The sequence below is a fragment of the Amphiura filiformis genome, chromosome 15 (assembly GCF_039555335.1).
Source record: "Amphiura filiformis chromosome 15, Afil_fr2py, whole genome shotgun sequence".
In the NCBI taxonomy this organism is placed as follows: Eukaryota; Metazoa; Echinodermata; class Ophiuroidea; order Amphilepidida; family Amphiuridae; genus Amphiura; species Amphiura filiformis.
This window is the reverse complement of record NC_092642.1, coordinates 39,956,456-40,028,544: the sequence shown is the minus strand read 5'-3', so window position 1 is coordinate 40,028,544 and position 72,089 is coordinate 39,956,456. Positions and strand designations below refer to the sequence as shown.

Below are 72,089 nucleotides of genomic sequence, written 5' to 3'. Positions count from 1 at the left end.
GCAGATAGGCATTTCTTGTCTCAATATATTCCTTCTTTCAATAGGGTATGACTGACTGGTTTAGGCCAATATTGCCATAGGGATCGGCAAATTTCTAGTTAGAAAATTTAATTACTGAGGGAATGCGGGAACCAACTCCACCTGCAAACAGTGTTAAATCTAAACAATCTGGCCTGATTAAATAATTCCCCCATCACTGATGATGAACTCTCCCTCATGAACTTTCTTCAGCAGTGTTTGAAATTTAAAGTGTTAATTAAATAATTAAATTATGTAACAGAATAAGAGGCCTAGATAAATCTCCAATTGGATTTGTTTGCAAACAAATGTCCCTCTATGTCTGTCTGTATGTCTGTCTGTAAGAATCTCTTTAGGCTTTTTTTTTTCGTAGCTGTTGAAATTTTAAATTTATGGAATGGACAGCATTTTCCAGTTTTGTTTTTGTATCTCTGCACATTTCTCAATGAAAGATTGTTTGCATTTATAAATAATTTGTTTGTTTGATTAATTCTTTGTTTCTTTTCATTTACCTATTGAGTGAATCTGGCTATACATACATGTACAGTACCATACTAGTACTATATACTACTATAAAAACTTTGCATTCACTTTCCTACTGCTTGGGTACATAATCATGTAATAAATACACATATGTATGACCTCCATATATCATCCAAATCAGTATTCAAAATGTGGTTTTCTACTTCCTCAAGTGCAATGCTCCAGAATAAAAGGTCATTTTCTGTGACCTGTAAAGGCTGTTATAATTATCACCAGCCAGTGCACCCAGGGTAGTCTACAGGGAGACCAACAGCTAGAAATGTCTTCCTATGGATGCAAATGGATACAAGCAGCTGAACTTGCAAATAGGCAGCAAACAAACAACAAACTGTTGTTTATTTCTTCTATTTTTGCCTTTTGTGGGGATTTTCTTCATCACCAGACCCGGGCACCAGACTATTGCTTCTAATAGCTTTGTCTCCAATCTCAAATAGTGGATATCTTTGATCATAGGCTTTCAAATGTTACACATGTGTTTGAACACAGATTGTGTTTGGATTGAAGGCCTTTGCTTGCTGTGATCCAATCAGTATAATTGTGACCAAGATGTGAATTCCAGATAAAAAGCTAAACATGTAAAAGAGGCCATGAAGCAAAACATGAAACCACCACTCAAACTGCATGGCAAAAAAGTATATCATTCAACAGTTCTGTCCTTATAATTTAAACAAGTTCTTAAACTTTGCAAACTTGTGCAAAAACAGGATCTTTTATTTTAATAAGAAAAATAAGAAAATACAGGATCATTATATAGGTAACCCAGGCAAACCTTAGTTAACACATTTGCTAGTCAGCCAAATTCGCCGACAATGTCAATGCATTTTTACATAGAAATTTAAAACAAGTGCCCGAAGAAAGAAACCTACATAAATATGTTTTCTATACTTCACTTGACCCAAATATGTGATTTTTATGGTGATAAGTCACCCGACATGGAATTTTAGAGGATTTGGATAGCAGTTCCATTAAAAAAAGCTGCTATCATAATGAGACTTAAGATCTAGAAACACCCCGAAATGCCGTTTTGGGGAATTTTGCTAGCTGAAACTTTTTGATGAAAGTCAATCTTTGACAAGATGTAACTTTGCTACGGAAAGTGCTATGAAAAAATGGTTTTCAGTTTTGGCTTTGTTTACTCAAGGGCTTTAATTTGATATATGAAATGATGCAGTTTGATGGCAAATTTGAATTCACCTAGTATACCTACATTATAAATAAATAGTTGCAAAAAGATGTATATGTAAAATTATGTAGCCTTAAGTACATACCTTGAAATCAGGCCACAACCAGCCACTATAAAATTCCACATTCAAAACTCTGTAGTGTGCAACATTAAATTCAAAGCAAAGTTTCCTTGAGATGGCGAAGCACCACCAGAGTGGTTTATATTATTATTTCCTTGCCCTGTACACTGTATCATATAGCATAGGATGTATACGTGGACCATGTGGTTGGATTGGCTACAACTTCCACACTGATTTACCCATGCCAGGTGTTCAATGAGCATTTTCAACTTGCAGGGATTTGCATTCACAGGGTTGCCAGTTGTCTTGCACTACAGCCATCTGAAATCCCCATCATACATGTAGGTCCTGTGCCGGAGAAACAAGATTTTGATTCTTTAGGTCAAAATGTTCAAGAACTTAATGCTTCTGAAAACAAAATTATATGCACCACACCCCATTGACACTAGTATAAATATATCCTGTCTACAAAAGCAGTCTGAAACATAAATATTAGTACATCAATATTCAATACCCATAATCCAGGACATCAATGTCTGTGTCTACAGGTTGAGTTCAAAAAGTACACTGTACCGTACGCCCGGGACCGTACGTACTGTACTGTACACTGTAGCGCCGCCACTGCCCGCACTGCAGGGGGGCATGGGGGAAAATGCCACTCATGCCCCCCCAGAAAAATTGAAAAGAGGGGTGACAAGCCACTTTTTAGCCAAAATTAGGTGAAAATGCCCCTTCCCCCAGTCGGAGGCTCTGCCCCCCCTTTTGCCCCGAAAAAATGTCTGGCGCCGCCACTGAGTGCAGGTGAATCTTTTGAAAAGATGGGGCACTTGAGTTGTGGTGCCCAAACCTTGATCCAGGCCTTGTTTTTTTTTAAATTCCAGGTGTGCTACAAATCACACTCTAATGTGCATATTGGAAGTGATTATGCAAATGGGGTCTCCCCATCATCAGTCCGAAACAAAGTCAATCTGAACCCCTGTCAGTCCGAAAACCTGTTCTAGGGTTAGGGTTAAGGTAAGAGTTAGGGTAAGTTTAGGGTTCACCCTAACAGGTTTTCGGCCCAACAGGGGTTTGGATTGACGGTGTTTCAGACTGATGGGTGTCCCAATGCAAATTACCTTAGTAATTATGCAAATATGGAAATTAAAAGGTAGCTAAATACAGAAGTAATTAGAAACACAAGTTAAAATATTGCTCAATGAAATTACCATCACAGGAGTACCATGACCATTTATGCATTGCTTTTGTAGCGAAATATTGGCAGAACACCCTAAATTTTACCAAACTTTGAGAAAAAGTCAGCATTTTCACACTGATTGGAAAGTATCGATTTTTCTCATCTAATTTTCTGACACAAAATATCTTGCCGGACAAGACAGTTCTGCTAGTTTGAAACAGACAGTTCTGCTAGTTTGAACAAAACACACCTGCACATTTTGTATGTAACACTTCTTTTGTGTGTGGAATTGCTGTCTCTTCAACCAAAAAATTAAAACGTGTTTGTTTTTCATTGTTTCAATTAGCTCAATCTTATCTTTATCATTATATCTTTCTGGTACAAGTGATCTGATGCACTGACTGTTATATTCCATGCGTGCATGCATGCTTGGTTAATAGATGTCGAAGAGTAAATTTTGTTTTAGGTATTTCATAAAACAAAAGTTGCTGTTAAACCAGGTATCACACATGAGTAAATAATAAATAGCGAATTGTTATGGATCATTTGCAGAATACACCCACATGGCCGGGAAAAGTGCAATAATTCACAGTTACTAAAATAATGTTCATCTTTAGGAACTTTTTGTGACAGTCACAATTTAGGCCTAAACAAGAGCACCAATGGCGCTGTGGCTCTGTGCTTTATGGTGACAGTGAAAGTCGAATGTGCAACAGGTGAAATCATTTGAGTATATGTGACATATTACATTCAATGGGTACATCTGGTCGGTTGGTAGCTATCTCATTTGCAGAGCATACAATGATACATCAATCAATTTTGGGAATTACTATTTAGCCACATGGATCGAACGGGTGGAATTGGATGGAAAAGGGTCCAAATGGGTCTAAACTAATCAAAATGTATCAAAATAGGCCTATGTCAAGAATAGTGTTAGTCTGAATAAGGATTTGGCTCTAATTGGTGACTACCCACCAAGTTTCAGACTAAATACAACAGTCAGAGATGTCACAAGCTGACCCAAAAAATCCTGAACTTCCTAAGCATAGCGAAGCGGAACTCTTGCCCAGCACGGCCGGGGGTCCCCTTAAGGGTGCCCGGTGGGGTCCAGATGGTTTTTGCACATTTAGCACCACAGGAAAGGCCATTTCAGAGGGTAACAAGCTGGTTCTCGAACCACACGTCTCGCCTGCTTTTGTGACCGCCTGCTTTTGCGATAACTTTTGGTAGAGAGGTAAATGAATTTGGCGGTTATCGGCTGGGCACGATTATCTGGCTGATGGTAACTGTACCCACCAAGTTTCATGCCCATGCAACAGTTTTTACTAATATGACCTCAGATGACCCCTGGTGGCCCTGAAATGACCTTCTAAAAATTTGGCGCTAAATGTTGACTGTAGGCCTACCCCCGTGCTAGTTTCATGCCCATATGACAGTTTTTACTCATTTGACCTCAGATGACCCCTGGTGGCCTCAAAAATGACCTTCCAAAAATTTGGCTTTAAATGTTGACTGTACCCACCAAGTTTCATGCCCATACGACAGTTTGTACTAATTTGACCTCAGATGACCCCTGGTGACCTCCGAAATGACCTTCCAAATATTTGGTTTTAAATGTTGACTGTACCCACCAAGTTTCATGCCTATACGACAGTTTTTACTAATTTGACCTCAGATGACCCCTGGTGACCCCGAAATGACCTTCCAAAAATTTGGCTTTAAATGTTGACTGTACCCACCAAGTTTCATGCCCATCCAACAGTTTTTACTAATTTGACCTCAGATGACCCCGAAATGACCTTCCAAAAATTTGGCTTTAAATGTTGACTGTACCCACCAAGTTTCATGCCCATCGACAGTTTTACTAATTTGACCTCAGATGACCCCTGGTGACCCCAAAATGACCTTCCAAAATTTGGCTTTAAATGGCCGGGGTTCAGGGCCCACCTTAAATTTGCAATCAAATTTGGCAATACCAAAGAACTATTTCATCAAAGTAATAAATCAAAACAGAAAGATGCTTCCTTTACGAGTTATCACTCATTGAAAGTGCTACTTTGCTATACTTTACATGGAAAGCGACTATCTTAAAGTCGTCATATTTCCTTTTACATGACTTATCAAGCTGTTATTTGGATATGTGATGCACAGTTGAAAATTAATTATTAAAAGATTTGGTGACCTCAGTTGACCTTTAACCTTGTATGTGACCTTTGACCTCACGAAATTGGATAAAGTATGTTGCGCTGAAAATCTAATCAGGTCGAGAACCGCTGGCCACGCAACTCCCCACCAACTTACGTCACTGTACCCCATACGGATCTCCAGATAATCTGTTCACAAGGTATTTTGCTTATTACGCATATATTATGCAAATTAGGTACTTAATTACCATATTTTACGCTCAAAATCTAATCAGGTCGAGAACCTCTGGCCCCACTACTCCTCACTAAGATACGTCACTGTACCCCATACGGATCTCCAGATAAGGTGTTCACAAGGGTTTTTTGCTTGATATGCATCAAATACGCATTTAAAATTATGCAAATTAGGTACTTAATTAGCATATTTTGCACTGAAAATCTAATCAGGTCGAGAACATCTGGCCACGCTACTCCCCACCAAGTTACGTCACTGTACCCCATAGGGATCTCCAGATAATCTGTTCACAAGGTATTTTGCTTATTACGCATAAATTATGCAACAGTTTTTACCAATTTGACCTCATATGACGACCCCTGGTGATGCCGAAATGACCTTCCAAAACTTTGACTCCAAATGTTGACTGTACCCATCAAGTTTCATGCCCATCCAATTTTGACCTTCAGAACAAATCAGAATCGATCAATAGGCCCTACGCCAAAAGGTCATGACCTCCTGCTTGTACCCCTTTCCCAAAATTTGGCTATAAATGTTGACTGAACCTACCAAGTTTCACGCCCATTCAGTAGTTTTTACTAATTTGACCTTAGATGACCTCTGGTGACCCCGAAATGACCTTCCGAAAATTTGGCTATAAATGTTGACTGTACCTACCAAATTTCATGCCCATAGGCCTACTAGTTGTTATTAGTTTCCGAAAGCAGCCATCGGGTCAAATAATTGATCTTTGTAACTTTTTTCTGATCAGGGAATACTAAAAAAAAAAGTGATTTCGCCACCCCCCTGCTGTCATTGATTGCTTGCCATTCCTTTTGATTTCTCTCAAAATTTAGCTCATGATTAATATTGCACAGCCTATAGTAAAAGATGAAAATTTGCAACTTGCAATCAATGATTTCTGAAACCACTAATTTCAGTCACATTTGAATTCAATTATTATTATTATGTACATTATTATGTTCATTATCCAACATTATTTTGACCTTTTCTATTACTGCCACCCCCCTAATGACCTTGTGAATTATTCATTCATATCTGTGACGACCTTGAGACCATCCAATCAGAACAGATCAGAATCGATCAATACGCCATAGGTCATGACCTCCTGATTGTAAACATAAAACAAGCAAGCTGCAGTCTAAAATCATGGCGAGATCGGGGACCATCGACGTAACATCGATCAAATAAACCTTGGTCTTGAATTTCTTAAGAAGTCCTGGCCTAAAAACCATGTTCTTTTTCAAGAGAAAACATATCAATCTTTGATATTCTGAAGTATAAAATTGTTGTGCAAAGTGGAACATCATTTATTTAGACTGTTTTTGCTATGGAAAAATACGGAAATTGTTCAATATTGCGAAGTGGGGTAAAGTAAAATCTCATTGAAAATATAATTTTCCCTCAGAATCATGTCCACAATATGATTAAATTGACTTTTTAAAACTATATTTTAACAAAACTACAATGAGTGTGATGAAATACGAACATTTTTCATGACTTTCGGTCCGTGTTTTGCACAAAAATTGAGGTCACAAAAATATGTGCACTTGCGCAAGGAAAAATAGTCCACTAGGAAATTCATTTACCCAATTCATTAGTTCAGATTTATTCAAGATTCAGACATGTTCTTGACCATTTTTTGACATTCCTCAACTATTTCTTTATTTAAATTGTAAAGAAATAGTTAAGAAAAGTTATGAAATAGTAAATAACTTCTGAATCTGAACTGAATCTTAAGAAATTACCCTCCGTTGGTTTCCGTCACTTTTACGCAACTTAAATTATACAGACCAAAATAATCTCTAGCACACACTGGGTACCACAAAACAACTCGTTCATCGTGGAAAAAAAAAAAAAAAATCATATTTTATCGACAGTATTTGAAATCTACCTGGAGTGCAATCGATTAAATAATAAATAAGCAAAATTTAGAAACAAATTTCAAGACCAAATATCAAACAGACAAACATCCTTAGCATAAAAACCAACGCCCGAATTGGCTCTCTAATTGTTGCTATCACATAGGCCCTTTTAGCTTCGCTCAGAGCCAAAAATTGTTTGATTGGCCGACTCTTTTTTTTAAATTACGGTAATTAAATTTTAAAAAATAGAAGAAAAAAATTTCCAAGGCCTTTATCAATTACACAATTTACAGCTTTATAAGTAAAAAAAAAAAAAAAAACCCTTCCTACCTACCTAGTACCTACCCTAATCCTTTTTTTATGTTACGCCAATCAAACAATTTTTTTAAGCCTTACTAAATTGAACACACAGCACAAGTATCTCAATCATGAAGCCCAAGCCTGATTTTGGAGGAGGGAGATCTCTTTGAAAGTCTAGGGCTTTAAGGTGGTACTACACCCCCTGATCAATTTCTTTCTTTATTCCTTCCATTCCCATAGCCAAACAGCATATTATGGAAGTTAGGGTTATAGACATGTTCACAGCTCAAAATCAGTCAACTGTTCATTCACAATCAGTCCGTTAAGGTGGTACTACACCCTTTGATAAATTTGTGACTAATTTTGCATTTTCTCAAAAAATAATTACACACGGGAAAAAGTTATGTATATTATAGGGGCAAGGAATCCAATTACTTCACTGAAATTTCAGTGATTAAAGACAATACCTCATGTTCAGGGCATAATTTAGTTGGTATCGCATAGCAGTTTACTATTCAATCTTGGCAAAATGCTATGCAATTGTATTTTCATTTGTATACAAAAGAATACAACAGCTATACAAATTTTCATCAATGTCTGTTTTTGCTATACAAATGACCAACACTAAATTATGCCCTGCTCATGTTCACTAAAAAGATTGTGCCCCAAGCCTGTCTTCCAATTGGATAGTAATTTAACAACCCCATGACCATTTCAGCAATCAGCAGTAAATTGTCACCTAATGGCCCTTTTCAGGGCTGTCACCAAATAACTCAAAATCAAGACTCTTGTCACTCAATGACCCTTGAAGGACTTTGTTACCAACCATTTACCCCTTCAGGACATTATGACCTCATTTGTCTCCTGATGCCCTCCTCATGACTTTGTCACCCAATGACCCTTTTCAGGACTTCACCACCCAATGATCCTTTACAGGGTTTACTTGGCCAATGACCCTTTTCAAATCTGTTGTCTCCTGATGCCCTCCTCATGACTTTGTCACCCAATGACCCTTTTCAGGACTTCACCACCCAATGATCATTTACAGGGTTTACTTGGCCAATGACCCTTTTCAAATCTTTTGTCTCCTGATGGCCCTCCTCATGACTTTGTCACCCAATGACCCTTTTCAGGACTTCACCACTCAATGATGAATGATCCTTTACAGGGCTTAGTTGCCCAATGACCCTTTTCAAATCTTTTGTCTCCTGATGGCCCTCCTCATGACTTTGTCACCCAATGACCCTTTTCAGGACTTCACCACCTAATGATCCTTTACAGGGCGTTGTTGCCCAATGACCCTTTTCAAATCTTTTGTCTCCTGATGCCCTCCTCATGACTTTGCCACCCAATGACCCTTTTCAGGACTTCACCACCCAATGATCATTTACAGGGTTTACTTGGCCAATGACCCTTTTCAAATCTTTTGTCTCCTGATGGCCCTCCTCATGACTTTGTCACCCAATGACCCTTTTCAGGACTTCACCACCCAATGATCCTTTACAGGGCTTTGTTGCCCAATGACCCTTTTCAAATCTTTTGTCTCCTGATGCCCTCCTCATGATTTTGCCACCCAATGACCCTTTTCAGGACTTCACCACCCAATGATCATTTACAGGGTTTACTTGGCCAATGACCCTTTTCAAATCTTTTGTCTCCTGATGCCCTCCTCATGACTTTGTCACCCAATGACCCTTTTCAGGACTTCACCACCCAATGATCATTTACAGGGTTTACTTGGCCAATGACCCTTTTCAAATCTTTTGTCTCCTGATGCCCTCCTCATGACTTTGTCACCCAATGACCCTTTTCAGGACTTCACCACCCAATGATCCTTTACAGGGTTTACTTGGCCAATGACCCTTTTCAAATCTTTTGTCTCCTGATGCCCTCCTCATGACTTTGTCACCCAATGACCCTTTTCAGGACTTCACCACCCAATGATCATTTACAGGGTTTACTTGGCCAATGACCCTTTTCAAATCTTTTGTCTCCTGATGCCCTCCTCATGACTTTGCCACCCAATGACCCTTTTCAGGACTTCACCACCCAATGATCATTTACAGGGTTTACTTGGCCAATGACCCTTTTCAAATCTTTTGTCTCCTGATGGCCTCCTCATGACTTTGTCACCCAATGACCCTTTTCAGGACTTCACCACCCAATGATCCTTTACAGGGTTTACTTGGCCAATGACCCTTTTCAAATCTTTTGTCTCCTGATGGCCTCCTCATGAGTTTGTCACCCAATGACCCTTTCAGGACTTCACCACCCAATGATCCTTTACAGGGCTTACTTGGCCAATGACCCTTTTCAAATCTTTTGTCTCCTGATGGCCCTCCTCATGACTTTGTCACCCAATGACCCTTTTCAGGACTTCATCACCCAATGATCCTTTACAGGGTTTACTTGGCCAATGACCCTTTTCAAATCTTTTGTCTCCTGATGGCCCTCATGACTTTGTCATCCAATGACCCTTTTCAGGACTTCACCACCCAATGATCCTTTACAGGGTTTACTTGGCCAATGACCCTTTTCAAATCTTTTGTCTCCTGATGGCCTCCTCATGACTTTGTCATCCAATGACCCTTTTCAGGACGTCACCACCCAATGATCCTTTACAGGGTTTACTTGGCCAATGACCCTTTTCAAATCTTTTTTGTCTCCTGATGGCCTCCTCATGACTTTGTCACCCAATGACCCTTTTCAGGACTTCACCACCCAATGATCCTTTACAGGGTTTACTTGGCCAATGACCCTTTTCAAATCTTTTGTATCCTGATGGCCTCCTCATGACTTTGTCACCCAATGACCCTTTTCAGGACTTCACCACCCAATGATCCTTTACAGGGTTTACTTGGCCAATGACCCTTTTCAAATCTTTTGTCTCCTGATGGCCCTCCTCATGACTTTGTCACCCAATGACCCTTTTCAGGACTTCACCACCCAATGATCCTTTACAGGGCTTTGTTGCCCAATGACCCTTTTCAAATCTTTTGTCTCCTGATGGCCTCCTCATGACTTTGTCATCCAATGACCCTTTTCAGGACTTCACCACCCAATGATCATTTACAGGGTTTACTTGGCCAATGACCCTTTTCAAATCTTTTGTCTCCTGATGCCCTCCTCATGACTTTGTCACCCAATGACCCTTTTCAGGACTTCACCACCCAATGATCCTTTACAGGGTTTACTTGGCCAATGACCCTTTTCAAATCTTTTGTCTCCTGATGCCCTCCTCATGACTTTGTCACCCAATGACCCTTTTCAGGACTTCACCACCCAATGATCATTTACAGGGTTTACTTGGCCAATGACCCTTTTCAAATCTTTTGTCTCCTGATGCCCTCCTCATGACTTTGCCACCCAATGACCCTTTTCAGGACTTCACCACCCAATGATCATTTACAGGGTTTACTTGGCCAATGACCCTTTTCAAATCTTTTGTCTCCTGATGGCCTCCTCATGACTTTGTCACCCAATGACCCTTTTCAGGACTTCACCACCCAATGATCCTTTACAGGGTTTACTTGGCCAATGACCCTTTTCAAATCCTTTTGTCTCCTGATGGCCTCCTCATGAGTTTGTCACCCAATGACCCTTTCAGGACTTCACCACCCAATGATCCTTTACAGGGCTTACTTGGCCAATGACCCTTTTCAAATCTTTTGTCTCCTGATGGCCCTCCTCATGACTTTGTCACCCAATGACCCTTTTCAGGACTTCATCACCCAATGATCCTTTACAGGGTTTACTTGGCCAATGACCCTTTTCAAATCTTTTGTCTCCTGATGGCCCTCATGACTTTGTCATCCAATGACCCTTTTCAGGACTTCACCACCCAATGATCCTTTACAGGGTTTACTTGGCCAATGACCCTTTTCAAATCTTTTGTCTCCTGATGGCCTCCTCATGACTTTGTCATCCAATGACCCTTTTCAGGACGTCACCACCCAATGATCCTTTACAGGGTTTACTTGGCCAATGACCCTTTTCAAATCTTTTGTCTCCTGATGGCCTCCTCATGACTTTGTCACCCAATGACCCTTTTCAGGACTTCACCACCCAATGATCCTTTACAGGGTTTACTTGGCCAATGACCCTTTTCAAATCTTTTGTATCCTGATGGCCTCCTCATGACTTTGTCACCCAATGACCCTTTTCAGGACTTCACCACCCAATGATCCTTTACAGGGTTTACTTGGCCAATGACCCTTTTCAAATCTTTTGTCTCCTGATGGCCCTCCTCATGACTTTGTCACCCAATGACCCTTTTCAGGACTTCACCACCCAATGATCCTTTACAGGGCTTTGTTGCCCAATGACCCTTTTCAAATCTTTTGTCTCCTGATCCCCTCCTCATGACTTTGCCACCCAATGACCCTTTTCAGGACTTCACCACCCAATGATCATTTACAGGGTTTACTTGGCCAATTACCCTTTTCAAATCTTTTGTCTCCTGATGGCCTCCTCATGACTTTGTCACCCAATGACCCTTTTCAGGACTTCACCACCCAATGATCCTTTACAGGGTTTACTTGGCCAATGACCCTTTTCAAATCTTTTGTCTCCTGATGCCCTCCTCATGACTTTGTCACCCAATGACCCTTTTCAGGACTTCACCACCCAATGATCCTTTACAGGGTTTACTTGGCCAATGACCCTTTTCAAATCTTTTGTCTCCTGATGGCCCTCATGACTTTGTCATCCAATGACCCTTTTCAGGACTTCACCACCCAATGATCCTTTACAGGGTTTACTTGGCCAATGACCCTTTTCAAATCTTTTGTCTCCTGATGGCCTCCTCATGACTTTGTCATCCAATGACCCTTTTCAGGACTTCACCACCCAATGATCCTTTACAGGGTTTACTTGGCCAATGACCCTTTTCAAATCTTTTGTCTCCTGATGGCCTCCTCATGACTTTGTCACCCAATGACCCTTTTCAGGACTTCACCACCCAATGATCCTTTACAGGGTTTACTTGGCCAATGACCCTTTTCAAATCTTTTGTCTCCTGATGGCCTCCTCATGACTTTGTCACCCAATGACCCTTTTCAGGACTTCACCACCCAATGATCCTTTACAGGGTTTACTTGGCCAATGACCCTTTTCAAATCTTTTGTATCCTGATGGCCTCCTCATGACTTTGTCACCCAATGACCCTTTTCAGGACTTCACCACCCAATGATCCTTTACAGGGTTTACTTGGCCAATGACCCTTTTCAAATCTTTTGTCTCCTGATGGCCCTCCTCATGACTTTGTCACCCAATGACCCTTTTCAGGACTTCACCACCCAATGATCCTTTACAGGGCTTTGTTGCCCAATGACCCTTTTCAAATCTTTTGTCTCCTGATCCCCTCATGACTTTTGCCACCCAATGACCCTTTTCAGGACTTCACCACCCAATGATCATTTACAGGGTTTACTTGGCCAATTACCCTTTTCAAATCTTTTGTCTCCTGATGGCCTCCTCATGACTTTGTCACCCAATGACCCTTTTCAGGACTTCACCACCCAATGATCCTTTACAGGGTTTACTTGGCCAATGACCCTTTTCAAATCTTTTGTCTCCTGATGCCCTCCTCATGACTTTGTCACCCAATGACCCTTTTCAGGACTTCACCACCCAATGATCCTTTACAGGGTTTACTTGGCCAATGACCCTTTTCAAATCTTTTGTCTCCTGATGGCCCTCATGACTTTGTCATCCAATGACCCTTTTCAGGACTTCACCACCCAATGATCCTTTACAGGGTTTACTTGGCCAATGACCCTTTTCAAATCTTTTGTCTCCTGATGGCCTCCTCATGACTTTGTCATCCAATGACCCTTTTCAGGACTTCACCACCCAATGATCCTTTACAGGGTTTACTTGGCCAATGACCCTTTTCAAATCTTTTGTCTCCTGATGGCCTCCTCATGACTTTGTCACCCAATGACCCTTTTCAGGACTTCACCACCCAATGATCCTTTACAGGGTTTACTTGGCCAATGACCCTTTTCAAATCTTTTGTCTCCTGATGGCCTCCTCATGACTTTGTCACCCAATGACCCTTTTCAGGACTTCACCACCCAATGATCCTTTACAGGGTTTACTTGGCCAATGACCCTTTTCAAATCTTTTGTCTCCTGATGCCCTCCTCATGACTTTGTCACCCAATGACCCTTTTCAGGACTTCACCACCCAATGATCCTTTACAGGGTTTACTTGGCCAATGACCCTTTTCAAACCTTTTGTCTCCTGATGGCCCTCCTCACGACTTTGTCACCCAATGACCCTTTTCAGAACTTTGTTACCCTATGACCCTTTGTTATCTGTCATCCCCAATCAGACTCATAGCCAGGATATTTTTGGGTGGTACCGTACATTTTTCATTCAAAAAGGGGCAGATTTTCAGACTTTTTATCAGATTGGCATGCACTCCTCCCCATACTCCTCTTCCCCAAGAATCCCTAGAATAATGGCAGTGACACACAAGGTGACTGGGAATTTAAATCTAAATCTAAATAGTTATGCATATAAAGCAGAAACAGGACCCTGTGACATTACAGATGTACTATCTCAAAACAATGAATATAAAAAGACTTAAAATGCAATGTAATGTATATAGTCCATACATCATAAATGACATTCAGAGAGGACACCAAGCATTGCCTGCCCTTTTTCAGTTTTGGCCCCAGACTATTGTCAACTTCAATTCATTTTTCGTCACTTGTTGGTCTTGGTTAGACTCCCTATGGATAGGGACTCTAGTCTTAGGGCCCATCTTTGCCTTTACCCAGTGGCCTTGAAAATGGGTAAAAGTAAAATTTTAGGCCCGATAATGATGATGTTGAGTTTCGATTACTGGAACTAGGTCAAACCATGTACAATCACTCTACCCAGACACAAGCTCATCCTGTCTAAAAGCGGGTTTTCTTATTTCTAAAGATTGGTAGCGCATATCATGAGATGCTAATTTCTAATTTAATTGCTGTGATGAACACGCATAGAAAAATTCAATCTCTCTCACTTCAATGGACATGGTGAATAGAAATGATGGCCATTGAATGAGGCCGTGTCACTGAAGTCATCAATAGATTACGTATTTGTATTGCAACTTCTTCGGCTATTTTCAATGAACCTGCAACTATTCAATGCAAAGGATGGGAAAATTTGTTGTGTACATTTCACAGAATTAGAGAAGGAGACTCCCTATACCGGCATGTACAATCGCGCCGTCAGCTATGGGGAGAAAATTGGGGGTATTCGGGTCCTTGCCGACGGTGCGCGGAGACGAACGAAAACAATTCTGCGTTTCATCTGAAGCATCTTAGTACTCGCGTGCAGGTCGCATCAAGTGCGTCTCTCAAATGCACCCATCATCCATGTCGCGTTTGCATGACTACGAATGCCTCGAGCGCATTCCGAGGGAAAAAGAATACCCCCAATTTTTGCTCCATGCCTGTATCAAGATGGCGGTCGAGTCCTGGTTCTCTGGTTTTAATTCTGTGGTTTTTGTGGTTTCATGCACTCAATCAGGCTGGGAAATAAGAGGCGTCAGACCAGGGGCTACATTGTAAAATAAAGTAGCCCCTGGTTTTACACAGGGAACCAGGGGCTATTTTCAATGAACCAGGGGCTAAATGGCCCCTGGTCCCCACTTATTTCCCAGCTGAGTGACCTTGCCCTTGCACATCAAGTTGCCTGCATATTTATACAATGACAATGATGAAAAAGATGACAGCACTCATAATCACTGATTTTATTTTGAAATGCTTGACAGTTGTTATCTGTGTGATATACCATGCATTACTAAGTTCACTGGACCGTACACAGCACAGTGCACTACAGTGACTACACTACATCCATATGATGATGCATGTACTACTATGATACAGGTACAGGTCTGAGTATCAGCTGCTTACATCAGCGTTTTTTAAGCTTACCTCATAAACGTACCCATCACACGTATTTGCCCATGCAGAAGAATCAGCCTCTCTCCGGTTCCCCACTAGCAGTTCATGTAAAATCAGACCACTATTCAAAAGATGTGCTTCGTGATGCTACTGAATATGGGGTGGCGCATGCGTGGCGCTATCAGACGTGTATTAAATTTTGTCTGCAATATTTGATCTTACCAACCCGTTTTGTGCCCCTTTTCACCCAACATCGTGAGGAAAAGTTATCATCCCTGTTTGCGGAAGAAGACTGAACCAACCCAGTAGAATTTCCCTGTGGTATTCTGGCTCTTTGGCAGTTTTGTGGGCGTTCAACTTTATTGGTATCCTTTAAGCTTTTGAACCTGCCGAATTTGGAAGACTTGCATGCTACACCTACATGGACAAGGGCTTTGCCAAGGCTGATTGTCTGCCTTTGTTTATAACCCTGCAGTGCATGGACCTGTCTTGTACATGTGTAATCATATAGTAACAACATGTAAACAGCCCATCAACATGTCCCCTGGTCGTTCTCCATCATGCTGTCAGTATCAGCCGACCAATGTTAAATCTCTCCATGCCTTTGGTCATCAAGTAAGCAAGAACTTATGAATATGCCACTTGCACTGATGATAAATTATAGCTTTCCAAGTTGACAACCAAGTTCCTTGCTCCCTGCTGCTCCCATCCATGCATGCGATGCCACGGATGTAAACAAGTCAGAGAAAATAAAGGTAGAGAAGCGACACTCCGTACAATTAACGTGCAGACAGCCTATACCGATGTGAGGACAGAAAATGTGACTCTCCTGCTAGTCTCGGGCGCGGGCCAGACTGTATGCGGTATGAACAAAAACATAATTAACTGGTTGTGTAGGAGACTAGCAGGAGAGTCACATTTTTCTGTCCTCTGCTGTCGCGGTCCTGAACAAGTGAACTGCTGGGCCTTTTCAGGCACGAGATTCACCCCCTCTATGTTTACACTACTTGCTAAATAGTCCTGCCGTATTAAATGGTGAAATACAGGCGAAATACATGATGCACTTTCAAGGAAAAGTATAATGGCTAAAATGTATTAAAGTTTGGTCCATTTTTTCAAACCTGATTTTTTGGGCATATTTGTAATGTGCCAACTTACCCCTAATTGGATTCAGCTAAATTTGTTGTGTTTTCAGGACAACAACGCTATTTATGACTTAAAATTAATCCCCAACACCACGATGGAATATCTTTCATCTCATTTTAGTTTGACTTAAAAATTATGACCAGAAAACTTTTTTTTATTATCAAAACAAAGAAATCACAGAGAAATCACAAGAAATCACATGGAAAAAACAAAAAAAGCAGCATACAAAAATAGATTACAGTGGTACAACTAAAACATTATACAAGTGAAAAATTAGAGAGTTACAATTCAAATCTCCATTTTTTTAAATGCACAGATAATTTACCTTTCCTCTTAGCAATTTAGCATAGGCCTAATATTCAGTATCTTTAAGAACATTTAGAAAAGTTTTAAATGAAATGAACGTAGGTTTTTTGTCTTGAAATTTACACAGATAGATATGATATTTCAAACATAAGCAAATGTAAGTGATATATTTATCTAAAAGGGCACTCTTAATAATTTATCAAATGTTGACTAATCAAAATCAATGTCATGTTTAACTTTGATAACTTGAACAAGCGCCTCCCAAACATGACCAGAAAACTTGCCAGACAGTTGCAACTAATAGTATTTTATAATATTTGGCAAAGAATAACCAAATTCAAATTTGATTAAAAGGCATTGCCAGCTTTCTTGGTCAGGGGGGTAAAATATATAAACTTTTTTTGTGAAAAACAAAAAAAGATCCCATTTACTACATGGTATTATCTGTGGGAATATATATATACTTATAGCGATAGAGAGACTGTACAAGGAAATTTAAGCTTCCAAAAAAGGACTTTATTAGGACAATGTTGTGTGCACAAATTTGGTATTTTATACAATTGGTGGGAAAAGGACTCCTTACCCCTTTTCTTTTTCGTTGCCTTTCCGATTTTCTCTTTCATTTTTTGTCCGAGGGGGCACTTTTCTCTTGCATTTTTGTCTGCCCCACCCCCTTTTTTTTTGTCTGCCAAGTTCTTGGACCAAGTGAAAATGTTCAACATGAATTGTGATATAGGGTTGTAAAACACATTTTGTGATTTTTCCCCCATTTATTTTCCCCCAAATGTTCAATATTTTAATTCAAAAAGAAAAAAAAATTCACAATTTTTGTATGCAAACAACCAAAGCAATACAATGGTATATTTTTCTTTTTGCCACCGAGGTAAAAATCACTTTTTGGGTCAGAACTGGAAAAAGTCGCCAAAATAAAATAAGGATATTGTCATTGAATAGTCATATGACACATACGTGTAGTTTTTACTGAATTTACTTTTTATACTGATTGGTAAAAATGAGGGGGGGGGGTTGTTTTTTCAACCCAAATATCTGAACTTGTATTGAAAATTTTACTTATCCAGCGATCTCTCAATACATGCTTGCCCCCAATTTTGGTCTGCCAAAAAATCTATCTAATCTATCTATCTAATGATTATTTAAGATAGCGGGTATAAAATAGGACAAGTTATTCCTTTTAGATAAGGGGAAGCCGCTTAACCATGATACAGTCACCACATAAAAGACAACTGGGATTTTCCAAAATTACATCCCATTGTCTCTACCATGATACCATCCTGTATTCCAATCTACCATGATACCATCCAATCTACCATGATACCATCCAATCTTCGGGTTGAAAAATGTTGCACCCCCTACCCCTAGAGCACACATCCAGTTAATTCCTATGTAATCCCAACAAACAATCTTTGATGTTTCCCAGGAGGGGGAGGGGGAAATTACTCACTGTCTTGAATAGTGCATAACATAAAAACTGATAGAGGTATGGTTAAAAACAATAAACCACAACAACACATTTATCATTGTTTATCAGTTATGATAATTGACTTTTATTATTTTTTATTTATTTCAGATTTAAATATATTATAAAAATGTGAATGCTTTTCATTGGCAGAAATGTATTACAATACATTTATACATTTGATATGTCCTTAATATACTTTATATATAAAACATAAACAATTCATATTGGTAACATGTTGGCTATGGTGACAATTCAATATTTGGCATAAAATGTGTTAATAAACTGGCAATGTATACAGCTCTCCAGTGCTTTGTATGATTATGAAAAGGACAACATCTAAAGACAAGGGCAGATCCAAGCAAGAGTTACTGCAAAATCATGCAAGACCGGCCTTTCCCCAGTTCTAATAGTCACTTGCAGCTTCTAAACCCCTCACCCAATGGTAATTTGACCATATCTTGGAAAGATACATTTTAATTAAAAAGAGAGTTGTAAGATATTTGTGATTTCATGTTTGTTACAGCTATCCTTGTGAGGGTTCAAACCCCGGGGTTCAAACAGCCAAATAGCCAATTTCAATCACTCTGCTTTTCCCTCTATTTTTTTTTCAAACAAAACAAGAGGATTTAACCACACTTGTAATGGATGCAACTTGGCTTGTGTTAATTTTGCATTCTTCCCATTACAATTTTATGTTACTGCAGACTTAATTAACCTGAAAATAGCTCAAATGACTCGACTCTACCTGAATTTTCATGACTACAGGTGTTTTAATCAAGAAAACAGCTGTTTCAATAACAAACTTTGATTTTCATGTAAATAAAACCAGATAATTGCATAACAAATGAAAGCTTCACTTGTTCCCCTCAAAAAGTAACCAGATTTGTTGCCTAAAATATTTTGATTGTTATGCCAATAAAACCAGTGTGGTATGTTCTGTTCTCTGATTTTCCCCTCATTTATTGAGTAGTTCACTTGCTGTAATTGTACAGCATTTTTAGTCTACGAGATAGTGATGTCAACATAATGAGGCAGCTGTTTTGTGAGCTTATACATGCGGAGGCTTTAAACATGCAGTACGCCCTGAGACGAATATACCTACTGTAGGTATATTCGTCTCAGTGTACGCCAGCACTTTGAGTGACCGCGCACAAGTTGTGCCCAGAGAAAATGTATGCGCATTTATGTCTCCGATTCCACAAGAGAAAATACTATATCCATGAACGACTTTCGTTCAGAGAACATAAAATTCTATTATCGGTCTTCAATATAAGATGGAATGAGATGGAATGACTAATAATATAGACATGTTTATGATACTTAAAATAGGCTTGATCAATATTGTTTATCAAGAATACAAGAATCAAAGATCTTCTTTTCAAAATAAGTATCAAAATATATCTGACGAATATAGACATGTTCAATAAATGGTAAGCCACATACAGTTATACAGGCACTGGGCTATTCCAGTTGAAATCCATACAAACTCTATTGAAGACATGCCCTTAATCTTCCACACAGGGGTGTAGATTTCAAATGGGAGTCACCCATTCAGGTAACCCCACTTGAAATTCACACCCCCTGTGTGGAAGATTAAGGTCATGTCTTCCATAGGGGGTATGGATTTCAATTGGATTAGCACTTTGTTTTCGACAACAAAATTACTGGAGTATTAGGAAAATTTGTATTTCTTTGCAATATCTCAACAATCATTTTTAGTATTTTGACGACATAGAATGGTCAAATATTTTGTATATACACATAACTCAGGAAACACAAAATGTTTTGTTTTTGTTTAGGTTAAAGTGTTTTATAACATAAAATGTTTAGTTATATAAAAGTCATGAACATGTTTTAAAAGTGTTTTGTATGAAAAAAAATACTACAAAGTTTATAAAATGATGTAAAAATGTAATTGTAAAATATTTTGTTGCAAACATTATTAACAAAATAATAATAGTTTCGCAGCAACATTAAAAGAATGTTTTCAAACCTTTATACCCTTTTAATAACCTGAAATTAAAATGTTTTCTGGCAACCTTTTGAACCTTTTGCAAATGTTTTCGAAAACGTTTTGTGTTTGCTGGGAAAGTAGTACCCAAACAAAACACACAAGTACTGCTTTATTTAAATTACTAGTTCTGAAATTTGCATAATGTTGTGATTTGGTCAAGAAAACATTGTTGCATTGTCCTCCATTGGGTTATTCCAGTTGAAATCCATACACCTCCTATGGAAGACATGACCTTGATCTCTCACACAGGGGGTGTAGATTTCAAATGGGGTCACCCATTTAGGTAACCCCATTTGAAATTCATACTCCTTGTGTGGAACATTAAGGTTATGTCTTCCATGGGGGTGTATGGATTTCAACTGGAATAGCCCATTACGGTGTGTGAGTTGCTTCATTTTTTTCTCTTATTGTTGTTGTTGTTGTTGTCAATTTTCATTGTCAACTTAAAAACACCAAAATATTTTCAACATGGATGCATTTTGACCCATTTGTCACAAAACAGCCCAACTTTGAAAACTAAGTGTTTTAAAGGGCAGGTCTATTGCAAAAAAAACAAGTTTATCTCTATTCAAGAGAATAATTATTACATTACAAGTTGACACTTGTTGCAATTTTTTAATGCATATTTCTCCTGAAAAAGGAGAAATTGTGTGGGTAAAGTTCAGCCTTGTACGTGTTCCTCCCCCGTTTGAAGCATACATGTTCTTCCCCCGTTTGGCTGATGACGTAGGTAAATGAAGTGGGCACTTTACAGTGGCGTACCGTGGCCGCTCCTACCCCGGGGGGCTGAAGAAAATTCAATTTTGCCGCCCCTACCTCAACAGCCCGAAAAGGTTGACCCAATTTTTTTTCGGTGGTTTGAAAAAGTAATATTAGCTTGCCAATGATATGATGTTGTCCGAGCAATAGACCTGCCCTTTAAAAGTCTTCCACCCACTCTTCTGTTGGACCTGATCAGTGAAGGGCAATGCAATATTTTATTCTTCAGGCTTTAAACCAGTAACGTAATTTCATCAATATCAAAATATATACTATATGGATTTTAGAAAATTGATACAAACTTAGTTCAAAATGACTTGGTATAAAATAGTGCTCTATTTAATTTTCAGTACTGTTTACATGATCATCCAGTTATTCACTGCAGCCAGGTTATCATCCTAATAATTTTTGTGATATTTGTGATCATGAGCAAGCCTCAAATACATTTTTCAAGGGCATTCATTTCAAGGCCAGTGAGGAAAGCTTGTGCACAATTTAAAATATGTAAAATTGATCCACTAGCGTATGTGTGAGTCTATATGAAAAAACGTGCTCTGGGCAAATTAAAAAACAAGCCAAATTTGTAAAAAATTTTGCAATGTGAACAATTAATCGTGCTCTGGGCAAATTAAAAAACAAGCCAAATTTGTAAAAAATTTTGCAATGTGAAAATTAATCGCACAAAAAATTACTTCTACAGTATTATCTTTGAGTGATTCACAAAAATACTGCTTCCTTGAAGCATTGAAGCATATCACTGTGACATATCTGCCTCAAGGAAGGTTGAAAACCAGAGAAGATATCTTACCCTTCCCACAATCCTTTGCAACATGATACATCACCTCATTTTATCAAATGAATGCACTCCCATTGTTCAGGTTCCCTTTGTATTTAAGTTTAGAATTATAGACTGGCTAAACATGGGTCGATAGTCAAGAAATAAAACATATTTTGCAAGATCTAGATGTGCTCTGTTCATTGAGGTACTGTTTGTCACTATCGACCCACGTTACACCAGATAGCAAATCAGTAGAGAAAAATGCAAAAAAATGGGAGAAATGCATTGTGGGAAGTGTAAGATACCTTCTCTGGTTGAAAGCATAATAAAATATATATATATATATATACTGGAAGACAGAGATAAAAAGACTAGTTTGGGTCTGACGTCACTGTCAATCAAAATCCCTACAATCCTTGATTGGTTAATAGCGCATAAAAGGAAGGTCGATTTATCTGGTGCCGATTGGAGAAAAGGAATAGCAGAACAAGGCGAAAAATTACGTACTTCTACAAGGCAAAAAGCAACTTTTCTAGGCATTGTTGACATGGTGCCTTCACAAAAAAGTTTCCTACTATAAAGACCTAACTTTTGAGACGGTTTGTATGTTTGTAGGTGCAAATTTAACAATAACTCATATCATCACAACATTTGTAAACAAACAGTGCTCCAGTTTGATTGACAGATGACGTCAGACGCAAACTAGACTTTTTATCTCTGTCTTCCAGTATAGTTCTGTATTCATTCTCTCTTGATCTGAGACATGTTTATGCATTAATCATCCAGATCATTGGTACATAATTCACACAGACATATTGTCAAGATACAAAATTTGCATATTGTGAAATAGTTGCATATATATTCAATAAGTACATATTACAATGTATTAGCATGATTAGGGACCAAACCAAAAGGTTGATGAAGCCCTGTGAATGAAACTAGTTTCTTCAAACGTTGCCTACATATTTGTATACTTTAAAAAAATATTTTCACCCATTTCTAGTTTCATTAGATGTGGGGATTGAGGGAGAAATCTGCTAGTTATATTTATAGCACTTCATCAGTCTTTTGGTTTGACCTCTTTAGAAATGCCCAGTGGCATAACCAGGCTCTTGCTATCACAGGAGGGGGGGACATACTGGATAAAGGAATGAAATCTGGATGTTCAGTACGTATAGATATCTGATCTACCAGGGTGCATTGGGCTATTCTATTTTTTTAAATCCACACTCCCCCTGTGGAAGATTTAGCTAAAGTCTACCACCGTACAGAAGGAATATGAGTTTTAAATAAAATAGACAATTGGATAACTTCCATTTGAAAAACTCACTCCAGTTGGGGGAAGATATACAAGTAAAGCCATACAGATTACAGGGGGAGTATGGGTTTCAAAATAATTAACCCTAGCCTATTCAATTTGAAAAACATCCTCCCTCTGTGGAAGACTTTTCTTAAATCTTCCATAATAGTAGGCATATCACATCAAAAATAAGCGCAGCAGAAACACGTTATTTAATGTTTCTACATGAATGAGCTTTATTAAAGCATCAAAAATCAAAAAACGGAATTGAAATCGGTCAATGCATTGTGATGTAGTGTCATTTTAAAGATGCTCGTAAATGGAATAAAAACCTGCCACAAAATGGCAGCAATGACAAAATTGGCACATTCCGAGATTTTGACGGTTTATTTGGACGCTTGCTTGAAAAAGCAGCGTTAATTTAAGTATCACAGGTTAAATGCCTATCTTTCCTGACTTCGTTAAAGAAAACAAAATTTAAAAATTTATCATTGAATAATTATAATAAATTAACCAAATGTACTATTTTAGCAATTTCGGCCAATCAGCAGACAAATTAAAGCTGAAAAAATGACTATGTTCAGCTAATTAATATGCAAAATTGATGCCAGTGGAAAACCGTACATGATATCAGGGTGCGGGTTTTTTGGCACACATATGTATACAAAGTTCTTTCAATTGATAACAAAAAATACACAAAAAGTAATTAATTATGCAAATTAGCTAATTACAGCTAATTATGTATTCATGATATTATTATGTAAATTAGGCATGAGTAATTTTGGTGTTTTTTAATATTTAATGAAAGTGTATTCATTCACCATAAATTTGTCAAGTATGAACCTGTTATGATGTTGAATAAAGAAACTGCAGTTAATTACTTAAAAATAATACAAAAAATACAAAGTTTGACAATTTGATGGTGTCTGGAATAGAATTTTCTTTTTTACTGTCAACATGGTATGTGTCACCATTACTCAAAGCCAAATCCGAAAAGTAAAAATATACATTCATTTGCAATGAGACTTAAAATTAACATTTTGTTATCTGGATTAACGTAGGAGGGCAAATGGTAAAAGGAACTGCCATTTCACTCTAGCGCGTATACAAAACTAGTATGGCCTTGGACACACACAATGACTTAAAACTATTGTGGTTTGGAAAACTACTCCCTGTGGAATATCTTTGATAATATTATGTTTTAACTAGTGTTCCTCAAGTGCTTCATTCAATGTAGACGGAAATAATTTACATGCTAAGAAAGATTAGTATTTTAGCTAAATGGTGGTAGATCAGACTATTTCAATAGGCCTATATTTGAAGAGCTTTGTTTCAAAACCCCTTACATCCACTTTTGGCCAAATTGAGTTCTTGGCATAATATTATAGTGTGGGTAAACATACACATTTTGGTGGTTGTTTGACCTTCATACTTCCTTCCCTTCCGGAGTTATCGCATATTTCCCGTTTGGGAAATCTTAGGGAATTTCCGGAAATCTGAACTTAAAATGAATATAGAATTGTTTTGTTTTAAATTTTTTGATGTATAATGGTAGCCTGGAATGTTCTTTACCTATTAAAACCAAAAGGAACTGTTTTTGGGTCACTATGTTTGAAAAAATAATTTTAATTAACAAAAGGTGTAGCTTCGGAAATACCCCAAAAATGCCATTTTCCGAATTTAATTAAAAATTCATAATTAAAAAAGTAAATGAGATATTTCAATTTTTTTTTTTTTTTTTCAAAGCATTAGTCAAGTTACATAATGTAGTGCAAACAAATGGGCTCAAATTTGATTGCAAAGTTGGTTTCTAGAAAAGGGGTAAATTTATTTTGTTGCAAAACCCCTTACATCCACAAAAGGTGCGATATAAAAGAAATAATAAAATAAATAGGAAGCCTTGAAAATTGTCCCAAACCTATTCTTTTAGTTTCTATTCATCAACACTTCATCCAACCCCAAATTGAATCAAATCGAACCAGTAATACTTGCACAATTAAAAAAAGCTGTTTTTCTCAAAAAGTCAAAAGTGGATGTTAGGGGTTTTGCAACAAAGCTCTTCATTTACTGATTTATGAGCGATCGTCAAAAAATCCATTAAACAGGCAGTAATTCTTGAACAAAGCAAAATTTAATTTTGTCGGATTCAATGGTAGCTTCAGAAAGGTTTCACATATCATATATTAAAATTTCAAACAATTGGGATAAATGGAACATATTAAGGAAATTCATTTTTGACATTGATGTTTTCCTAAAATCAGCCGACTTTGATGCGCGCGCTTTTTAATTCACTGTTATGCTTGCATGCACAGTGTGGCAGAATTATTGCGCAGCCACTGTGACATACCTAATAATAGTATGGCAGATTTCAAATGGAATAGCTCATAACATTAACAATGCGTCGTAAATCCTTTTACCCATCGTAAGTCCCAACCCATAGTAACTCTAACACTCTAACATCTTATGGAAGTGTAAAGATGGGTTTCAGACTTGGGATGTGTTTAGGACTCACAATATGTGGCAAGTGTTTGTGAATTGCACCCCTAAGGATTTAACAATATCTGGGGAGGGATGGAGTAGAAGTAAGGGTCATGGTGCTAAAACACATTCCTGACCCTTTCTGGTTGCACCACTGGAACTGAAAGGTGAAGAGAGTGAAACCCTCCTCCATTAAAGGGACACTTGGATATCTATGATTTTTAATCCATGCAGTGAGTTACTTTATGATCAAATTGATATTTTTCTGATCCGAAGATCTTGAAGCAATGAGTATCTCTAAATGTCCCTTAAAAGGTGGTACTACACCGCTTGATAAATTTGTGACCATTTTTGCATTTTTCTCAAAAAATAATAACACACTGGTAACAAAAGTTATGTATATTATAGGGGCAAGGAATCCAGTTACTACACTGGAATTTCAGTGACTGAAGACAAGCAGTACGTTATTTATGATAAGAAACAAGGTACCGCTAGAATGTACCTCATTTCTTAATGAACCACTTGTCTTGAATCACAGAAATAATTTCAGTTAAGTAATAGTGGATTCCTTGCCCCTAAAATATACATAACTTTTGTTTCCAGTGTGTAGTTATTTTTTGAGAAAAATTCAAAATTAGTCACAAAATTTATCGAGGGGTGTAGTACCACACTACCAGATTCCTACTGCAGCCACCTGCACAGCTACACTGTTGCCAAGATACTTGGCTGGTACTGTAGAGCACCATTGGAGTACCAGTGTAGTATCAGTACAGTACCACTGCTAGTAGGTCCTGTGCAATTTAGCAGCATTGGATCTGTGTGTACCAATCAGGTACTTTGGTGACAGTGTACTTGTGCATACAGCCACAATAGAAATGTTGTAGTTATATAGTTTGTCCAGATAGGAGGATTGGGGTGGGGTAGTCAGTGCATAATCTTAGGAAGGTGAACATCTTTCTGGTACTTGCTGTTGTAATGTTCTTTGGATGCCATCTATAATACCAGGAGTACTTGCTAGTGCTGTGAACACTTCTGTTGCACCATCCCTGTGGAATAAGATAATAATATTACATGGAAAAATGTCAGTCAAAATACAATCATTTCTAGGTTGTCTGTGCGTGTTGTAAGGCTTTTGGTTAAAATTTGGTGTCATATGATGATTTTAATCCTAATGTCAAAGGTCATTTCAGGTCAACTTGTAAAATAGGCTGCAAATTACTTGTAAAAAACATTCGGACAACCTACCTGAGACCACCATCCCAATTTTTTGAGTCAGTATTTCTAGTATGCAATACTTCAAATCCCAAATGTTTATGATAAAATTAATTGCCAAGTAATATTAAATCTTGCTCATTTTATGCATGAACATACATTTTTTATGGAATTCTCATATTAAAAAATGTGCCAGCCTTGGGAGGAAACAAAAAAACATTTTTTTTTCATAGCCTAATATATTAAAAAAAAAGTATTTATACTTACCTCATGAGTTGTGAGAGTGTGACCCCCGTGGAATGATTCAGCATATACAGAATTGTCCTCAAACCATTTGTGTGTACTTCTTTATTAGTGGACTAGAAATGGAAACAAAACACAATAAGGTATATTTACTGATGTCGTATAAGTTACAAGTAGAATCATTTGTTGTTGTGTTTTTAAATAAATTTGCAGGTGATCACACATGAATAACGCTAATATTTCTTTTTGTATTTCATTGAGTTAACTCCACAATGCACTTTTTTTGTTGGCACATTGTCACATGAAAATTGGGCTAGTAAATGATATAAAATACTGTATGGTCCTGTGTCACAACCTGGGGTACCTTTGTGTTACATAGTAAAAAAATGAAATGGTTCAAACATTTTACCTACACATCTCATTTGAAGTGGTTCATCCTCCTCAGCATATTGACACCTTTTTTTTATGGAAATCGGTTCAAAAATGAGAGACTGCGGGCAAAAACAATCACAAAGTAGGGAGGATGTAACCCCACCTCTTTTTTTCCACATTTACAATCATTTTGAGCAAGTATTGGTTTTTAAATGAACTTCTGTATTTATTTACTTGGTTTAGATGTCTGGGAGTCCATTTAGACATTTTTTTACTAGATTCAAATTTTGTATGGGGGTTTTAAATCAAATTTACGATATGCATCCCTCCCCCTAATCCTCCTCCCCTAATCCTCAGCCACCATTGGCACATTTCATGGCAAACGTCATAAGAAAATAATTAGAAAATTTAAGACCTAATTGAATCTTCTAAGTGAAGGAATACTCAAGAGACAGTGTTTTGAAATCCAAGCTGCACATCAAAATGTAACAAAGCCACCTTATATATAATTGTGTGAGTTGTTTTTTTCGCAGAATTTATGGAAGTGTAAAGTAAATTTACTTAAAAACTGTATTTATATGTGCTGTTATTTACACACCTTCCACGTCCACTCGTGAAATTTGACAAGTTAGATATTACATATTAGGACTGAAAAGTGCTTCAACAGCCATTCCTTCAAGCGACAAACAAATATATAAATAAATAAAAACAAACAAACATCTTTAAAACATACAATGTATGTATCACATACCTTCAAGCATATTGAGACTATAGATGGCAAATGCTGGCCCTGTAGGGAAAAAGATGAACAATATTTAAAATTTATTTTTGTTATGTTAGCTGGTATGCTATAAGGCCAAAAAAAATAATTGTTTGTTTGTCCTCCACAGCTTTGAAAGCGGTCGTGCGGGCGGACGGATTTTTTTTTTTTTTAATTTTTTTTTCGGATTTGGCGATTTCTGGACCTTGCTAGAGCTAAATGCTACAATCATTCATGGTGACTTAAAAAAACCAACATTTTGTTTCTTTAATATGCAGTTAAAGTTATAATTTGTGTTCATGTCATATTCTTTTAATGATTTGGTGGGCTTTTTTTATTTTCAACCATGAAAGATCTTAGCATTTAGCTCTAGCTAGGTCCAGAGATACTCCAAATCTGGAAAAAAAAATGAATTGTTCTTATTTTTATTTAAAAAAAAAAAATAATAAAAAAAAAATATTGGTCAGGCCTTCATCTGAGGAGCGGGCGGTGGAGGACAAACAAACAACTTTTTTTTTTTTGCCTAAGCTTTGTTAGCCTGGCTTGAGCAGTTTGCGGTAGCACGAGACTCCGAATGGAGCGACCCGTTTAGAGAAAGAAACACACAATTCATTAATTTAAAAGTATAATTTGTTTTTGTCTTACCAATCTGTAACTGTGTGGTGGGAATTTGGCAAAGTTAGCCAGAGCTCTGATGACATGAGTAAGAATTTCTTGCTTTGCTTTGAATTCCACAAGCAACTGGCACACACAATCCATGTAGTCTGTCATTGAGTTCTGCAAAGATTCAACAAAATGACATTAAAGATAAGATACAAGTTACAATGATTTGGGTGATATATGAGTGGATATTCATATAAGAGTTATATGAGTGGATTTGGGTGTTAATGATAAAAAAAAATAAAACTCTTTATGAGCATGGTCATAACCAGAGGGGGTGGGATGGGTAGACTGTTATTTGGGGCACATTTTGGGGCTTTTACTGATAAATACGAGAGGTACACTATTTCAGCCTTCATCATGACAAACCAATATGGCAGATGCAATCTTCGAATTATTTTTTTTTACCTTTGGGTGCATTTTTGCACCACATTTTGAAAGTTGTGGTGCAATTTCATCTGAAGCAGAACAATATGTAACACGATCTGGTCCATGGGGCCAAAGGCGGCAAATTTAAAACTGAGATAAAGGCAAAAATATGGAGCAAAAAACAATAAAATACATAAGAAAATAGACATCAAAACACTTCATAACTTTTGAACCAAGTATGTTAGACCTTTGGTGTTTTCAGTAAATGATAGCCTATTGCATGTATAATGTAATAACTACAGTAACTCAATTTTCAGAAATGCCTCCTTTGGCCCCCTTGGGTTGTGTCACATATGAAGCCCGGGATATGAAGTGCAGTCTCAGACAATCAACACATGAAGTCAGTACAATGTGGTATTGCAATTTTGCACCTCACCTTTAAAGTTGTATCGCATCAGGTGAATTTTAAGGTGCAATTGCATCATAGAATTACACACAGGCAATTCAGAGTCAGGTTACGACCTAATCTCCTTGGTCGAAATGGCGCATTTATATTCATTTTCTGATGCACATAATCCTATAGTTTGTTCGACTTATAATTGGTGAAAAAATGACTTATAACATTTTTTATTGATATGGAATGGCATACACGCAATTGGGCACAGCACTTACGCTGGAGGTAGGTTGCATAATGCGTGCGCTTATGTGAATTTATATGGGCATAAGTTGGAACTTTATTGAAGCGCTTGGTAACAAAAAATAAATAATTTTCACCAGCACTTTGTGGTAACACAATGCAATACATTCCTCTGTTGAGAAATTGCCCCTCATCTATGCGCTGGGAGCCTTACCTGATCTTGTTCACATGTAGCAAGGTTGGCAATAAGGCAGGTAGCGTTAACCAACACCTGGATGTTCTTGGGACGATTTTTGAGCACTTTCACAAGACATTTGCTGGACGAAAAATCTTCCTGAAAATGGAAATTGTAATAAATTCATTGTAACAGTGTGAAAAATCATGAAATTGATTCAGAGTATTTAGGCAACAAAACCCTGTTCTACGGGCGGACGGACCTTTCAAGTAGGGTCAGTCGGTCTGCCCTAAATCTAAAGTGCCAACAAATGACAGACATTTGCACATTTCTTTTAATTTATTATCATACTGTGAAGTGCCAAATAGCTGAGATGTTAGTTCAATATTTTACCTGATGACCCCATGTTGACATTGGCTAAATAAGCTGTAATTTCACCCGAAAGGGTACAAATTCAAGACATTCCTTGTCCACCAATTTGTTGACACGGTTAGTACCCATTGTTTTTTTCTGGTGGCTGCACCAAGTTCAACAGATCAAATGGAGGCATAATGACATGGGTACTAGCTCCCCGAGTCTGGCTCAACTGCTTTGGTGCACACAAACCTGTTTTCCGAATGTTTCATTTGATTTGAAAAGGTCTATACTGCATGAACAAAAGGCATGCACAGGCATGCATAAAACACAAGCATGCTACTGGTAACTGTTGTTCCTTACTTGTATAATCCTATGCCTATGCCAATCTGTGCCCATAGAAAGTCTTGCCAATGTTTTTAATACACCTTCCTGCATCTGTAGTACACACAAAACAAAATGATTAATATTCATAAATGCATTGAATATTCATGAGGCAATGAACCAATAACAGCCAATCTTTGAGAAATTTGTTTCATGCTTTGATTTTTGTCAATGCGTGGGTAGAATAATGAGAACATTTGTGACCCGCTCTGACGAAACCTGCCATAAGTTGCACTCAGCCATTTCGAGATACAACAAGTTAAAGTTGGGAAAGGGGTGAAAAACCTTGCAGATTTTGTTTTTCAGTTTTTATTATTTTTTGATTCCTTAATATGTTTACTTTAACCTACCAGTGAAAACAAAATATTCTTTTATGTCTAAAGCACCCAAAATCTAGCATTTTCTGAGTCAAACCAAGTCATTTTACAACTTTAAAGCCATTTTTATTGCATTTGCCCTTTCTTTATGTGACGCTTCCCCCCTTCCTGTTGAAAGACCACAGATGAGAACCACAAGCTGAAGACCTATACTAAATGAGGACATCAAAAACTTTTCAAAATTAGTGACTTATGTCTGGTTTTGTGGGAGCGGGTCACATTTATGCATGTGTATAATGTGTGTGAAGCTACACAATAATAGCTGGTTCAATTTCATTGCCGGTAGGTCAAGATATTTCATATATTAGACTTTATTTCAACACGGAAAGCCCAATTCAACAAAAGTTGTTCTTCCTTGGGGCCGTGCATGCCACTATCATGATATTTTTGACAATTCTGGGCTTTAAGGTTTTTAACAGGAAATTAAAATATATTTTTATAGTGTTTATGAATGAACTAAAAATGATGTGATAGGATTTTCTTGATGTCCAAATGATTGGTTTTCATTCAATTTCATTTAATTTTATTTGCCAGCATACATTTAAAAATACATATATTGCACATTAAAAAGTACTGCATCAAAAACATTGATATATTAAAATACAATTATAAATACAGCATGTGGGAACTGAGCAACCCGGCCTGTTGGGCAGATAGCACCAGCTGATCAAGGATCAAAATTGAAACATATTTTGCTGATAAAATATTTATCCCTTTAATCCAAGATTAACCATTGTGGAACATTGAATGCCATTTTTGTCTTACTTGATCTCAATTTAATAGGGTACAGAGAACAAAATTAATGATCATTGGAAATCACATTAATACAGTCAATCACTTACTTGTTCGTCTGGTGATATCGTAAGACTCAGAAGTTTTGGTAGAGCACTTTTGTCATTCTGTTGTCAAATATAATATGCAAATAACAAGATAAGAAATAAGTACAATGCTGCTAGGATAAAATACAGCATATGAACACTTCCTTTTAAATTTAAATTTATATCATGAGACAAAAAAAAAAAGTTGTTTGGTGAATGGTTGTCATTGACCACCCTGTGGAAGACAGGTCAGTGTTTTTTTTATTTTATTTTTTTTATTGTTTTAGTAAAGATTTATTAAAGATACTTGGTACATGTACAGCAAACTGTCCCATTGAATACATCAGGTACTGTAAAGCATGAAATGTTTGTGTGCATGAAAATTTCATGAATGCAGTTGATTCTCAAAATGTTCATTCACAAGAGGATCTTTTCTGCTACTGGCCTTCAAAGGAAATGTACCAATTCCCAAAATAAGTCATGTCAAAGAAACATTGGTTCTCTCCAAAATGTGAAATTTTAATGCTGTGTAAATATCATGCTTTGCAGTACATGGTTTGAGAGCACCACTCAATTTCAGCAAGAAAGTAAACCACATTAAGAGTACCTCGATTATGGCTGCATGGCTACCCTCATCCTCTGTGACTAAGTTCAGCATCTGCATGGCTATCAGGGCTATTGCACTTGACACTCGCATACTACAAACATTTAGTATTGGCTGCATGGCACCATCAGACACAACTGGAATGGTAAAGGATATAAGCCAAAAAAAGATTGTATAAATTTGGTGAATTTCTCATGTCTACATGTACATTAAAAATTACATTTGAATGAACACTGCTTGATGAAAGCCACTTGGTGTGATGCCGAAGTGAATCCATCTCACTCCTGATTGGTTGGCATTTGAGATGTAATGACTTTTGATAAGTTGTACAAAGTATAAGTATTTTTGCTCTGTCACCCCAGCTGCTCCACAAACTGGTGCAAGGCCTATAAAGAAGAAGAAGAAGAAGAAAATAAAGATTTTCCCACCAGGGGCCCTAAGGTGGGCTCCCGTTGTGCCAAACAATTTCATTCACAACTGAAATTGCAGGGAACACTACCCACAAGAAACAATCTTCTATGGCAGACCGAGTGCATGGATCTAAGTATTTTCCAAGCAGTCGCTGTTAGAACTCCTACAATATGAAATATATGTATACTCTGGTTGCTCTACGAAAAAGGTATAAAAATCCTAACACTAATCCCTCCAATTAGCTCCTGCTGATTTCCCAATATAGAACTACCAAAACAACATTAATACATAACAATTTTCCATCTTTTGGATTGTCTGCTGTGGTTTATCATTGGGGTGGGCTTGTCTAGCTGGAAGTGTAATTGACCAAAGGGGGTAATTATCAGTAATTGGGCCTGGATTAATCCCCTTTTTCGTAGCAAAAGCCAATTATAAGATACCACACTCAAAATCAAACAGTGGCATAGCCAGGATTTTGGTGTGGGGGAGGGGGCAAAGCCAAATTTTCGTACCCATTTGGCAATTTTTAGTCCCATTTTTAGTTATGACACTTTACTCTTTGCCATCCCCATTTTATCCCTACAACATTTCTGTGGGCTGGCCTCTGGCTATGCCCCTGAAACCATAGCCTTATTTGGTCTAATTACCATTTCAATCTCATTTATAGCTATCTTTTTTTACAGTGTAACTTACCTTTGGCTTTCAGGCCTGGTGATTTGCAAAATATCATGAGTATACTGATCCCATCTATTAGTAGTTGTTCCTGGTTTTCATTAGCAGTAGACAACAAACTGAAATCAACAAAAACAATTACACCTTACACAAGGCCTACTCAAATACCTACGCAATGGGCTGTACAAGGCATGACCTCAATCTCCAACCCAGGGAGTGTAGATTTTAAATGGAGTTACTCATTCAGGTAACCGTGTTAAAATTTACACTCACCTGTGTGGAATCTTAAAGTCATACCTTTAATATAGATCTCAATTGGAATATCTCAATATCTCAATGTTTCTATACCCTAATCTTTGATATTAGGTGGCACATATATATATCCCCCCACAAATATATATATACCCCCCCCCCTTGTGGGATATGAGGGTTTGTAAACCACTTAATTCAACCACTTACCTACACACTGCTTTGATAGCTCCAGCATCAGCTAATATACTGAGTAATGGTTGATGTGTAGCCAACGTATGCAAGCCAGAAGCACAAGCCTGGCGTAGCTGTTCATTGGGTTTGGTACACAGGTATACAAAGGTCTGTAAGCCACCTAATTCAACCACTTACCTACACACTGCTTTGATAGCTCCAGCATCAGCTAAGATACTGAGTAATGGTTGATGTGTAGCCAACGTATGCAAGCCAGAAGCACAAGCCTGGCGTAGCTGTTCATTGGGTTTGGTACACAGGTATACAAGGGTCTGTAAACCACCTAATTCAACCACTTACCTACACACTGCTTTGATAGCTCCAGCATCAGCTAAGATACTGAGTAATGGTTGATGTGTGGCCAACGTATGCAAGCCAGAAGCAAAAGCCTGGCGTAGCTGTTCATTGGGTTTGGTACACATGTATACAAGGGTCTGTAAACCACTTAATTCAACCACTTACCTACACACTGCTTTGATAGCTCCAGCATCAGCTAAGATACTGAGTAATGGTTGATGTGTGGCCAAAGTATGCAAGCCAGAAGCACAAGCCTGGCGTAGCTGTTCATTGGGTTTGGTACACAGGTATACAAGGGTCTGTAAACCACTTAATTCAACCACTTACCTACACACTGCTTTGATAGCTCCAGCATCAGCTAAGATACTGAGTAATGGTTGATGTGTAGCTAAAGTATGCAAGCCAGAAGCACAAGCCTGGCGTAGCTGTTCATTGGGTTTGATACACAGGTAAATGAGGGTCTGTAAACCACCCAATTCAACCACTTACCTACACACTGCTTTGATAGCTCCAGCATCAGCTAAGATACTGAGTAATGGTTGATGTGTAGCTAAAGTATGCAAGCCAGAAGCACAAGCCTGGCGTAGCTGTTCATTGGGTTTGGTACACAGGTAAATGAGGGTCTGTAAACCACCCAATTCAACCACTTACCTACACACTGCTTTGATAGCTCCAGCATCAGCTAAGATACTGAGTAATGGTTGATGTGTAGCTAATGTATGCAAGCCAGAAGCACAAGCCTGGCGTAGCTGTTCATTGGGTTGGTACACAGGTATATGAGTGTCTGTAAACCACTTAATTCAACCACTTACCTACACACTGCTTTGATAGCTCCAGCATCAGCTAAGATACTGAGTAATGGTTGATGTGTAGCCAACGTATGCAAGCCAGAAGCACAAGCCTGGCGTAGCTGTTCATTGGGTTTGGTACACAGGTATACAAAGGTCTGTAAGCCACCTAATTCAACCACTTACCTACACACTGCTTTGATAGCTCCAGCATCAGCTAAGATACTGAGTAATGGTTGATGTGTAGCCAACGTATGCAAGCCAGAAGCACAAGCCTGGCGTAGCTGTTCATTGGGTTTGGTACACATGTATACAAGGGTCTGTAAACCACCTAATTCAACCACTTACCTGCACACTGCTTTGATAGCTCCATCATCAGCTAATATACTGAGTAATAGTTGATGTGTAGCTAAAGTATGCAAGCCAGAAGTAAGCCTGGCGTAGCTGTTCATTGGGCTTGGTACACAGGTATATGAGGGTCTGTAAACCACCTAATTCAACCACTTACCTACACACTGCTTTGATAGCTCCAGCATCAGCTAAGATACTGAGTAATGGTTGATGTGTAGCTAAAGTATGCAAGCCAGAAGCACAAGCCTGGCGTAGCTGTTCATTGGGTTTGGTACACAGGTATACAAGGGTCTGTAAACCACCTAATTCAACCACTTACCTACACACTGCTTTGATAGCTCCAGCATCAGCTAATATACTGAGTAATAGTTGATGTGTAGCTAATGTATGCAAGCCAGAAGCACAAGCCTGGCGTAGCTGTTCATTGGGTTTGGTACACAGGTATACAAGGGTCTGTAAACCACCTAATTCAACCACTTACCTACACACTGCTTTGATAGCTCCAGCATCAGCTAATATACTGAGTAATAGTTGATGTGTAGCTAATGTATGCAAGCCAGAAGCACAAGCCTGGCGAGCTGTTCATTGGGTTTGGTACACAGGTATACAAGGGTCTGTAAACCACCTAATTCAACCACTTACCTACACACTGCTTTGATAGCTCCAGCATCAGCTAAGATACTGAGTAATGGTTGATGTGTAGCTAAAGTATGCAAGCCAGAAGCACAAGCCTGGCGTAGCTGTTCATTGGGTTTGGTACACAGGTAAATGAGGGTCTGTAAACCACCCAATTCAACCACTTTCTTCAAATCATTAATATTGAGTGTCAGTTCGGATAAACCTGCGGCTGCTTCACCTTGGAAGTTCTGAAACAAACAAAAGTTGAATATATGCATTAAATAAATTTGCAATTTTACAATATTAATAATAATGAATCCACTGAATAGTAAACTTGATCCAATGGGAGGGGTGTTCTTTATTTTGGAAAATTTTCAAATATTCTGACTTTTGGAAAAACCAGTTTTTTGAAATGTTGTGGCCCATTATATACCTTATTGTTTGTAATAAATGCTCCCCCTCTTATAAACGCCTCCTTCAATTTTTCCGTGAAAAATTGACAAGAATGAAAACATTTCCATGCCATTTTGTGTGAGTAAACTTAAAACTTGCATCAGTCATGTCAGTGATGATCGCTAAATTGCATGAACAAAACCTATTATGACTCAAACTTCCATTTCATTGCCCAATTATTGGTGAATATCATACCAGAATCTTGTTTGTTAATGCACTTACGGGTGTAATTTTGTTGCATTTACCACGAAAATGTCATTTTCCACTCAATTTCTGTGGGCGGCGCCATGGTAGTAGCATTATAGTCGTAAATCCCTCCTTTCTACAAGAGCACCATCGGGAAACTGACCCAGATTTTTAAGATTTTTGCATTGACAATTCACTTCCACATTACGTTTTGTTACCTGGAGAGATCTGATCATGTCTCACCTCCTTTTTCAACCAAATCTACGGTAATAACTCTTGTAGTGAGGGATCAACATTTAACCACAAATTGCCTCAGGCAAAACTCACTTCCTGGCAGGGCCATAGCAAGGTTAAAAAATGTGGAGCGGCAATCACAAATGTGGGGCGGCCAAATTACGCCCAAATTGAAATAGAGATATATAAAGAAAAACATAACAAATTTCTCAAAAAAGTGGGGCGGCCATGGCATCCCCGGCCGCCCCGCTTGCTACGGCCCTGCTTCCTGGGAACTAAATACCACACAAGGTCATTTTTATGTAACTCATTGACCCATTTGTGTTATATACTGCCTCTAGCTATAATGACATCCTTGTGATCTGGTCAACTCATTGACAGATACGAACCTCAGGAGGGAATTCAATTTTTGATCAATTCTCTCCAGGTAGTGAAACGTAATTAATAAACGCCCCCCTTTTGGATAAATGCAATGCCCCAGGCGTTTATTACAAACAATACAGTAGCTAAACCAGAGTCTGAAAAATGCTATACTGTACTTCCCCATACCTGCAAGTCCACTACGAATAGTCGAGCATCTCTTATCCATGATGATACTGCTATAAAGTATGCACTGTTCAAGTACTCCCCCACCTTTCCGGAGAATGTGGGGAAATGATGGGGTTTGTACTTTTTTGAACTTATTACATTAAGGCCCATTCAGTGATTTGCTCATCCGGACGATCGTAAAAATCATTGAAATTCAGATTTTGGTACCTTTGTCATTGTCATAGATGTGCTAACATAGCCTGCGAGTAGTTCAGCCATGTATTTAAGACAAAATAAGACATTTTACACGAATCTGTAATTTAGATATTGACAGTATCTAAAGTAGCTACATGTATTTGAATGGGGCTTCAACTTCGTCAGTACTTCTGTTTTCTTCATTTTTTGCCAAATTTGTCATTTCAAAAAATACCAAATGACAATTTGAATGACTTATCCTAAATTAAGCAAGTTATAAAAGTATTTTCCCAGACCCTGGGGACAAAACTGTAGGCATTACATGCCCCCACTATCCCCTTGATTCTACTGTGTTTCTAATTCTACCATTCAATCCCCTTAGTGAATTCAGGCATGAGAAATCTCAGCCATGAAAAAACCTGAGGTATTTGAAAAAAGCCTGAAAAAGTGTGTGGAGTTGGGCTAAAAAGGCCAAAAATGGACTGAATTAAAAGAAAAGGTGGAAATTTGGACAACAAAAAAGCCTGAATTCAGGTTTAAACCTGAAAATTCCCATGCCTGTGTATTACAATATGCTGCATACCCCACCCAACAACTGTAATGTAAACCCAGCTTACAATCCCCAAATATTTACAACTTGAGCTTACCGCCATTGTTGATCGTGATTTGGTGATGAGCTCCGCAACAGGTAGGCACGCATCGCACACCCTCTCTGGCTCGTCAAAACCTAGCTGAGGTAAAGGCACTTTCTCTTTGCAACACTTGCTGCACAGTACTAGGCCACATTGTCTGCAGTGATGCTTGCGACGGATCTGGTTGAATTTATTAGTACACACAACGCATGAATGAGCCTCCTCATCAGCGACCCACCTGGGAATACACAACAGTACAATACAACCACTTCTTATATATATTTTATGTTAAACATCTCAAAAAAGTGACCCCCCCCCTTAAATAATGACCATTATTCAAAAATGGGCGATTGTATTACAAATCTGTAAAATGTGTTGGAAGCAGAATTCATTTCTGCACATTTTGACACCTCATTTGTAGCAATTGACTAAATATTGATGTCACAGCGTAAATTTAAATCAATGTAACCCAAGATTTTAAAGTTGCAGTAAATTGTATTGATTTTGTATTCAGTATAATGGAAGGAAATCTGTGTAATGATATCTGAGTGTTTTTGTATTGTATAAGTGCAACTTTCAAATCTGGACTTCACTACATTAAATTGACCAGTGTTTTATTGTTTTCTGGGCTGACATATCAAATGAGGTGTCAAAAGCATTTTGACTGCTTTGTACTGGATTTTAACGTGCAGATTTTGAACTTATTTTGCTGCAATTATTCTTCAAATATCTAATAAACATTGTTTAGCGGTAAGCTAAATTGAATATGCAGTGAATAGATGTAGTTTTTTGTACATGAAAAGGTTTACTTTGTTGAGATTGCATGGATGCCTTGTGAAAAAGTCCTGGGGAAAAAGTGAGTAAACTGGGCATTTGATGTATACCTTATGCATGTGAAATTGATAATTACTGGATAAACTTTGGTTCTAAATAATTGAAAAATAATTAATTCTTATCAACCCATAGATTCTTTAAAATAATTTTTTGTTAATTTGATTTGGGGGGTGGGAGGGGCAGTGGCAACCACCATGATTGGGGGGGGCACAGGCTGTTTTCGGCCATTTTCCTATGGGATTTTCTAAGTTTTCGAATTGATGGGGGGAACATGTGCCCCTATGACACTATACAATGGGGGTAACTTGAGCAGGAGTGACCCCATTCTGATGATCAAGTGAACTGGCCCTCAAGTTTCCGCAATGATCTCTGGAATAGGGAGCATTGTATGCTGAAGGAAGGGGATGAGGGAGGGGGGCTCATACTTGAGCGGGAGTGACCCCATTCTGATGATCAAGTGAACTCGCCCTCGAGTTTCCGCATGATTGTTGGAATAGGGAGCAAAGGGTGCCCATTCAAAAACATTTTGCTGGGAGGTTGCATGCATCAGCTAGAGCTTAAACATTTTAAAGGGTGCCCACTCAAACACATTATCCCCCCCCCCCTTGTATCAGTGCAAAGGTGTACTCAGGTGGGTAGTATCGAAACCATGATTTTTCAATGACAACCATAAAAATAATATGACACACTTGAACACAAATTTGCTCTTTTTCAATAAGTTTTTCTTTATTTTTGCATTTTGTGTCGGCCCTCACTGTGGTTTGCATCTTTCTGTCACAGCTGGAATCTGCATCAGAAAACAGAAAACAAAATGTTAGTCATACATGTTCATTTGAATATTTGTTCACCGTGTATCAAATACATAATAAATACGAAGAAAATCAATCTAGGATTGTACAGTTCAGTAATTAGCAAGTGCTTATTTCTTAAAACTGTGTACTTTAAGTATGCATAGTGTATGCCTAATTTATAATATGTGCATGCACCACAGAATTAGAGAAAGAGAATTGGGACTCGACCGCCATCTTGATACAGACATGGAACAAAAATTGGGGGTATTTGGTTTCCCTCAGAATGCACTCGAGGCATTCATTGTCATGCAAGCGCGACATGGATGATGGGCACATTTGAGAGACGCACTTGATGCGATCTGCACACGAGTACCAAGACGCTTCAGATGAGACACAGACAGGGGTAGTGCTAACTTGCACCATGGGGTCACAGGCACATTCTCTTAGCCTTTGGCGCACAAAATTACCATAATTAGAGGTTGCTAAAGGGTCATTTGAACCCTTTATTGCTATTGTTTTGGATCCATAGTTTCAAAACATTTCTATTTTTGACCCCTTGTTTGAAAACCTAGCGCTGCCCCCAGGGCTGTCAACTCTTACGCATTGGGCGTGAGTCTCACGCATTGGATCACTTTCTCACGGTCTCACGCCAAGGTAGTATAATCTCACGCCTAGGCAGTAAATCTCACGCAAAAAGCTGGAAAATGAGTAAAATCTCACGCATCGTCAAAATAATTTTTGTCCCTTTTCACATTCTCCCAAATAATCATGGGTCCAAATGAACATTGTAGTTTGCAAATCCCGGTATGCCTCTGTCTCACGCCAAGCAATTCCAAAAAGTTGACAGCCCTGGCTGTCCCTGGACGAAGAATTGTTTTTGTTTGTCTCTGCGCACCATAGGCAAGGACCCAGAATACCCCCCAATTTTCTCCCCATAGCTGACGGTGCGATTGTACGTGGCGGTATAGGGAGTCCCGGTTCTCCTTCTTTAATTCTGTGGCATGCACAAAAAGTTTATACAGGAAATTGGCTGAAAAAATTGAGACAGTATTCAAATAATTAGCATCTCCACAACCACATGTCGTATGACGTTCGTCGTTCAATTCATTTATGGCTCATCCGTTTTCTTTCATTTTAAAGCGCTTTAATATATATGATGAGACTATAGAAAAATTATCAAATTCGTGGACATCGTGGAACATGCTCTTTGCATGGCTGTGCGTAGTAAGCAGTTGTACGCAGATAGCCTCGCTAATACGGACGCGTAGAGTAGCGTTGTACGCGGCGTGTAGTTAGCATGATTAGTCGCGGAGTAACAAGCGTAGTTGAATGTTCCACGATGTCCACAAATTTGATAATTTTTCTATAGTTTGACGAGAAGCAAAAAAGTTCAATTTTTTGTATTATATTCTTGGGGAAAAATGCAATTTTTCCTGTTTTCAATCTTCGTCTAGTCCGTGTCAAAATTCTGATTGATTTGAAGTTGTTGGAAGTCACATTTATTTTATTTTTCCCCACGACTTTCTGCCATTAAAGAAATACAGATGAATTTAAATATAAATACTTTAATTTCATAAATCTGACATGTCACATGACATGCATGAAGATGAAGTTCATGAGTTGGTGAACTTACTTTAAAAGGGCCTACTCTTTTTTTAAGCTTACCTTGCTTTGGCCAGACGAAACGGTGCGTTGTTAAACACGTTATCACTTCCTTCTGTTTGAGCAGGAAAGATTTCAACACCTTCGAGTCTAATTCTGGTTAGGCCTACTGAAGACATTTTATTGCCTGCAACTAGCTCAATATATAGTGCTGTCAAACAGAGAGATCACACAGATCAAAATACAGATGTGGGCGTCGCCATGTTTGTCATTCCCTTCTTTCTTTGATGCACCACATAATCCAGGGACTTCCCTAAACTTTGATTGATTGATATACATGTGATTGATAAGGGGCTGGCTGTGCAATCATTATGAGCCGGAGGGAGGATAAATTTCCAAACGGCTCGCCAAAATTCGCTCCCCCTAGGCTTGCCAAAATTACTCCCCTTTTGGCTCGCCAAAAATTCTTGCCCCCCCATCCCCGGGCTCATACCGGTAATTTATGTAAGGGGCTGTGCAATAATTATGTGTACCCCGGGGTGGTGAATTCTCAAAGTGGTCAGCCAAAAATCGCTTGCCCCCCCCCCTTTCGACGTGCTAAAAAATCTTCCCCCCCCCTTTCGACATGCCAACCTTTGCCCCCCCCTTTCGATGTGTCAAAAAATCTTTGTCCCCCTACTTATACACACTAAGATTTTGGGGAACCTTAATTTATAACCTTAAATTGTCTTATCATATGCGAGCGTAGCGAACAGGAAATTTTGCATAATTGAACGTGTTCCTAATCATAGATTTCCTACACCTTTTTAGGGCGTTATAGAAACGATGCCCAAAATATCTGTGCCAAAAAATCGCTTGCCCCCCCTTTCGACCTGTGAAAAAAAAACTTGCCCCCCCTTTTGGCCTGCCAAAAAATCTTTGCCCCCTATAATTCACCACCCCGGGGGTAGGCCTACACATAATTATTGCACCACCCCTATTAATGTTGATTGATATGTTGATTGATTGATTAATATTATGATTGATTGATAGTAGGCCTATGCTGATTGATATGATGTCTTGGTTGATTATTAAATATGCATGTAGATTGATATGCTGATGGATTGAGATCAGATTGATTGATATCATTGATTGATTGATTGATAGGCCTATGTCCGATTGCCGATTGATTGATTGATTGATGGATTGATTGATTGATGCTCCCTACCCCCCCTTGGCCTTCCAATAAATTCCCCTCCTCCCCCCCCTCTTTAAATTGACCCAAATTGCAAAACTCTTGAAATGCGAGCGCAGCAAGCAGAAACTTTACCATTTTAAAACATTTTTGTGATAAGTTTAGCTTCAACATTCAGTGCAAATTTTTGCACATTTTTGCTCAGAAAGTTACTTTTTCACTTTCAGATAAATACCCGACCCAAGATGAATAGCTATGAATAAACATTGCTTATTCTGTCGGTCCATTTCACGTCACTTCCGGTTGATGATGTTCGAGTGAAAACAAGTCCGTGATTTGATTTTTGTTGATGATTTCTGTCATTGGTGTTATGTAAATTTAGATCGCAAATAGTCAGTGGAATCAAACAACCGTCTCTAAGTCTTCAGAGTGAAAGAAACTTACTTGATTTACCGTTTATATACTGACAAACTTAAAATTAAATTCCATGGTCGAGTGTCGTTTTTTCCGAAATTGAATGCCACTCCAGCAACATCGCTATGTAGCCTCCTTCACAGCCGGTTTCTGTTGTACGCAACAAACCGTGAGCCACATGCAGTTTGGGCCCGAGACTAGAGATAGCCCGGATGTCCGACCGACAGAATTGGCAAAAAATAATAAAAATGTGGATTTATGTTTTCATGTCAAGCAACAACCTGGATCTTGCCCGATAGTCTTCTAAATCTTTATCACGTAACCGAATATGGGATAAATCGCAAAGTTTAGGGTAAAGATCCACGTTATTGCGGTACCTCCAATAGGGATGGGCAAGAACTGGTACTCAATAAAGCGTGAAAGAAGTAGGCCCTTAATGTCAAAAATAGTTCCAACATAAAATGGTTACCGAATATTTCAGTAGATTGCATATATTATCATGAAATAAACATACAAAGATATAAAGCAGTTTCCATGGTAACTACATACCCCCATCACTTTTTGGGAAATTCGCTTAAAGACCCATTCAGTGATCTCAGCAAAAGTGCAAAAATATTAAAATTGTTTATAAATTGCTTAAAAGTGAAGGATAAGTCATTCAGATCATTTGGTTTTTTTTTTTTAAAAAAAAAAAAAAAAAACGAAAAAAACAAAAAACAAAAACAGCAGTATTGACGAAGTTGAAGCCCCATTCAAATACATGTAGATTTAGATACTGTTACTGTCAGTATGTCGGGCTGCTACTCGGGCAGTACCGTATATAAAATGTCTTATTTTGTCTTAAATACACGGCTTTTGACTGAACCACTAGCAGGATATGTTATTTCATTTATACTGCATTTGAAAAACGGGATTTAAATAATAGGCCTATATGCCTAGTTAATTTATCATTCTTTATAGTTGTAAACTGTATTGTTCTTGTACTTTATTTGTATTATATTAGACCTATTATTATATAACATATCTTGTTGTAAGATGAATGTCAATAAAATCTGAATCTGTTAGCACATCTATGACAATGACAAAGATATCAAAATCTGAATTTTGATGATTTTTACGATCGGCCGATATGAGCAAATCACTGAATGGGCCTTTAAGTAATTGCAGTTTTGCCATGGAAAGTGTCTATCTTTCATTCTCCATAATAGCTAAGGGCTGCTAAGCCTTGCATATAAATCATATGAAGTGTAATACAAACTTGTAATGCAAGAAATTGATAAAAATAAAAAGTGTGAAAAGGGTCAAGTTTGGCCCCCCCCCCATCACTAAAAAGGTGCATTTTTGCCCACTCATGAACAAGAGCGTATATAGGTCACAGAAATATGCCGTGATTTACTTTAGTGAACCAAATATCAACATAAATATAGGCCTACTCTTCATGGCAATGCATAAATCATTTTTAAAAAACATGTAAAAATGATATAAAATGTAATCATGTTTTATGGTCAAAATTGGACAAAAATCACCAACACCCAAAAATCCAATGTATTGTGATATGATTTTGTTCATGATATATTAAATATAGGGCCTCATGTATGATTCTCCACACCAAATAATGAAGTTTCTTCTCTAAGAGCTTCAAAGAATTATTTGTGACTCATAGGGCCTACCCAAAATGTTGAAATAAGTGACCTGCCATGAACGGTTTCTGTTAAGCTGAAATACCAAACGAAACCCCGAGTAGGCCTATTTTGGCTGTTTAACAATAACATGGGGATCTATTGGCCGGGATTTAAAAGTCATAATTATTGCTCTGTTGACAGAGCTACAAACACAATATTAATTTTTAATTATTGAACTGAAGGTCTATTTTTAGGGATAATATAACATCACTGCTCTTCTCCATCTGACTCATAGCTCAGTTGGTAGCTAGTTGGTACCGGGAGTTGGTAGAGCATCGGTCCGGTGATCAGAAGGTCCCAGGTTCAAATCCTGGATGGAAAGTGAAATTTTTTCACTGGCTGTCATTTATGTATGTGGAGACTTGTGTTAAAAACCTTTCTCACAATATTAATTTAATAGAGAGCTTGCGAAATGGCGTTACTTTCTTTAACGTCTAGAGGATTATAGAGGATTATGTATTACCTTGGTTTTGAATACATAATCCTCTATAATCCTCTAGACGTTAAAGTTATTGTTAAAGTAACGCCATTTCGCAAGCTCTCTATTGTCTCAACGAACGACAAGAAAATTTCATGGGGCTAGCTATCTCCCTAGTCCCTGCTGATAAAGGCATTTAATAATAATATCAGTTTGCCCAGCACTAGCAATAAACTTTCTTGCGAACTCTCCCATCTTCGCACTTTCGAAAGTTCAGAGTTTTTGGATGAACTATTTCATCTAATTTCAGGTAAATATTCAACTGTTAGTGGTTATAGTAAAATACCGACAATCATTCGATTATGTAGTGTATTTAACCAGGGAAGATGACAAGTGTCATACGATGTATTGGGGATATTTTACCCCATCACTGGTCAAGGTCATCAAACGTCTTGCTCATCATCATTCACTGCACAAGCATGCATGAGGAAAGCTTCAATGGGCTTTAAACTTGTTGGGAATTTTTTTTCGGGATGTGTGTGTACATTGTAAAATCGTTCAATCATTGTCAATCGAACATGATAATGATCTCTGACCATCATTTTAAGTTTGTATATTTATAATAGTAATATATAATATTGTATGGGACTCACTACTAGTTTATAAAAACAAACCATAAAAAAATTGGTTTTGTTTATGTCTGGTTCCAATTCCATAGTTCCAATTCCATCTGGTTAGCAGGTACGAATAATTCCGCGTGAATTGAGACGTCGGAGCAGGTCAAACACAGAGGACTAGCCTACATACCGTATCCTACTATCACTCAAACAAGCAAATCTCTTCACAAATTCACTCTCACCTTGCGATCCTACATCATCTAGGTAACCCAGCCAGGCCCGGCCAGGCCAGGCTAACCTTAGTTAACACATTTGCTAGTCAGTCAAATTCGCCGACAATGTCAATGCATTTTTACATAGAAATTTAAAACAAGTGCCCGAAGAAAGAAACCTACATAAATATGTTTTCTATACTTCACTTGACCCAAATATATGATTTTTATGGTGATAAGTCACCCAGACATGGAATTTTAGAGGATTTGGATAGCATTTCCATTAAAAAAGCTGCTATCATAATGAGACTAAGATCTAGAAACACCCCGAAATGCCGTTTTGGGGAATTTTGCTAGCTGAAACTTTTTGATGAAAGTCAATCTTTGACAAGATGTAACTTTGCTACGGAAAGTGCTATGAAAAAATGGTTTTCAGTTTTGGCTTTGTTTACTCAAGGGCTTTAATTTGATATATAAAATGATGCAGTTTGATGGCAAATTTAAATTCACCTAGCATACCTACATCATCAGTTGAAACAAACATCTAAGACTAGTTTTCAAAAACAACTTTGTCATTCCTCAAAACTACAAGTAACTTCATTAACCCTAACCGTACTAAATCCTACAAAATACTACTTGATATATGCGCTGTTCGTGCATGCATCCCACGTGGTGTGATGACGCAATCGCCCTAAGTGATATATAGGCACGGTGTCGCTGGCCAGTGAAGCCCAAGACCCGTGGCAAAGTGTCGCCGATCGAGTGCTTGGCATGCGAGGGGTCTCGGGTTCGAATCCCACCCAGAGCAAACAACTTCTTTCCTTCTTTCTCTCTTTATTCTTTCCTTCTTTCCCTTCCGCCGCCAAAAAGCCCTTAGGCGGTTAGGGTTAATAAAAAATTGAAATCCTACTATTACCCGTTATTGAAAATTTTGTTCGATTTATGTCAACCAAAAGAACGCACAAGTCGAGTTGAGTTCCCGGGGTTGAGTTGTCCAAAATGGTAGCTCCTGCCTCCTAGTCACCTCAGATATGACGTCAGTATCAAGCTGCTTATTAAATATTCATGAAACCGACCACATCATCCATGGTCACAATCGGTGGATCGGATTGGTTTGGTAACCAAAGTGTTGGGGATCGCATTTTTAACTATCACTAAATGTTTCGGAATTGAGGTCGGCTAAAAAGTAGACCGTTTCGGGGACTGTAATTGGTGTAGATGTCACATTTTGAACAGTGAGCGATAAGTGACCAATTTGATGTTCAGCACTGTAAGTGTTTACCCTTACTCAGGGTAGGTTTTGTTTTCAACAAGATCAAGATCAGATGTCATCTGTTCATCATTCATGGTCATGTCATTTCATGCATATTGCTCAAAAACGCTTGCTTTGAATTTGCACACGACATGATAAAATGCATTCAAGGCTAGTGTCCAAAAACAATTTGCTTTTTGGTAGATCAGCATTGACATTTTTGCAATGTATGTTTATAATTGTGTTGATGCTCACACAAGAATTTTATGTTGATGAGTCTGCTATATCTTTTGGGCAAAGGTTGCCTATTTTGAACAGTTTTAAAATTAAGTTGAAGTGCAATTTTAGCAACATTTTTGGAGCGATCACCTGTCGTGATTGGCTGTGTTTACGTCTAAACTTCATTGCTTTGCAATTACGCAGTGAGTCGGCGAGTGTCATTCCTCATCGATTTGTACAAGATTTTGATAGCTCTCCACATTCAGCCCGGGCATTCAGCTGTCGGTGAGCAAATTCGAAGAGCACTTCTCAAGCAATGCCAGAAGTCCACCCCGGAGTCCACCACCCAAGAATTTCTGATTTTTATATTTGCATAATTTTCCTCTTCACGTGTATTGCCCAAAAATTGACGACATGTTGCTGTTGGTGTTCTCCCTGACTCAGGCTCAGCTACCCCTTCCTAGTTCCCCTACCTCCTTCCTTATGAGGTTTATGTGATCATATACCATAGTGCATGCAATTTCTGGGTGGAGTTCCTTTCTAAACATACTACTTTTACCGTAGTTTTCCAAGTAAAGTGTTGGATGCGAGCCGTAAGACCAATAGGCCTATTATGCGTGCCGACGTAGCAACCTTGTCTTCTACTTTTACTGTGGCTGTCTAGACTAACAACTCACAAGTCAAATTCACTTTGTCTGAATTCTAGACTCTTCATTTCAATTGAAGCATCTGTCGGTGGCATTTGTAAACTGTAATGGAAAACGCACTTTTGAAAAAAAAAGTCAGTGATTTGTTTGTTTTTATAAAGTTTAAATTTATTTATTTGTTTATTTTTTATAAAGTATAAATATATATTTATTTATTTTTTTATTTATTTTATTTTTTATTTTATTTTTTTTTTTTTTTTTTTTTATTTTATTTTATTTTATTTTTTTTTTATTTTTTATTTTTTTTTTATTATTATTATTATTTTTTAATGTTTTAAAAATGGCTATTTCCTTCTTTTTTTTTTGTGTGAGTGTTTTCAACAAAAAGGTAATTTAAATTTTCTTTCATTTTGTTTACATAAGATTGTGAACCATACTATATTTACTTCCAGGACTTTACACCAGTACCATTAAACCCATCCAGTATTGATGAAATGATTTAAACTGTTCAGACTCACTGAACAAACACAAAAGTGAACACATTTCTTTTTGATTGCACTCAAGTGATAAAACTCAAGGGTGCATAACAACAGCTACTTCATAATTGCTTGAGCACTCCAAGGATCTATTCTAATAGGATTTAGGCCTATTCCTCCTAACTCATCTCAGCATGTGACCTTTTGTTTGCCAGCAGGGTTGCCACAAGGTGCTTAACCTGTCCAGTTGGGCTAATTTTAAATGTCTTGTTGGGCTGCATTTTGCAAGTTGCACTTACTGAAGTGTGACCATGCTTTTTGATAGTAATTTTGCTGATTTTCACAGGTTTTTGAAGCATCAAAGCTGAGCGCTGAATTGTCTTTTTCCAAGTGTTATTACCACTTTCAATATTGATAGATTTTTAAGCCTGTGCTTTAAAGCAGGGGTAGCGTTAACCCCCGATCGGGGGCCGGGGGTGAATGACCCCCTAAATTTAAAAATATTAATTTTTCACCCTCCATATATTGTGAATGTGCAAGCTCGGGGTGAACTCTGACCCTCTACTTTTGGACCTTACTCCTACCCCTGACTACACTGCAAAATATTTTTCACCCCGAGATTTAATTTTCACCCCATGTATTTGGATTTTCTGCAAGCTCGGGAGTGAAAAACACGGGAAAACAACCCCCGACTTTCGGGCCTTAATGCTCCCCCTGCTTTAAAGCATGTGAAGGCTGGCATACTCAATCAGGTGATCATCCCCCAGTTGGATAATTTATTTATTTATTTATTTCCTGGACTGGAAATTGGGCTGCCACCATCACGGTATGGTGCTTGCCACACCTTTGGTCTAAAAATTGTGGCAACTCTTATTTGTATAATGTACCATATAAATCAAGTGGTAGGCAAAAAGCCAGAATTAATTGTATACAAGCTCAGTATTTCATTGCAGAGCAGTGTTTAATTCAGAACTTTTTTTACTGACAAAATTAGGGTTGCCCATCGCAAAATAAAAGGAAAATACATTCAATTACATTCAAGGTAAACTTATTTCTTTTTTCCAGGTTACCTATCAAGAGGAAACTAGCACAACTTAGCACAACTATTTACTTACCACCTATTCCAGGCATTGAAGTTTTGACTATGATGAGGAATATGTCAGGAATGTGAGTTGTGATAGGAATCAAGATGAACCGCAATCGCTTTAAGTACAACAAACCAAAATCAAAGAATGGGTCTCGAGGTAAGTATTTCAGTATTATGCACTTACAGTCTTACACAAAATGAAAATGATAAATTATTTTGCAATGTTTTAAATTATTCCTATTGAGGTGCACCATTTATGATAGATGGTTGCCAAGTATATTATTGTCGCGAAGTAAACCACGCAGACAATGTGGACCCATCGTTGTTAAACGGTGATGAACAACGGTGAAACATTATTGAATCCCTAATTCACTTTTCATATGAGCACTAAACACATACCAAAACATGTCACCATTGTGGCCATGCATGGTTCCATATATGCATCCGAGGCGGATTCCAGTTGGAGAAAACAAGTCTTGAAAATGAATACAAAAAAAATGTATGCTCATACAAAAGTAGTCACTATACAATTGAAGGGATTATTGTTCTCAAGTAACAGCAAACATTCAACTCGGGCTAGATTTCAGCTCAGTTCGATTGAAATTAGCAGATTTGTTCAATTCCAATTTGTTGATTTGTTCACGACTTTTAGTGACATGCAGTCTCATTTACTGCAAAAACATTAAACATCATGCAGCTTGACATTTATTCCGTACCCAAAGTAGCTCAACATCAACAAGTACTTAACTAAGATTTCAATTTGTTTCCAGGCTCCTGGATTGAAGTAAGGAGAGGAAATAATGACAATGTGAAGCTGATTCAGTCCATCAAAGAGTCCTGCCTCAACGAGCAGGCACTATGGCAAAACTACCAAATCGCATCAACTAGTCTGTATAAAAGCAATAAACTGCAACAGAACTTTGCTGAGAAGGAGAAGGAACTTGAAGGACTTCTTAAGGAGAAGCCACAGCAGACATTCGCATTTGGGTTGGTTCGGACAAAAGTGCATGCCGACGAAATCTGTGAGACGAGTGCGTTCCAACGATGTCAGGTTCTTCATGTGCCTTTAGGCGATCCATCCAAAGGGGTGAATGTAGTGAAGCATGCTGATGTACTGATGACTTATGCATTTAAGAAAAGATGTACAAGACCATGGCTCATTGTTTACAGAGTAAGTTGAAAAAACAAAAATCTGATAGAAATTGATTCCATGTAAGTTCTAATAAGAAGTGACTGCTATTGGCAACCGGCGCTAGAAGTAGTTCTACTGCTGATCTTGGAGTTGCCAGTTGGGTTTTCTTGAACCTTGAAGGGATTTTCTTGAACCCTGTTCTAGAAACTCATAGAATATGTGAGTTAATTGGTACTGGCTTTCATCTCTGTTCGTGGTGGTGCCTCTCCTCTTTCTTATTTCTATATCAAGTGTCAATAAAGGCAAAAGGTGCTACTGAAACATGCACAAGTATGTACCATTTCTGGATCAGGTACTAAGAACTTGTCGACTGAATTTACTTTTCCGATCCTGGTGATCATTTTCATTTACATTGCACATTTTTGGGCATAACATTTAATTCTGCTCTCTTATTGTTTCTCAGATCATGGTAGGACGCAGCAAGAATGTGAAACCCCGCTTTGTGTCTCAAGCCCCTCAAGTCAGCCCCACACCAAATGCAGACAGCCATCTATGCAAGGAAGTGGACATGAAGTCAGAGCTTGTGTGCGAGCAGCTTAACCAATCACAGGTATGTGTAAGCCCGGTCAAATCTTGTGTTGGGATTGGAACCATTAACAGAAAATGTCATACCCACTTACATTGAATTTTGGAAACAATGTAAGCTTTAAGGGGGTACTAACCCCTGGCCAATTTTGTGCCTATTTTTGAATTTTCTCAAAAATTATAGCACATTGGTGACAAGTAAGATATATATATTATAGGGGCAAGGACTACAACTACTGCACTGAAAATTCAGCAACTCAAGCAAGTAGTTCTTGATTTATTGATCAAATATTGGTTTTCCCTCATTTTAGACTGTAACTCCACAACTGTTGTCTGTTCTTAAAAATAAAATGTCCAGTGCAGTAGTTGTAGTCCTTGCCCCTATAATATACATATCTTACTTTTCCCCAATGCGCTATAATTTTTGAGAAAATGCAAAAATAGGCATTAAATTGGGCAGGTGTAGTACCCCTAATGAAAGAATGAAATAGCTCTGAAATACATTTGTATGTGGGTGTTTATATAAATATGGAGGCCAGTAGTAAAACATGGGCCTTGTTTTGCATTTCTCAAGATTGTAGAAAAAATGTAAAAGCCTGCTAATTTTTTTTTCATTGCATTTAACTAATATATATTTATACAATAAATCAAGACTTTTTTTTTTTTTACTTCTGTTGACATAGTAGAATTTTACGGGCGAAAAGTAATGGAGTCATCATGTTTTTTGTGAAAACAGTGTGACATGAAAAGAGACATTTTTAAATTCCACATTTCCCCATATAATAATTAAAACCTTACCTTGTTTGCTATGGAAACATGAACAGAGGTCCATTTTTTATGATTGTCAACAAGATTTTATCAAATGTTGTCAAGTTTGTGTTTTTGTTTTTGCCGATTTCACACCACTCCGTAACATTTCGTGTCAGCAATGTTACGGGTGTGAAAGAGTTTTTCAATCGGTCACCAGTTTAAAACGTAAGCTTTCTGTATTGTGAAAGTTGAGTTTTGAAACAAATATGACAGTACCTTAACTTAAAAACATATGGAATGTGCCTGTAATCCAAATCAAATAAATATTCAATGATAAATTGAGATTTTAATAACTTTGGTGTCACTCACTTTCGTTCGGAGTGAGATTTTCTTATGATGTAGAAATGTAAACATTGTGTCTTTATGAATGAAAGTCACATGATACACAGGCCCGGATGATGACCTCTTACGACCGTGTGCAAAAATACCCACGTGGAGACAATTTTTTTTTCACCGCGCTTATTGCCTTCGTGTCGAAAGCGTTACGGGTGTGTTTGTGTTACGGGGGTGTACAACATTTAACGTGTGTTTATTGTTTTGTGACGTTTCTAGTGATAAATTTGAATTTAATTAGTTCCAAGACTTTAAACAAAACGTTGTAGTGCATTGAAGTAAGAATTACTCGAGAAAAATCGCAGAAAGATGTCACATTCCAACACACGGACTTGGTGTCAGTGTTACGGTGTGGCCATTCTGAATTTTTCTCAGGCTATCCCTTGACAAAAATCTTGGAAATTTCCCTCCATAATTGTTTTTATAATGATCGAATAACTCATGCGATTCGACTCGCAGAATATTTCTGTGAAACACCATTTTAGTACGAAAGATCATCGCCGAATACGGACTAGTTGGTAACAGAAAACTTCATCCGTAACTGAAATTGGCATTAAACAAATCTCATAGTTACGGCGTGTTCGATATGAGCTATTTTACAGTGGTTTGTGTAGAGATAAATATTTGTATTTGTGTATCAATGCTTTCTCGTTCTATTTTTATTAATATTGAATGAAATGGGTAATGTATTTGTCTTACTGTTGGCCAAATGCCCAAGTTTCAACAAATACAGAGTTTATTTATCACGCCGTAACCTTGACCCCATATCGTTTTTGGACTCGACCATTTGATAGCAGAGGGGTGTGTTTGTTGTCAAAACATGGCGATAGGATGGGTAAATTGTTTTGCGTGCATAGAAACTGCACTTTTTTTTACAAAGCATTGATAATTATTTATATTATTTATTTATTATATTTATTACTTATCATGTTTATGTTCAAATAAGAATATTTGCTTTTCTTTTAATCCAATTTGAACTTCTAACATTTTGTCCCCCCCCCCCCTTTAGCTTCATGACAATTCAACTTTCCAAATCCATTAGTTTTCTTTGCATACCTGTTCAGTGTTCACCATGGTGGAAAGTTGCACTTTTTGTAGTAAACAACTGCACAATATTGTGCTACATTGATAGCTATTTAATTAATTAGACAAATATGATATATAATGCAACGAAAAAAACCACCCTGTTTTACTTTTATGGGCGGGCGGACCTTTCAACTTCAAGTAGGGTCGGTTGGGCAAAATTTGTTTTTTTTTCTTCTTTGAAGCCAAAATTACAATACCTGCAGAAGGTATAAGTATAGTTTTAGGTGGATTTTATCTTTCCATGTTAATGATTATTTTGAAACAAGTGTTGAAATATTTCATACAAGTTATTATAGATAGGCCTAACCCAAATGTGGTGTGTTAAAGGCTCCGTCAGTTTTGATCCCAGCCTCGCCAAATTCACACACGGGATGCAGAAAAATACGGGGAGTGTCGTAAGCTACCTTCGGTTGAAATCGGAGGTCAAGGTCAAAGGTCAAATTTTAAACTTGGTCCGATTGGGCTGTAATTCATACAGGAGGTCAAGGAAAATACGGGGAGTGGCTTAAGCTACCTTAGGTCGAAATCGGAGGTCGAAGGTCAAAGGTCAAATTTTAAACTTGGTCCGATTGGGCTGTAATTCATACGGGCGATCAAGGAAAATACGGGAAGTGTCCAGAGCTACCTTCGGTCGAAATCGGCGGTCGAAGGTCAAAGGTCAAATTTTAAACTTGGTCCGATTGGGCTGTAATTCATACGGAGATCAAGGAAAATATGGGGAGTGTCCTACCCTACCTTCGGTCGAAATCGGAGGTCGAAGGTCAAAGGTCAAATTTTAAACTTGGTGCGATTGGGCTGTAATTCATACAGGAGGTCAAGGAAAATACGGGGAGTGGCTTAAGCTACCTTAGGTCGAAATCGGAGGTCGAAGGTCAAAGGTCAAATTTTAAACTTGGTCCGATTGGGCTGTAATTCATACGGGAGATCAAGGAAAATATGGGGAGTGTCCTACGCTACCTTCGGTCGAAATCGGAGGTCGAAGGTCAAAGGTCAAATTTTAAACTTGGTCCGATTGGGCTGTAATTCATATGGGAGATCAAGGAAAATATGGGGAGTGTCCTACACTACCTTCGGTCGAAATCGGAGGTCGAAGGTCAAAGGTCAATTTTTAAACTTGGTTCGATTGGGCTGTAATTTATACGAGAGATCAAGGAAAATATGGGGAGTGTCCTAAGCTACTTTCGGTCGAATGCAGGGATCTCATTTGGTTGCGATCGGTAAAGGATTGGGCTCAAAATCCGCGAAAATGTGCATAATTTTCATAAGTCAGTGACCATGGTATAAACAATTGCACTTGCTGCCTGTGTTCTATAAATAGCTCTGATACATTCTGATTCATGTACTTGAACTTGGTAAAATCTATATTAAGCCAATGTCTTCCACTGTGGGTTTTGAAGGGTAAAAGGCTCCGTAGCATACAGCCATACGGGTATACCTCTAGTTAGTATAATAAAGCAAACTGTTGTTTTTATTTAAGTTTCTACATCAACATTACAATGTTTAACAAGAAGCTACAAGATATGTCACTTGCAGAAAACAGCAAAATTAAGTTTATTAACCACCTGAATGATTCAGTTCTACTTTGAATAATATCTTGAGTAACATGATGCTGTAACATTTTAACTTCTCTAAATGTCTTTCAACTTTGACGCATCAAGCCAACCCTCCTCACTAAATTTAAGGCTTGGTGTCAGTGTTACATGCGAAATGATAAGTAACCATACAATAGTTAAAATTATGTATAATGTTGCTCAGTCAGAAAATAGTCTTGTGAAAATAATTCCCTGATGTGGTTACGCATTTCCTTGCATTCTGTGGTACTACATTGTACTTTAATGTCAGCGGTACTACTTTGGTGTCAGCGTTACAGGTGTGATTAAAGATAACACAAGATGTAATAGCTTGGCTTGCTGAGAGGAACCATAGTCAAACTGAGCAAAATAACTACATTTATCAATGAGGAAAATAAATCTTTGAAGTATTCAACTATTCTGAAATTTAATCAAAGTTAAATAGTGCAATGTACATCGATCTGTAGAATAAATATTTGGAAACTAGAATAAATATTTGGAAACTTATATCATCCCCAGGTAGAAGTTCTGGCCACTTTGTTTGTATTTTACATTATTGAGCATGTTAACTAATATAATATTGTTTAGTTACACATTTCTCACATAATATTACTTAGTTTTGGACTTGCTATTATAATAGGTAGTGTAGATAGATAGCTTATGTAGTTCATGATGTCACTCTGTAACAGTGACACCAGTGTCAGCGTTACAGGTGTTAATGTTTTTTAACATTGAGCATTGGATATATTTATGACATTGTAGTAGTATTTTGAATCTTGCCAATCACTAATGAATGCATCCTTGATTATTAAACTTCTTTTCAAAGCAAGGATAATACTTTGGTATACATTACAGTAATTTTGAAACATAATTGCCCGAATCGGTCGTAATTTGACAAAATATTGGGACATTAAGTTCTCATTTTTCACAAGTATTGTCAAAGGATTAAGGATCTTTTTTTTCCAAAGTAAAGATGTCGATAACATTTGTTAAAAACCAGCAAATCATTATCATACCTCAACTATACATTTGTTACAGCTCCAAGACAAATAAACAATTTGGTGTCATTGTTACAGGTGTTAATTTGTGTCTTATGTCTCACTCTATTGTGTTGCTGTCCAAATAGGGATTATGTTTCATTAAAGCGGATTATTTTTTGTGAAATATGGGTCTCAGGGTGTAAAATAATGAAAACAAAATTCTCATTAACCCAATTTGAAAATTTGGTCCCAATGTCACACTCTGGCCTCCATATTTATATAAACACCCATGTACACATCTTAACCCTTATCCTCGCCCTAACCCTAATCATATCAATGACTTCAAATAAATTTTAACCCTAACAAACCCAAAACTGAGGTGTTGTAGATTTATGGCAAAACTTGTTAGTTCACACTGATGAGAAATTGATTAACTTCAGAATGTTGCTCTCTTTATGTAGTGGCGCTGCATAAATGCTTCAAATGTAAATGTATTTAATAGTAGGACCTGTAGGTTTTATGTCAAAAAGACACAAACAAATTTTCGTAAATCTGTGAATTTCAGATAAAACTTTTGGGAATGGTCATCTGATATGAATATATGCTTTTGAATGTGGTATCTTGCAGGGATTTGTATTTCTTTTCTTGAAGAATGTGTAATCAGTTATTTTAAAAAGTATCATTATATTTTCTTTTTCTATTTACAGATATTCCTCTTTGAGTTGGATAGCAAGGGTCGTCCAATCAAACATCCAAGGCACTGTCTTCCATATGCAGTCGTCTCCTGTAAACAGAGAGAAGTGCCTCTTCCACTAACTCTTCCAAACTCATCTAATCTGAGACAGAATGCAAGGAAACCAGATGACGAGGCTCCACAACAGAGCACAAGATCAGACTCTACAAGGCAAGAAACCATCTCATCTTTGTCACAGGAAGAAGGCGTTGCACTCTCAAGATATCTTGAAGAAGAGTCGTTGACGATAACAGATATTGACTCAAATCAACTAGATTCAAAGTTGAATGACATCAAGAAGGAGAGAGAGGATGTGATGAAGAAATTGAAAGCGATTCAGAGCATGAGAGAAGCGCTCACGTCCGGGTCGTGTTCCTCGGGGAGCGAGCAAGAGATAGATAAGGCTTTGAGTGAGATCAGAGAAAGCTCTGGGAAAGTAGACAGGAAGATTGCACGCAGTATGAGTAGCAGTGCAGATTCTAAGAGTTATGAAAATGAGAGAAGTAGCGATTGTCTTCCCTCCAGCCAAAGTGGTAATGCAGTTGGCGGAAGACAGGAGCCGGCTAGAAGACAAGAAAGAATTGCCTCCACAAGTGGATGGCGAGATCCTTATCATTGGACTCCTTACCAAAGAAACACTAATGATGCAATGCAATGTAGCAGTGCACAAGGACGAGAAAGAAATCATGAGTTGGACTATTACAATACTGATGAGCAATCGGAAATGTTCGATTTAGAAGAGATGATTTATGCAGGGAAAATACCTGCGCAGAAAAAGACAATTTTAAAACCTCCAGATGATTATAAATCGCCAGGAAGATTCCATGATGATGTACTACAGTTACCAAAACCAGAAAAATATCAAAGTGATGAAGAGAACCAACCATGCCAGATGCCGCAACATGATGACAAAGACAAGATGCAAGCTATGATTGGTTCTGATGCTGAAAACAGGAATAAACATAGTTCCAGTCCTAGTGTTAGTACATTCCACCAAGGAGGAGTGCCAACATCGGAAGTTACTCCTCAGGACTATAACAGCTCTACATTTGAAAGTAGTAGTGTAGCTGGAGGGGACAACCAGCTCACAAGTAACATTCAGGTCCAAGATATGGACATTGATGAATCGAGCCAGTCGTCCAACTCACATGGATCGTATGGCAATCCAAGCACCATAGCGACGTATCAAACGATTAATCCACCTGCCTTTACCTCGCAGAGTTTCCCAACAGTGTATTCATCTGTGAGTTACAACAACTCATCATTTGGCCTCAGTTATACCAACTCGACATATAACTCAATCCCTCAGATGCCTCAGATGATTGATGTCCCTCCGATGCCTCGTATTGATGTCTCTCCGATGCCTCGTATTGATGTCCCTCCGATGCCTCGTATTGATGTTCCAGTAATGTCCACAGTACCATACAACAATGCTGCATCAGCAATATCTCAGGACTATAGCAACTCTTTTAACTATGAGCCGTCACATGAAGGTGCTCAAACAAACTTGAACATATCTCAACAACAGTACAGTACTCAGGAACCACCCAACTCAGATCCTCTTGGACCCCCTGGTATAGATGTAGATACTTCCTACCAGCCTCCTAACAGTACTCCAACCTCTTCATCAGGGAGTGATTTCAGTTCAAGTAAAGTCGTATCACGAGGTGCGGATGGAAGGCTCAGATTGACACCTCAATCATCTCAAAGCCCTGTAGAAATGCCTAACGTAGTTTTTAGAAGACCACCTTCACCTGCCGAAGAGCAGTTCCCCGAAGGCACAATGTCACCACCAGGACCATATGTTCCTCATTTTGAGTATGAAAGCAATTTGATGCAACCAGAGACTGCTCTTGAGGATTGTCCACCTGCTAAGGTGACTGCTAAGGTGGGCGCATCAAGTTTATCTGATGGCACACATAGTGCAGTTGAAGCCCTTCAGAAAGAACTGATGGACTCAAACAATCCAACACGAAAGCTTGCTCTTCAGATGGTTATGAATACACTACTTGCTAAAACTGCAGCGCCACCAGTAGAGGATGCGATCAAGCATAATATGGCCTCTATGCTCTCATTAACTCGTAAACTAACTTCTATGCAATCTGCATATCAAGGAGATGTTCAATCAAATGCAAATTTTCCTGTCAAAATGTCCTCCGATGCCAGTGTGCCAAAGTCTAAAGCAAAAGTGGTGAAGATGTTTCACGGGCATCCATTGATCAAGAAGGGGGCCAAGAAACCACCTCGTACTATATTATTAGAGCAGATGTCAAATGGACCGCAGCCTGTTGATCCAAGACCTGCTCGCTCTAGTTTATTTGGAAGAAAATTTGATGTGTCCTTAAGCATGGTTCCTTGGGTTAAATCTGTTTCACCTGTAAAGAAGCAACCCAAAGTTACAGATCACAGGGAAAAGAATCAAGAGGGCGCTCTAGCCTCCAAAAAGTGAGGGATCCTCGAATTCGCAAGCAAATTATGTCAGACGTTTTGACTGCGGTTGCAAGCGCACCAAACGAAACCCAAAATACCAAGGCGCTAACACAGTCTGATAAAGAAGTGGAAATTTCGAAGAGAAATAAAGAAACTTCTCCTAAACAAACCCATAAGCAAGATGAAAAAGCACCTGATGTACTTGTAGATAGCGATGTCAAAGTTCTAGGGATGTACCGGTCATATGGTAGAGATACACCAGAGTCAGGAGAATTAAGCGATAGCGCAGTCGAGGACGATGTAAGAACGGTAGTACTGCAAGATACTCATGCTGAAAGTCGAAAGCTTGAATTTGAGGAGACTGGTGAACCAGGAGAAATCAAGGAACAAATCAAGATTCTTGAGAAGCTGAAGTATGTACAGGATATTAATGCATCTATTCCAAATGTGAAGACGGAACGAAAAGTGCAGATGATGCCACAGATTTCGGACACTGTTTTTGATCGATTAGGTATCAAAAGAAAGCAGACAAGTGACAATAGACAGAAATTTGACTTGAGACAGAAGATCTCAAGAAAAAAGTCTGATGTTGTAACTGGTTACAATATAAGAGACCAGTTTCTCCTCTCCGAGTCGAGCAACGACTCTAGTGTTATGGAAGTGAAAAGTTATTCTCCTCCGTCGGCCTCATGTAGTTCCCAGTCGTTCGCTGACAGTTTTAAGTGGTATGAGCGGAAACCACATGACACTGGGCCTGCACCAGAAACTGATGAGGAGAGAAGACAACCGGAAAGATATGATGATAGAAGGCAAGGAGAAAGATATGAGGAAAGAAGACAACCGGAAAGGTATGAGGAAAGGAGACGACCGTCCTATGATAGAGAAATGGGTGCTTATTTACGGGATACCAACATACATGTATTAAGAGATGATTTACAGCCGAGGGAGAGGAGCTGGTCTGATGGAGTTTATAGGGATAGGTTTCACAGAGATTGGGAGAGAAGTCCGTTAGAAAGGAACAGATGCTGGGATAACGACTACCGGCAAAGAGACGGCAGAAAACCAGATGATTTTTATGAAGATAGAAACAGATACCAAAGGGATGCAGGTCCGAATAGAAATGCCAAAGAACAAAGAAGTTCCTCCCGAGAGCGATCTTCTCGACGAAGTTCGCCTAAAGATAGGTCTTCCAGATGTTATCCATCTGATGACTTAAGATCTTGGAGAGGTTCCTCAAGAGATAGGTCATCATTGAGAAGTTTTTCTATTGATGGCTCATCTGGAGGAAGCTTTCCTAGAGATGGATCCTCTCGGGACAGCTATTCAAGAAGACCATCCAGTCGAAGAAGTAGGTCCAGAGACAGGATTTCCATTAGAAGTGAATCAAGTATGAGTAGCATTTCACAAGAAAGTGCCCCCAGGCATTTCAGTGAAAGCCCGACTAACAGTCAAGGTGTAAGAAGGAACAGCTCATCTATTAATTCACCTTCTCAAGAAAACAACACAAGTAATATCAACCCTAGACATTCAACTAACCAACAGCAAACCAACAGAAATGACGCAAACTTGGACAAATTTGGAAGCCTTGATGAACGTTTGGAAAAAGAACATGGCATCGCACCAGCCAAAAAAAGAAAAGTTAGCAGCGATTCACCATCTGATTTAACTAAAGTAGATGGACGTGCTAGTTACAAAAACTTGTGCACATCATTGAGTACCCTGAAGCAGTCAGTGACAAGGGCTGCACGGTCATTCCGTGAACTCAGTAGGTATGAACTGAAAGCCAGGGTTGAGCGATATCAAGAACGCTATAAAAAACTTCAAGATATGGCTATTAGAGCATTAGAGATACATTATGAACAAGACAGAGAGCCTTCGGACATGGACAGAGATATCCAGCAACGTATTCTTGAAATGATAACAGATATAGAAAGTCAAAGAGAAGGATTAGACAAGTATAAGATGGCCTCTGACAGTAGAGAGTCTGTGATACAACCAACTACTAATAACAGCAAGACATCGGATCATAGAGGGGAAAGGAGTCGTCAAGATGGCATCCAAGACAAAAGTGTTTCTGGTAGAACTTCATCAGACCTTGCCAACCAGATGTATGACAGAAGGCAGAGTAAGACATACAGCACTATGAGTCCAGCAAGATCAAGTTCAGGTAAGGAATATTATATGTGAACTGCTTCCACAAAATGAGCGTAAAGTCATAGTTTCGAGAGCACCTAGCTGCTGAGTTGATGTCCTTTGTTTGATGCACACCTGTACAAGCCTGTAGTACATGTATGTCCTTTGTGAATGCCCTATTGTACATGTGCGCCATTCACAAAGGACATGCATGTACTACTGGCATACAGAATGCCCCATTCACAAAGACATATTTCTGGCATGTACTGGTGTGCGTCAAACAAAGAATATCAATTCAGCAGCCAGGGATCGGGAAACTACCAAGCAACTTGCGATTTTCTGCTCATATTGTGGGAGCAGGTCACATACAGGTAGGCATCACACACAAAAATAAGAATTGCCAAGTTCTGAGTCCCCCCCCCTTGAAATCAGAATGTTTTTTTATGAAATAGAAAAATTATTGTTAGTAATTTCCTTTCCCACGCATCACGCATGTTTTCGGTCACAATGGCTCATTACGTCAAAAAGGCAGTTTTGAAAGAAGCACTTCGGTCCATTCCATTTACAAATCTCGCAAAGCATGCAGAATGTAATCTTCCAAAGCGCAACTTTCAAGGACGTCTGGCATTGAAAATTGGACCAGGTGTGTAAAATGAAATAATGGTCTTCCAGTATCTTAAAATGTTTTCAATATCTTGAAAAAAGTTTTGATATATTAAGAATTAAGAACATGTACAAGCCAAAAAGTAGCGAGAAATCACTGTTTTGGGTGAAAAATAATTTAACGTTTTCTCAAACAGTCTTCCATATACAGTCCGCAAAACAATTAAGGTACCAGTTATTTTTTACCCCTTTATATTCTAAACAAAAAAAAGGTGTGTCATAATTAGAACCAGCAGCCAATAGCGTCATTTTTGTGTCAGTTCCTGCAGAACTGACACCTTTAGTACAGGTTTGACGATCATGTGACAATTCGAATCATATCGAAATATCACGTGCTCTGTAAAAATATCAATATCGATACTATTCGTCAATTCAGCCCCAAACCAAATCGCCCACATGCCAATTCGAACCCTGTATATTGATGTACAAAAAAAGTTGGCCAAATTTAACTATTTTGTGATTTTCTCCATAACCGTTGTTTTTACACCAAATCTGTAGGCCCTACATTTAGATGAATTGATGTCTTGCATTCGGTCACAAACCAATTCCTTGTACTTTGTGCAATAACCCTTTTTTAAACCAAATATCCTAAAGAGTCGTGTGATATGTCGAACTTTTCCTCTGGTCATAAAGAACAAAACAAGTCAGCGTTCACAGATCTGTACGTAGTCAGCAGTTTGTGGCCCTCACAACACGGGCTACCAGTGAGCTGTCATTAGGAAATGGAATATTACTGATAAATATATAAAGATGGAAAAATCAGTAAACCAGTTTAAGTTACAAATAAAGAAAAGTCTAATAAAAAATCATCTAATATTTAGGCATTATTTAATGGCCTCATCCATCCCCCCATCTCCACTCCAACTATCAATTTCTGGTGTAAAAAGTCAGTGGTTGCATATCTGTAGGATCATTGGTTAATAAGATAATAGTCACTTTTTTTAAAACCAAATATCCTAGAGAGTCGTGCCATATGTCAAATTTTTCCTCTGGTCATAGGGAACAGAAAAGTCAGTAGTCGCATATCTGTAGGATCATTGGTTAATGAGATATATTCACTTTTTTAATTTTGTGCACTTAACCCTCTTATCTTTTTAACCAAATATCCTCGAGTCGTGCCATATGTCGAACTTTTCCTCTGGTCATAAGGGAAAAAAACAAGTCAGTGGTCGCATATCTGTAGGATCATCAGTTAATGAGATATAGTCACTTTTTTGTACGTTGTGCACTTAAACGTTTGGAGTCAAATGATTTTTACACAGACGTGACGTTAGTCACGGCTGTGTCTTTTTTCTTACAGGTTCTTTCTTTCTTTCTGCCGACCACTACATTTGCTCTAGCACTTACATGCTCACACCGATTTTGACCTAACTTGGTCACAACCATCATTGACCATGCCCCTACATGTCATATGAAACTTGTGGGGTCAAAGGTCACGCAGGGGTCATAGGGGTCAAAAATGTGATTTCAACTAAAAATGCTTCTTCTCTCACAGATTACGTAGGACAGTGACACCACTTGCACACATGCATTGTTATTATCCAGTGTCTATAGGGTCCTCACAGATTTGGGGTCAAAGGTCATTAAGGGGTCACTTCCGGTATGAAACGAAAAACTTTCAAAAAATTTTATTTGCTAAGAAAAGCATAGGACAGTAACGGTATGTTAACACATAAATTGTAGTTACCCTGTGTATATGTGGTATTTTTATATTTAGGGTCAAAGGTCATTAAGGGGCCACTTCCGGTATAAAACGAAATAAATTTAAAATGCTCCTTCTCCCACAAATTACGTGGGACAGTGACACCACTTGCACACATGCATTGCTATTACCCAGTGTCTATGGGGTCCTCACAGATTTGGGGTCAAAGGTCATTAAGGGGTCACTTCCGTATAAAACGAAAAATCTTCAAAAAATTGTATTTGCTAAGAAAAACATAGGACAGTAATCGGTATGTTCACACATGAATTGTGGTTACCCAATTCATATGTGGTATTTTTTTATTTTTGTTCAAAGGTCATCAAGGGACTACTTCCTGCCTGAGACGAAAAACCTTCAAAATGCCCCTTCTGCCACAAATAACATAGCAAAGTGATGCCACGTGCACCCATGCATTGACATTAGCCAATGTCTATGGGGTTTTCATATATTTTGGGGTCATAAGTCATTAGAGGTCACAACACGGCTGTGTTCGTGGTCTTAGACCACAGCTAAGTCTAGTTCATTTTAAAGCTTATTTTCTAAACACAAAATAAAACAAAATTGACCGCGAACCGACTTTACAGCGGTTTCGTAATGGACGGTCACATATATTCATTAACATATTAAATCGTTTATCCCTTTTGGTCAATATCGAATTGGTTTGTGGCTGACTTAGCTTGGGGCCAAATGCATGAATTGGCATATGGCCAAGTCAACTGTGGACGAATTGGTTTGGCCGAATCGACCTGTTTCCATGCTGAAACAGGAAGTGGCGAAAAATTACGTACTTTTACAAGGCAAAAAGCAACTTTTCTAGGCATTGTTGACATGGTGCCTTCGCCCAAGAAAGTTTCCTACTATAATTTATAAAGACCTAACTTTTGAGATAGTTTGTATGTTAGAATGTGCAAAATTAACAATAAGCTTAAAATAATTTACCGCCGGGTTTAGCAAGTCATCATCAACCACTTTGACAGATGACGTCAGACACAATATCTGTCTTGATAATATCGACATGGTCATTATAGAGCACGTAGTGTGATGGACTGGAAATTTGACGCATCGATCTGAGGACAGCTTTCAAACATAAGTCTTGATAGTAATACGCTGTTTTACTTAGCCTATATCTGGTGGCAGCAGCATTTTTCTACAGTCACATGATAATGGCACCGGCGGATAATACACGGGGAACTGACGGTGTCCACATCTTTTTTTTTTTTTCTTTTTCTTTTTCAGCTTTTTGTATTTTGCAGTACTTGAGCTGGTGGGGGAGAGAAGGCATTAAAATACATTCAGGAAAAAATACAACTCGAACCAAAGATGAAGGCTCCATTTAAAATCAAAATTACAACAAAAAAAAAAAAAAAAAAAAAAAAAAAAAAAAACCCCAAAAAAAAAAAAAAAACATCAAACAATGAGCAGGTTCAAAGACCCACAGAAGGAAGATGACAAAACAGAGTCCTGACCCAATCCGAATCCTATTTTGACCTTTACACAAATAAACCACCAGCCCCCTTCTTCATCACATACAATATTTTTATAAAAACATCCAGTCTTAAAAGGGCATTTCGTGATCCACAGCCTCATCCCCCCACTTTTCTCAAAAAAAGTTGAGATTTTTACAGCACTGGAAACCTCTGGCTACATAATGTTTATGTACAAAATATTTCTTGCAGATTAATTCGTTTAGCAAAGATATCATGAAATTTGAATTTTGTTCTGGTGCACCAGAACGAAATTACAACGCATTGTCTATGGAGCAGTGTAATACACATAATCATGCATAACTTGCGAACACAAAATCGGAATCAACTGAAATTTTGGGAATAGGTTTTTTTCGTGGATATCTAAGGAAAAATGACATAAATAGAGGATGCTAGGATCACGAAATACTCCTTTAATTAAACAAAAATCTTTTTGTATTGCGCTGGTATAGGAGTTGCAAGGGCCTGATACTTTGCTGATATCGAATGATAAAATTCGCCATCTTCCTCCTGTGAAAAAAATTGAAGGTAGAAGGCTGACGTTGCGCCCAAACACGCAGGCCTATGTAAGTGTATAATTAGGCCTATTTAAGGATAAAATGAACTACCACTAAATGTTCTTGTCAGTGCTGCAGTGCAAAACTTCTCTTTAACATTATATTAAAATAATAGTTACATTGTAAATTGGAACTGACACCAATTTTTTTCAGGAATTCTTGTTTAGCTTAGATTTAAGACCTCACTCTTAAAATCTGTCAAGAAATAAAGACATGATGACCCAACAACTTCAGGAAGATGCAAATTCAAAAGTTGCAGTTTTGCTCCATACATTTTGTAGCATGCCCTATTGATTTGTACACAAAGTGTACTCGTACTTCACCATATTTTTGCTAAACAAATTAATCTGCAAGACAATTGAAACAAATTTTAAACAAGTGGGATCAATTGTAAAGGTTACAAATATGGAAGAAAGGGATAAGAAACGGAAAATTACAAAAGTAGACTTGATGGATGTTTTTGGCCTAGAGTAATGATGAGGATATTAATGACGGGTTGTGGTTTGAGCTCTTTCTTTATGTTGTCTTTTTTCAGGATCATCTCAGAAGAAAAGATGCCCATGAGAACTTACCAAGCTGTACTCGGTCAAGACACCTTTCTGGAAAGTTATTAGATAACTCTGCAAGTATGCTGCAAAAAATAATATCTTGCCTGGTAGCTGAATTTGGCATACCTGTGTTGTTACGCAAATCAGCATGCCATTTTCTAATTTACATGATATTCTTCAAACAGATGACTGTTTCACAATATAATTTTGTTTTACTATGATCAGTTTGTCATGGCAGATGCAAAGACATTTTCAACTGATGATGATTTTGGTGACATTGATCGAATTTGTTATTGTCTCATAACATTATGCGACAGTGCGACACAATCTAGTGGTATGTATTTACTGGTGCTAATTAAGTTTTACCGTCCCGTTTTCTGTGCCTTTTCTATGAATCCAATGACTTATCTGTCATGAGTCCAGGGGCTTGTTTCACAAAGACTTCTAATTGATGTTGAGTTTATCATCTGTTAACCAACTGACTGAGTTCTTATCAATAATTATGAACATTTGATTGATAGTAAGTCTTGTGTGAAGCAGGTCCGTTATATAAATCAAATGACTTTGGCCCAGCTGATATCACTTATGTGTTTAACAAAAAAAATGTGGATACAATGTGCTTTCACTCATTTAATATATTGATCCCTCCACCATTTTATGGAGTCCAAAATAGAGTTTTGTGTTAATTTTATCCCATCAAAATGTTTTATGATCTCCTGAAAGTTACAAATCGGGATATTCCAGTTGAAATCCATACACCTCCTATGGAAGACATAACCTTAATCTTCCACATAGGGAATGTGAATTTCAAATGGGGTTACCTAAATGGGTTACTCCATTTGATATCTACACACCTTGCGTGGGAGCTTACGGTCATGTCTTCCATAGGGGGTGTGGGGATTCAACTGGAACAGCCCAAAGAGTAACATTTTGAAGAGATCAAATGCAAATCATGAGTAATGTAACATCAGTAAAATTTTATTGTTCTTTGTCAAATGTGTTAATTTTTAAGGGAGGAATGGTTACACATGTAAGAGTTTAGGTAGCGTTACCGCATACAAGTGAAACTTTATAGTATAATTTTCAATGCAAAATGTCAAGAGGTGCTTATAATACATTTTATTTTGTAGGCCTGTGTCAGTTTTTGTTACATTAAATGTCTGTACTGAATATATTATGTTTTTCATTGGGAGGGATGGAGGGAGGGAGAGACAAGGACATAATCTCCAGACAACTTAAAGGCTGCCAATGATGGTATATAAAGAAAGCCTGTCAAATGACATGTAGCACAAGTGACCAGAAAACAAGTTTAACATCATCACTACCCTGCTGAAAACTGAAGGTTTGTTCCAGGCACAACATGGGTCCACATTTGGATGTATGGAATAAATTGTTTAACCAGATAACCACCTGCTGAAAACTGAAGGTTTGTTCCAGGCACAAGACAACATGGGTCCACATTTGGATGTATGGAATAAATTGTTTAACCAGATAACCACCTGCTGAAAACTGAAGGTTTGTTCCAGGCACAAGATCACAGGGTCCACATTTGGATGTATGGAATAAATTGTTTAAGCAGATAACCACCTGCTGAAAACTGAAGGTTTGTTCCAGGCACAAGATCACTGGGTCCACGTTTGGATGTATGGAATAAATTGTTTAACCAGATAACCACCTGCTGAAAACTGAAGGTTTGTTCCAGGCACAAGATCACTGGGTCCACGTTTGGATGTATGGAATAAATTGTTTAACCAGATAACCAGACTCATCAAATTTGCAACAGGCACAGACCCGAAAATCATTTAAAGGTTGTAAAATTGTCATGTGTGGTCTTGGAAGACAAGACAGGGTGTTAAATATTAAAAGACTTCTAATTCAATGGAGTAGATCCATTTTTCAACCCGATGTGGCAGTCATGTCGGCATGCATTTCATTGGACGCAGCTTCAGATCGCTAGAGTTTGCTCAAAGCGCCGGCGCACACACACACAATTAAAGATGCCGCATAGATGCACACACAAAACAGCTGCCTCAACGTGTTGACGTCACTGCCACATCAAGGTAAACATGGTAGACATGTATGCTGTATGTTGTCATGTGAAGAATGCAGCTGGCATGTTCAGCTTGTACAGCAACTAATGTGCACATGGATCGGCACATGATAACCATTCAGTGAATTATTCCTGAATTATAATTTATGCCCATACATGTACTATCAGGCTGTATCAGTTAGAGTATTATGTGCTTACTTATTTGATTAATCCAAGTATTATATCTTCTGTCCAAAGATGCAATGTAACTTTAAATTCTAGATACCCGTAAATTGAACGACAGGATCTAGTTATTGTACTGTCTTATTTCACACTATGCAATAGGCTATTTCAGTTGAAATCCATACACCCCCTATGGAAGACATGACCTTAAAGAGGAAGTCCTACCAGAGCAGTTCTTCTGGGGTGAACCAAACCTGCCTGGTTATTAAATTAATCAGTTTACAAGGTTATCTCTGAATTTGACACCTGTCAAATGCAGAGATAACCTTGTCATTGATTACTTTGATTACCAGGCAGGTTTGGTTCAACCCAAAACTTCTCTGGTGGGGCTTGTTCTTTAATCTCCCACACAGGGAGTGTAGATTTCAAATGGAGTCACCCATTCAGGTAACCCATTTGAAATTCAAACTCCCTGTGTGGTAGATTAAGGTCATGTCTGCCATAGGGGTGTATGGATTTCAAATTGAATTACTCAATATAAGGTGGTGGTGGTTGTTTGCCTTTCTTATTACTGGTACATTTGTAGTATTCACACACAAATTCAGGATAGCACGTCTTTAAACGTGTGTAAATTTCTTATTTAAATTAACTTCTGGCTCATGAAATGGGACAATGTTCATCTTTTTATTGAGTGTTTATATTTCTACCATTAAGGGCTGGGGTATGAGCGTTTGGACAGTATTTATTTTGGGACATTAGAGCACATCAGACATATCGAATTGCATTCTGAATACGAAGAATGTCATTCTGATATCAAATAATTTTGATTTTTGAAATTAAGCAACTTGATACACATTTTATGGCAAATCATTAAAATTGATATTTTTGATATTTAACAGTACTTGAAGTAAACTTTATAAATCTGATGATTTATACTTAAAGTGTATGTAGGTGGGATGAAAAGCCGACGATTATTTGAAAATTTTGACCTTTCGTATTGAAGATATGGATTTTTTTCTCAAAACACCAAAAAAAATTAAGTCTTTTGGGAAAAAATCCATATCTTCAATATGAAAGGTCAAAATTTTCAATTGACCGTCGGCTTTTCCTCCTGCTACATACACTTTAAGAATATATCATTAGATTTATATAATTTACTTCGAGGACTGTTATATATCAAAAATTTGAAAAATATTAAATTTTTATAATTTGTCATAAAATTTGAATTATATTGTGATTTAAAAAAAAAGAAAATTATTTGATATCAGAAAGACATGCTTCGTATTCAGAATGCAATTCGATAGGTCTGAGGTGCTCTCATGTCCCACAAAAAATACTGTCGAAACGCAATAAACGCTCATTTTGGATCCCTTAAAGAACTGTAGAATTCATGTAATACATAGCAAAATCTGACGGTCTTGATGGGTTGCTCTATCAGCCAACAAAGACACCATGTGCTTAATGTTTGCAAAGTCTACTGAAGGATTTGAACATTGAATTTAAGTATTACTGCCTGCATGTACAAGTTTAATGTGTTCCAATGATATTCTGGGTTGGTCAAAACCAGTGAATATTAAGGCCTCGTATACTGTGTACTTTTGTAAACCTATTTAATGCATAAACTGTATTACATGTAGTAGATATTATTTGTATAGAAGCACTTGTAGTATATTGTAGATCAAATAATGCACACATTTTTGCGTTACAAATCCATTGAAAAAGTACTTACAACTTGAGCTTATTTTGCCTTTGATGCTGATGACTTCATCACAAATGACTTGGTTCACTGCTTTGTCCGCGGCAATGCATCCTACCAGTATGCTAAAAAGTCTGCTTGTCCACATCGAGCTGACCAGTAACATAGTGTATGACATCCCTTGCAAAGGATGCAACAAGTTATTAGGGAAGCAGTCCAAATTTGTAAAAAAAGGGTCAAAAGCAGTCAACCATAATGAAGGTATCATTTTTCACTATCACTTATATGATCCATTGTTGAAAACAAAATATTGTCAATTCCGGGTTCGCGGTAAAAGCAGTGGACCAAGTCGTTTGTTATAATCAAGCCATCAACAAAGATACATGTAGCAAAGCTCAAGATGCAAGTACTTTTTCAATGGAAGTAAAAATGTGTGGAATTATTATTTGTATTGGTTTGGTTACCTTGTATTGAAACCGACAAGACTATCATTCTGTGGCATGGTAGTGAAATAATGTGTAACCTACAGGCTGTATTGAAATGATTAGTACCAATGAGTTTAGATGGTTATTGAAAGTCTGCTTCTTCCAATTAATGTAACATAGGGTCCTCTTGAAATGGTCACAGTTTATTGTTATGTGACTGTTTATGACATTAATCAACAAATTGTGCTGATCCAATGTTGAATTTTGATGTGGCAGTCATGTTCATATCACTAGAAACTGATGGGTACCAATCATTTTAATACATCCTGTACATGTAGAGTAGAACCACCTAATCATGTTCCTGGAACACTGAATAGTTTTGTCACCTCATAGCAGTGCTATTCATGGTTTGTATTCTGTAAACACTTTCATTATTCTTTGTTGGTATTATTAATTTTTGAATTTTCAAACTTTTATTTCAAATACAAATTTACATGTATTCCTTCCTACCTTGGAATTTGCAGATGGAACTCCATCTTTCAATCAGCAAGAGTGTCTGCCATCAAGTCATAACCTATTTGACCTTAGGCTTACTCACAGACATAATAGATCTTATATAGGGTGAACTACATTCACACGAGTAAACGTGTCAAGATGATTGTCATTGAAAATTATTTTCTATTCAAGCGCACAATCAATAAGATTATTAAGCGCAGGCTATATTTCTGTCCAAAGTGTGACAACTTTTCTGGCATTGAGTGCCAAAGGTAGACTTTGAATGTCAAGAAGTAGTATTAAGGGGTTACTACACCCCTGGCCAATTTTGTGCCCGTTTTTGCATTTTTCTCAAAAATTGTAGCGCTTTGGTGACAAGTAAGATATGTATATTATAGGGGCAAGGACTACAACTACTGCACTGAAAATTCAGCAACTCAAGGCAAGTAGTTATTGATTTATTGATCAAATATTGGTTTTCCCTTATTTTTGACTGTAACTCCACAACTGCTGTCTGTGCTGAAATAAAATTTCCAGTGCAGTAGTTGTAGTCCTTGCCCCTATAATATACATATCTTACTTGTC

The 72,089-nt window shown here is 38.0% G+C and overlaps 3 protein-coding genes across 3 annotated transcripts; 2 read left to right on the top strand and 1 right to left on the bottom strand.

Annotated features, from left to right (window-relative positions):
• Positions 1-25,476: 25,476 nt before the first annotated feature.
• Positions 25,477-41,992, bottom strand: LOC140171631 (uncharacterized). Its single transcript, XM_072194916.1, has 12 exons — positions 41,795-41,992; positions 38,520-38,742; positions 36,301-36,524; positions 33,761-33,858; positions 32,660-32,793; positions 32,077-32,133; positions 30,837-30,911; positions 30,159-30,278; positions 28,924-29,055; positions 28,270-28,308; positions 27,171-27,262; positions 25,477-26,737 (listed from the first exon to the last, which is right to left on the bottom strand). Exons 1-12 carry the CDS (start codon positions 41,908-41,910, stop codon positions 26,629-26,631), a joined length of 1,419 nt encoding a protein of 472 aa, XP_072051017.1. The 5' UTR covers positions 41,911-41,992; the 3' UTR covers positions 25,477-26,628.
• Positions 41,993-45,660: 3,668 nt separating this feature from the next.
• Positions 45,661-59,608, top strand: LOC140171629 (uncharacterized). The gene is made up of 5 exons (XM_072194914.1): positions 45,661-45,729; positions 49,908-50,086; positions 50,700-51,100; positions 51,525-51,671; positions 57,134-59,608. The coding sequence occupies exons 2-5, from the start codon at positions 50,032-50,034 to the stop codon at positions 59,606-59,608; spliced, it is 3,078 nt and encodes a 1,025-aa protein (XP_072051015.1). The 5' UTR covers positions 45,661-45,729; positions 49,908-50,031.
• Positions 59,609-59,634: 26 nt separating this feature from the next.
• Positions 59,635-69,595, top strand: LOC140171630 (uncharacterized). Its single transcript, XM_072194915.1, has 2 exons — positions 59,635-61,756; positions 66,664-69,595. The coding sequence occupies exons 1-2, from the start codon at positions 59,635-59,637 to the stop codon at positions 66,690-66,692; spliced, it is 2,151 nt and encodes a 716-aa protein (XP_072051016.1). The 3' UTR covers positions 66,693-69,595.
• The last annotated feature ends 2,494 nt before the right edge of the window (positions 69,596-72,089 follow it).

Excerpts from the sequence above, each read along its gene's own strand:
- LOC140171631 (XM_072194916.1), bottom strand. The coding sequence starts at position 41,910 with ATGTCTTCAGTAGGCCTAACCAGAATTAGACTCGAAGGTGTTGAAATC. Across the intron at positions 38,743-41,794 it reads TTTCGTCTGGCCAAAGCAAG|GTGGGTCGCTGATGAGGAGG; the intron begins GTAAGCTTAAAA and ends GTGTATTCCCAG. Across the intron at positions 27,263-28,269 it reads TAGTCTCAATATGCTTGAAG|TCCACTAATAAAGAAGTACA; the intron begins GTATGTGATACA and ends TTCCATTTCTAG.
- LOC140171630 (XM_072194915.1), top strand. The coding sequence starts at position 59,635 with ATGTCAGACGTTTTGACTGCGGTTGCAAGCGCACCAAACGAAACCCAA. Across the intron at positions 61,757-66,663 it reads TCCAGCAAGATCAAGTTCAG|GATCATCTCAGAAGAAAAGA; the intron begins GTAAGGAATATT and ends GTCTTTTTTCAG.
- LOC140171629 (XM_072194914.1), top strand. The coding sequence starts at position 50,032 with ATGAACCGCAATCGCTTTAAGTACAACAAACCAAAATCAAAGAATGGG. Across the intron at positions 50,087-50,699 it reads ATCAAAGAATGGGTCTCGAG|GCTCCTGGATTGAAGTAAGG; the intron begins GTAAGTATTTCA and ends ATTTGTTTCCAG. Across the intron at positions 51,672-57,133 it reads AGCAGCTTAACCAATCACAG|ATATTCCTCTTTGAGTTGGA; the intron begins GTATGTGTAAGC and ends TTCTATTTACAG.